The sequence below is a fragment of the Tenrec ecaudatus genome, chromosome 3 (assembly GCF_050624435.1).
Source record: "Tenrec ecaudatus isolate mTenEca1 chromosome 3, mTenEca1.hap1, whole genome shotgun sequence".
Lineage (NCBI taxonomy): Eukaryota > Metazoa > Chordata > Mammalia > Afrosoricida > Tenrecidae > Tenrec > Tenrec ecaudatus.
The window spans coordinates 28,109,203-28,181,291 of record NC_134532.1 but is presented as its reverse complement, the minus strand read 5'-3'; the positions used below and the strand labels follow the sequence as shown (position 1 = coordinate 28,181,291).

At 42.0% G+C, this 72,089-nt stretch overlaps 2 pseudogenes; both read right to left on the bottom strand.

Annotated features, from left to right (window-relative positions):
- Positions 1-19,528: 19,528 nt before the first annotated feature.
- Positions 19,529-19,795, bottom strand: LOC142443320 (ATP synthase F(0) complex subunit f, mitochondrial pseudogene; annotated as a pseudogene).
- Positions 19,796-28,787: 8,992 nt separating this feature from the next.
- LOC142443319 (geranylgeranyl pyrophosphate synthase pseudogene) lies at positions 28,788-29,523 on the bottom strand (annotated as a pseudogene).
- Positions 29,524-72,089: the final 42,566 nt, after the last annotated feature.

Below are 72,089 nucleotides of genomic sequence, written 5' to 3'. Positions count from 1 at the left end.
ACTGTAGGCTGGCGGCTCCATCAAGTCAATTATGTCTGCTAGCGAATGCATAAGACAGAGCACTTCTCCTTGTAGGTTTCTGAGGCCATAAATTCTAATGGGAATAGAAAGCCTTATCTTTGTCCTAAGGAGAAACTGGGTTTCAATAACTGACCTGCCTTTTAGCATGCCAATGTGTATATTTGTAGGGTTCAGCAGGATACCTAGAACATTCTTCCCTGCTCTTGGAATGATCTTCCCAGAATACATGCAACGTCACTTACTGCTATAGAAATGAAGTGCATGCAAATGGACTCCTGTCCTCTGCTATTCAAACCATCCCAGCCCTCAACCTACATCCCTGGCAGAGGCGCCAAAGCTCCGCAATTCTCAGGGGCCCCCATTCAGTGATCAGGACTGCGCACATCGAGACATCACCGTGTCTGTGCTGAGCTGGGTTTCCCTGAATTGGGTATTAACAGGTCTTTTCAGGAGAGCAAGAGTGTGTTACTGGCCCTCACTGAGCACCAGTGTGTGTGTGTGAGGGTTTTCCTAATCAATCTGTGTTTGCAGGTGTCCAGTGTGAGGTGCTGCTGGTGGAGTTGGGGGCTGTACAGAAAGCCTGGGGGGATTATCTGAGACTCTCCTGTGCAGCCTCTGGGTTCACCTTCAGTAGCTGCGGCATGCCACGTGTCTGCCAGGCTCCAGGGAAGGGCCTGCAGTGGGTAGCAGGCATTAGTGGTGATGGTAGTAGTTACATAGCCTACACTGACTCTGTTGAGGGTGGATTCGCCACCTCCAGAGACAGATCCAAGAACATAGTGTACCTTCCAACGGACAAACTGAAAATTGAGGACACGGCCATCTACTACTGTGCAAGATACACACGGCAAATCAATGAGAACCCAGACACTAATCGCCGCTGTATCGAGAAGACTGGTCTCGAGGCGGCGCTCAAGACCCACCAGCAAAGACTCCGACCTAGAGCAGGTGCCGCTGAAGGTTCAGGGCTGGTTTTCTGCTGCATCCTGGGATTCTTCTCCATCTGTTTTTCTAAGGAATAAGTGGATCTCAGCCTTTCTTTCAGCACTACTCCTCCAGCTGCCTGTGATGATATCACGACTTAGAACTTAAACCCGACTCCACTTAGTAGGGCTTCCATGGGACTAATTATGTATACATACAGATATGTATCTACTAAGGAGCAGGAGTCCAGAGGGTACATTAATTAAATGATCCAAGCATATCATCAGACAAACAGCTTTTAAACATAAGATATTCAGATGTCACGCCTTGGTGACAGGACCTGGACTGTGTGTTGAAGAGAGAAGTGGTGGATCAGAGGTAGTGGCGTGGGCATGAGTCCAGGTTCATCAGAAAACAATTAGCAAAGGTGGAGCATATAGAAACTCACTGAAAATACATACATACCCCGGAATTCTAGCGTGTGAAATATGGAACCAAGACCATATGTTAACACAAAACCACTCATGGAAAAGGCTCTGGGCCTGTCAATTTTGCAATTACTATGATCATTGATATCAGATGCGCAGGTTTGGATCATTCATCAAAAGAGTGGTCAGGAAAAGTCGTTTTTACTGCACAGCCCGGGAGGAACTGCCTTGAATTCAGGTGTAGATTTCATAGCAGTCGGGATCCTGTCAGGCCCTCCCATGGCGCATCAACTGCCTTTTACCCAGTTACCAGTTAGCTGCTTATGCTGGAGGGGATGAGGGTAAAAACTATACACCTGTTCAGAATCAGAACTCTTGATGGACCCAAAATGTTTTCAAGTGGTGTCTGCACCACTAAAGGTGTGGTCACAAGAATGGACAGACCTTGTCAGCGTTGGGTCCTTTCAGTGAGAAGAATTCTCTCTGTGTAGTGTTTGGGGACGATACAGAGGAACACATTCCACAGAGATTTGGTCTGTGCCTTCAGCACCCTGTAGACTCGTGTTCTCTGTGATTCATTTCTTCTCAGGCTCTGCAGGCCTTGAGCTATAACATACTCTGGCTTTTGAATATGCAAATAATATAAAGTCTATTCAGGCAAATACAGATGTGTCTCTGACCTCCACAACTTCACTCAATAAGAACTTTTCTCGTACACAGACTCCTCTGAGGACAGAGCCCCCTCACTATGGAGTCGTGCTGGGGAATCTCTTTCGACAGCTGTGACTGCAGGAAATGCACACCCAGTTCCTAGGAGAGTGTGGTGGAACTTGAAGAATTATGCTTCTTATGTTCCTGTCTCCTCTTTGCAGCCATCCACCCGCAGGTCCAACTAGTGCAGTCTGGCACTGAGATGAAGAAGCCGGGGGCCTCTGTGAAGGTCTCCTGCCAGGCTTCCAGATATACTTTCATGGACAAATGTATGCACTGTGTGCAACAGGTTGCTGGTCAACCTCTTCCTTGACTTGAGTTAACCTCAAAGTGGTAGTACAAACTATGGACCAAAGTTCCAGGGCAGACTCCCTGATGAGACACAGCGTTCATGGAGCTGATCAGTCTGAGCTCTGAGGACACAGCCATGTATTACTGTGCAAGAGACACAGTGTGATAACCACATCCTGAGGGCGTGAAAACCACGGCAGGGAAATCCACTGTATGAGGATTCGATGAAACATGGAAAGATGAATAGCTCTAATTATCTGAGTGAAACTGTAATCCAAGTAAACAGACAAAAATGTGCTACCTTTCTTCATTTCCATGGATGAAATTTATCCACTTTCACGGACTTATTTTTATAGTATAAAGCTCCGTTGCATTTGGTAGAATTGTATGTCTTGACTGAACCATTGAGTGCTAAGCACGTCAATTTTAACTTGTCAATTTCCCTAATTAACCCCAAAATTGTGTGTGTGGGGGGGAGTTGAACATTAATTAACAAATAAGACTTTTCTCCTCTCTCTCTCTCTCTCTCTCTCTCTCTCTCTCTCTCTCTCTCTCTCTCACTCACTCCCTTCATCCCTTTCTTTCCTTCTCTGTCTGTTTCCACCTCACCTCTGCTAAATGAAGTGTGATGTTTGGATCCAGCCCACCAACTAATCTGTGAGATAAGGATGATGTGATCACATCCCATAGAGATTTATAGCCTCAGAAACTCTAGGAAGAAGTTCTTCCCTGTTATATACACTCTCTCTATGAGTCAGAATTGCCAGGATGCATTATTGTTGTTGTCTTTATTTCTTGTTGTTTGTTTGGGTTCTATGTTCCCCAAAGATAAAGCAGTAAACACCATTAATGTATCCTTGTTCTCTACCTTGTGTGTTTTCCTAACAAGAGGTTCTCCAGTCAGTCACTGGAGTGGCTTAGTGCCTCCTTCCTCAGAACACGAGCCATGGAATCTGTCCTAGTGTCCATAACACTCAGTTACAACTCTGTGTTAGGCCAGGGCAAGTGAGGCTCAGCAAGGACTCTTAGCTCAGAACTCATCCATGTGTGCTTAAAGATAGGCTGAGAGAAAGAAGAAAAGTAATCTAGTTGGTGAGCACTAGAAATTGAGGCTAGAGGGTTTATTAGTGTCCCAGATGGACCAGGATCAGAACACGAACTCACATTTGTTGGTAACACTTGGTGAAGAGAAGTTTATAGTACAACTAGGTCCTAATATCCCAATGCAAATGGACTTCTGCCAAAGATTTCCATTAACTCTCATTCTTCACACGCTGATCCTTCTGGCAGACACTGCACTAACCGATGTCTGATCGGCTATCTAGAGAAGGACATGCAGCCTGCTCTCTCTGCTGCTGACTGTGATTTTAAGGAAAGCTCAGCCCAGTGTCTGAGATTACTCCATTCAGAAGCCAGCACCAAGCCAGGACTCTCACTATGGCGCCTGAGCTGGGATGGGTTTTTTATTCTTGCAATATTACAAGGAAATGATTTTGAAAAATATGAACATAGATTTGGGAGTCTGAGAAGAAGAGAGAGATTGGTGTAGGCTTTTAAACACATGTGTTTTCTGTGTTTGCAGGTGTCCAGTGTGAGGTGAAGCTGGTGGTATCTGGTGGAGACCTGAGACCACTTGGGGGTTCTCTGAGACTCTCTTGTGCTGCCTCTGGATTCACTTTTAGCAGCTTCTGGATGAATTGGTTTTGCCAGCTCCCAGGGAAGGGGCCACAGTGGGTGGCTGCTGTTAGTCCTGATGGAAATACTAAAATCTATACAGAAACTGTGAGGGGCTGATTCTCTATCTCCAGCGATAATGGCAAGAGCATGATGTAGCTGCAGATGAGCAATCTAAGAGCAGAGGACATAGATGTATACTACTGTGTGAGAGACACATGTAACAGGAGGCATAGACATAAACTTCCCCTGCAGAAGGCCTCAGGAAACTAAGATGGCTTAGTTGTGGTTGCTGTATGAGCCAGCTCTAGGAGCAGGATAAGAAAAAATGCCCAGTATCTTCTGAGGACCTGTGGTTTCCTCTTAAACCCAGAAAGAATTTCCCCTGTGAATACAGTCTTTATAAAACTTCATAATGTCTTTATCTTGAATTCATCCCTTTAGTAAATTAGGCTTTTCCTCCTTAAAACCATTCATAAGCTACTCCTCCTCAGATGAGCTAGGAGCCCATCAGCACTGGGAAAAGGTTTCTTTCCTGTGCACACAGATCACTGCAAAGAGTCGGGAAAGGTGTATCAAGCAAATGTAAAATGGTTTGAGGCAGCAAGAATTGGAGACTGCTGTGACTTTTTCATTTGTTAATTTTCTATAGGGTAGTGATTATATTTCAGATAATTATTTTTATTAAAAAATTCAAACAACGTATCAAACCTGAGAGCTTTCTCTGGCCCATTTTGTTGTTTCAGTGCTTTGACAATGTTCAAACAATAAATGGCTAGTAAATTTACTCTTGAAGATTAAAAGGTACAGTAAAGCACATAGCTTATAATTAGAAGATTATTTTTTAAAATGTAGTGGACACCGGGCAGATGTAACATGAAAGATGAAAAGGGGATTTCTTTTCTCTCCATGAGCACTAAACAAATACTCTAAATGCCCATGAAAAAAGGATGTGTGTGTGTGTGTGGCCATTTCCAATAACAGCAAGGGTAAATCCAATAGCTTTGCATGTATTAATTTCTGGATGTAAATAAAATGGTTTATTTAAAATAGGAATATAATATTAATGCATAAGAAATATGTAGAATCAGACCTATTGAATGTATGATGTATAATAATGGAATTTAAATCTCAACAGCAGAAAGTGGTGGTAAAGGAGCAAATAAAATTAATTTTTATTTATTAGTGTTATACCTTACTTATTTGTATGTTAAAGTTGGTAGCAAATGCATTGTTAAAGTAATGTTTGATAATAGTTGAATTGATTGGATTTCCTTGAAGGTGGATATAATCTTATCACAGACAGTACTATATTTCATGATGGGTGTAGCAAGATCCTTTCTGACAATGAGTGCCATGCCATTCTCTTGACTGTGCTATTCTTAGCATAGTAAATCCGATGATTATCTGATTCAAATTGGCCAATACCAACCAGTCCATTTAAGCTTACTAATGCTGAGGATACTGATATTCATGCATTCCATTTTATTTTTGACTATTTTCAATTTTCCTAAATTCATAGTATGCAAATTCCATGTTCTGGTATTGAGAAGACATTTGCAGCTGTTTCTCTTTACCTTAAGGCATGTCGCATCAGCAAATGAAGAACCTGACGTCTCCACTCCCAGAGGCTTTACTCAAATCACGTCCTCATGGACGACTCCCCTCCAAGAAATCAACCTCTCTTCAGTCACATTTTGAGTGCCCTCGAACCTGAGGGGCCCATCCTCTGGCAGTAACTTCAACAATTTCCTATAGAAGAAGAAGGATATATCTTTTAGTTTTAAGCACCTACATGTGATTACCTAAACAGGCAGTAAGAGGAGGAAAAACAGGATAAATTAACTCTGTTAATCAGAATTGGATTTCATTGATTAGCTCAGAGAATTTTAAGTATAGATGTCTTAGTAAAATAAAACAGAATTGATGGAAGTTTATTATTGTGGTTTAAAAGAGGTTTGCCATAGCTCCCAGGGTGTAAGAAAAAGTATAAAGGGTTATTCTATGGGTAATATAAACAAAAACAACTGTCGTTGGAGCAGTTAATATTTAAGGAGAATGGGAATGACAGCATTGTCTCAACTATGGCAACAGGTAGCCCTGTTGGTCTTCGAAGTGGCTACAGGAAAGTGTTCCACATGTTGCAAGGGAGCATCCTGCCATTGATCTCACTGAATGACAAGAACCCACATTTGCTAAGTTTTGCGACCTTCTAGTACTTAATATTTTCACCTCTTAAATATTCTCAGAAGGAAAAGCTTATCAGATATATATTTTGACTTTTAGCCTACCAAGCACTATACTTTTTCCCATAGTATTTACCTCATGTTTGTGTCTGTTTCGCTATGGGTTGGCTTTATGGTAAATCATGTCTGGGTTTCAAATGTTTAAGGAGAACTCAGCAACATCTGCCAACAGTCCCTCTGGAGCCACATGAGGATGTTGGCTGTGAATAACGCAGTGTTTGCCCACACGGCAAATAACCCGTGTTATGTGTCAATCCTTTGTAGTGTTAATGTTTGTTCTCATAAGCAGACGCATTATGGCAAAATGTACCAATCCTGTCACCACTGTGATCTTTAAAAACCTATTAGCAGCAGTCTAATTAAAGAACTGTCTAGGTTTTTTTTGCAATAACTAAAATTAAAGGAAGTAACTTCAATCATTCGTTACAAGTGAATTCAATGTATGGATCACTATTTTTAATATTTTTATGGTTTGACAGGAAATAAAGGCAAGAAAGTAAATATCCAACTTTCTCATGTCATCTCAGAGTTGTCCCTGCCGAAAATTGACAATGCTTGTCTCTGTAATGGTATGACTTACTGTCATAGCTTCATTCTTGGCTGCATGTTGAAAATGTGATTAAAGTTAATAGAGGAAACCGGAAAAAAACTGATGAAACTGAAATATTCCCCATGTTGGACTTTTAACTTCTCTTCTGAACAGAGCTCCACTGTCAGAGAGACGGTGACAAGGGCCAGGTTGCCCATGAGTATTCAGAGTGACACACTCATCTTTGGCTTTAATCTGCACAGATTTGTCTGACACTCTGAGTAAAGCTGACATTCCCTGAGATGTGTTTCCTCTCCTCAGGCAGCCGGAAGCACAGGGCAGACCTGGGCGCTGGGACACACCTGAGAGGTCTACTGAGAAGGGACCATCAGGGACATCAGAGTCTTCAGCTTTCTCTAAGGAGACATAGGTACTTTCTCTCCTGGCCATAATTCCCCACAGATAGTAAGGAAGGACCGTTTGTGAGGGCTTATTGGTCACACTGGGTTTCAAACACTCTCCCCCAAATGTGTACTGAGAGATGCACTGAGTGTGGAGCCACAGTTCAATACTGTCCGGGGTCAAGGTGCCAATACGCATGTGCATGTGTGTGTGTATTGTGTGATGTTATTAGAATCAGGTTCTGTCCCTCCCAGCAGTCCCAAGACCTGCACCTTCCCCTGCCTTGGGTTTCCAGGGTTGTGAGGCTGGAGGAGTCTGAAATGGAGGGCCGGGCAGAAATATGCAAAGTGGAAGACCCACAGGCTACGTCCACAGGGGAAGCGCCCTCATCACCCAGCTGGGGATCACAGTGTGATTCCTTTCCATTCTCCTTGCAAGATGGGGTCTTTCCCGTAGATCACCTCACTGCTCTTCTGCTAGGTCAGGATCGCCACAGGGTTTGAGATGAATGGAGTGTGTGTGTGTGTGTGTGTGTGTGTGTGTGTGTGTGTTTGTGTGTGTGTAGAGGGAATCTCTGATCTCTGAATCCTATCTCCACAGGTGTGTGTGCTCAGGTGCAGCTGGTGCAGAGGTGAAGAGACCCGGGGAGTCTTTGAGGATCTTCTGTAAGACATCTGGGTACAGCTTTACTGGAAGCTGGATCGGCTGGTTTAAGCAGACACCTGGAACGGGCTTGACATGGATAGGAATGATTTATCCTAGTGACTCTGAAACCAAGTACAACACATCCTTCCAAGGAAAAGACACCATCTCCACAGACAACCCAATCAGCACCATGTCCCTGCAGTTGAGCAGCCTGCAAGACTCAGGCATGGCCATGTATTACTGTGCAGGAGACACCGTGAGAGAAACTCCTTCCTGAGAGGAACAGAAACCCTCAGCCTGATGCAGCTGCAGAGCAGGAGTCTCAGAGCATCTCTCAGCTCAGCATCAGAGGACACAGTGTCTGATGTCTCCTCAGGAGTGAGAACAAGAACACAGGCCACTGACACGACAGGGAAACATCTCTCCACGCGGGGGCACTGATGCCTCTTACTGGATCGGGGTTCTCAATAGTGGTCACTCTGTGACTTTTGAATAACTTCAGGACTAAAGAGCAGATGAAGTAAGTTTTCTTCATGAAATTCTCAGAGTTCAGCCCTTGCTGCCCTTGAAGAATGAGCAGGTGCATTGTTGTAATAAGATGGTGGTTGTGGTGGGGGGTTAATTCTCAGCTCAATTTTCCTGACCTTTTTCTCACAAAATCTTCCCCCAATATTTTCAGAACTTTTTCCGTAAAAGTAGCCGATTATCGCTTCTCAACCTTTTGGCTAAGATCTAGTGTAATCATAGTAGCCATGATCACTCTGTATGTTCATTTGCTCGCTTTTGTACTTGACTCACCTGCCTGCATTCAACTTGATTCAGAAAGGTGCTTTGTAGAAATCTCCTGGTGGAGCGGTGGAGCTGTGGCTTTAGCAAACTTCTCATGGATCCCAGACCTGATACCAGTCAGTTACACTCATAGGAAAATGCTTGGTGTAGTTTCCTGGTTAAACGTGGCCTTACCAGGAGGAGACTCTGGAGCCTGCTGAGCCAGGGCGACCTTAGTTCAGAAATATCTATCTCCTTCCTCCCCCTCCTTCTCCTGAAGGTGCTGGTCATACCATGGGGTCGGTGTCAGAGAGGGTATTTGGGATTGGATCAGGCAGCACCCAGGGAGAGGCCGTGGCGATGGAGAGCTCCTACTATTGGTCACTATGGTAGTGACCTTGATCCTTCCAAAAATCAGTGCTACCTACCTGTGACCTCTGAGAGCACAAACCTGTGTGTTACAGTGTTACAGTGCAGGTGGACACAGACAGGGAAGCCAGGGTGGCCCTCACATACACTATCCTGTACGACAGCCTGGGGCGCTGAGACCAGCAGGGGGCGCTCAGGACTAACAGCACAGGCCCAGGAGCAGGAGCAGGAGCAGGTGCAGGGCTGAGCACAGATGCGGCTTTCTGCTTTCACTTCATCTGATTTTGTTCCCACTGCTCTCAAAGAGCTTCTGGGGGATCACTATCTACAATCATAGAAAGTGTATAAGTTTCTCCTAAACTGTAAGAAAGAAACTCACCGTCATCAAGTTGATGGCGACCGAGAATGACCTTCTCAGACAGGCTTGAACTACTCCTGTAAAAAATATTTGCATAGTTTTGTTCTTACGAAATTCTGTCATGTGATCTGCAAGGTTTTTTACTTAGACTCAACTTAATTACTTCAAAATAGAAAATGTGATGTTATATAAATAAACCTTCAGTTTGCATGAGAGTAACATCATAATAACCTGTGAGATTGGCCCATGGAACGGAAAAATAAACGGGCATGGTGATGTTGAAAGCTAAGTATTGGGCTTTTTACCTCAAGGTCAGTGGTTCAAATCCTCTGCTGTGGGATTGTACTATTGTCTCTCAATTTCGAAGAAAGGAAACAAATATAGTAAAACCCCAAAAAGTTGGTGCCTGTGGAAGGGGAATACCTGCCACAAAACTAGAACATGGATATATTCCAAAAAATAAGGGATAGCAAAGTGGTAAGCTTATTTCATGTCAATAGTTGAAAATATGTAAGTCCATGAGGCTGAGGGTGTGGGGTGGTCAGGCAGTCCCACTGGCTTCCCACTCTCAACAGATTGTATGTTTACTCACTGCACAGGGTGGTGTGGATTAACAATATTACAGCCTTTGCAGGCTAAACAGTATGACTTTCTAATTTGCTAGTGTTATGATGAAGCTAAAAATTATTTTGTTTTTATGTTGACATTTACTTAGGGAACTATGACTCTTTCTCATAAAATGGACTTTGACATGAATGCCATCTAAGTGTCTGAAAAATTCTTCAACTTGATATAAAAAATAGAGTATTTAAGAATTGGAATATTTTTGATTGAATATATGAAGACTAAAAGTTCAAATTCTAGGGCAACTCTAAAGGACTTTTTTTTGACTGTTGAAAAAAATCATTTGATGAAAAAACCTTTTGAGCAAATAACACAAAAAGTGAAAACAAAGAAATTTCATCCACACTTTATTCCTGTCAGTGATCATGGAAATAGCACTCAAGAGATCAAAAGACGAGTTCCATGAGATGAGTCTGTTGCACAAGATATCTGTGAGTACTGGAAACAAGGACGTTCCTGTGAGGACTAAGGTTACTTTGAGGACCAAGCCATGATCATTTCACTTGCCTCATATGCATACGAAAGTTGCACATTGGATAGGAAACCGAAGAAGAATCGAAGTATTTGAATGTTGGTGTTTGAAAAGAAGATTGAATATACCATGGACAGCTAAAAGGACAAACCTATCTGCCTTAGTAAAAATACATGCAGAGTGCTTCTCAAAGGCAAGGATGGCAAGATGTTTGGTCAGCACACTGCCTGATCTAGATGCCCTTCCTCAACACATGTGCTGTGCAAGCTGTGGGCTGTGCAGTACTCTGCTCAACCTGGCCAAATTTGGTGGACCACATCACTGTGCCATGCTATACCACGCCACCATGTGGTCACAATGTGCAGTGTCTGCTGCCTGTGAGCCAACATCACTCTACTTGCCACCACTCCAGATGCTGCACCTCCCGCCAGTCATTTTGCATCCCTACACTGTGAGGCTCCACTGGGACTTGCCTCACTAAGCTGTGTTACTGGCCTCCACTATACCTCACCACCTCCCCTTCCCACTTCCTGCTTCCTTGTGTGTGTGTGTTTTCTACCAAGAATTTATCTTACCTATCTACTGGTTCTAATAGCATGCTTAAAGACTTGCTTTTCTTTTTCATATTGTAGAATGAAATCATACATGTCTAAACTGGAATTACACTAGGGGTACTTTTTAATGTAACACTATAAGGTTGCAAACAAGCATGTTCCTCAATAATAAAGGAAACCTTTATTTCAGATCTTTCTACAAGTTACAAAATCATGAAAGTATAAAAAAAATTTCGACTCTATTTTTTAAAACTCATTATTCTACATGACTATATCACTAATGTTACAAATATTTGAGAAACATCTGCAAAACAAAATAGAGTGTCCAAATGCTGAATAAACCAACAAACCCATGGTATCAAGAAAAAGAACAACAACAAACTCGGATAGAATATCTGTAGAAAGAAAGGAAATACTGAAAATTCACACACACGCACACACATACATATACACACATACATTTAAGTATCCTATTAAGGTTTTTATAGAGATGCATTCACCCTTTCCTACTAAGAATTGAAAGCCTGGTTGCCATCTCCCTGGAATGAATCTGAGGATCTTATTGGCCCTCATGACAAAATCTAGGTGGCAATTTATCACATTACCATGTCTCACTTCACATGTAGCAGAACCCAATACCAGCCTTGAGCACCCAGTCATCATAGAATAGATCCCTTCTTAACACCTATCAATTGGAGGCAGTGGCACCTGTGTGTCTTCCTGGGTCAGAGCCAGATATGAGATTTAAATGCAACAGACAAAGTCTTGCAAAGAATTCAGCTCTCAAATCTACTCAATGCCATCCTAACACAATATCGTTACATTCTCCTATGAAACCTGACTCATGTATAGTCAGCCTCATTTACAGCAGGACCTGCGGCATCTCATCGTATGAGAAGCCAGAAGGGCCAGGATGCCGACCCTAAAGGCAGAAGTCAGTAATGTAAAATATTCTGCGGTTTCCTGGCAGTTCTTTCATGAGAAGGCTGGATGAAAAAGGAAGTGAGGCGAGCACAGATTCAGCTTCCTCCCCTAATCCTCACTGACGTAGGGAAAAGTGTCCAAGGAAAGGGGAGATGCATTTTCCTCTGTGCAGAAAGGAAGAGGGGATGATCACCCTCCACCTCTGAGACCAGTGTGTGCTCTCAGTATCCTCCAACCTTATGGCCCTGTCTAAGCACTCTTCAGAGATAGAAATGACTCTTCCTGAGAATTCTTGTAGACATTATATTTTCATTCCAAACTGCTCGACTATCAAAGCCTGGGACATCCTGGCGACCATGCGCCTGCTGCCGCCTGCACAGCTGGCCAAGCAGCCGTGGCCGAGGGCACCAGGGCCAACGTCCACCACACCAGCCCCAAGTAAATTTTCCTTTAGCCTCACAACGTTCAAAGCCCAAGGGCCCATTTCACGGTCACTTCCATTTAGTATTACCTTGTTTTTGGTTTCTTTGTTTCAGTTTGGGTTTTGATTCTTCTGTGCATGTTTAGTTAGATTACTTTTGTGATGGAGAGCTTCTTTCTTTTTTTTTTAAACACTTTTTGGGGCACTTAATCCATATATCTCACATAATCCCACAATTCCATAGTTCATCCATCTTAAGCATTGCACAATCATTACCACAATCGATTTCATATTGTCTATTTTCCCACTATGATTAAATCACCTTTAAAAAGACTTGTTAGTCACCTTCAGTTCTAGTGCTCAGTCCCCTCCATCCTTCATTCTTACTCCCCAAGTCCCCTCACCCTCCCCAACTCCGCCACCCACCCACCCGACCCCACCCAGACATCCTTACAAACCCTCACGTTATTTCATCTCCAGACATCCACCCCTTCTGTGCTTCACAAACTGAACCCAACAGAAACAATAAAGAATAGAAAGGAAATGAAATGGGAATGATTTTTAAAACCATAGTAATATATAGATAAAAATTCAAACAAGGAGTAAGAAAAAAGGGCCGCGGCCAATATTTTAAAACCAGGGAAGACGTTTCTGTCACAGACCAGCAAGAGATCTTGCGCCTAGAACAGACTCTGGTCGGGTCCAGAGGGAGGTCAGCAGAACAAGACCCCGGGGCTCACCTTTGAGCTGAGGAGGCGCAAGGAGTATCGGGAGGAGGCATCGCTGTGTGGAAGGAAACAAGGGAGGGGGGTTAGGAGACCCACAAAGAGAAAATCAGGGAACCACAAAGCCCCAAACCCCAGCCGGGATCCCCTTTCTCCAAAAGGGACTCCGACCATGAACCCCAATCAATCCGAAAGCAGGGAAATAGGACCTGCCTCAAGGACACCCGCCCACCTCTCACCAAGAGAAGCGCTGGCAGGGTTCCTGGGGGAGAGAAAGGGCGCTTGCACCCTAGTCAGCTGAACTAAAATAGCCTCCACCCACACACATGTCCCAGAGCCCAGAGCCTCCCACCTGGGAGCGCCGGCAACAGGGTGCTCAGGCTGTGGGCGCTTCTCTGGCACTGCGAGCAGAGCATGGACAATGGGATCCTTGCTGTGAGCTGCAGTTCAGAATAAGACACCGCCACTTCCGGCCCTTTCTGGGCGTGATCCGGAAGGGGAGGAGCTAGCGGGGTCAGGGAGGAGTAGGGTCTCTGCCTTCACTCCTCTCAAGGCAGCTCTTGCCCCGCCCATTTCTGCTGAGGCGCCAAAACAGGTGCCTGGTGAGGGTGGGCGGGGTCTGGTGGGTTTGGGGCGGGGCTTGGGGAGGAGCCAGGCATAGGCGGTCCACTCAAGAGGGTCCACAGCTGTGGCTGAGACTGCAGCTGCAAAGACTCAGATAACAATGGCCAAGTCAACCAGGGCTTTCCCCCATAGCAGAGAGCGTGCATGGGTGACATGGGTGAAATAGAACAATGTACGTTGGGTGTGTAAGCCTGTGATCAGATTCCCCGGATGTCCATCCTCCTAACAAACTGGAAACACCCAACCATCCAATCCTGCCAAGGTGTTAATGGGGCTGAAACACGAACTAAGGGTCCTCGCTTAACCTTTGTGATGACAATCCATTCTGTGACCTAAAGCACTGCCGTGTATGACTGATTTTTAGGAAAAGAGAAGTACCTACCATGCACGTCTAGGTAACTTATATGTCAGTTTAACAAAATTTAAAAATAAATCTTAAGCAGAAGCAGTGGAAGGGAATGAAGGAACGTGGATGGGAGGATGGTTGTTAAACTCGCCTGTCCTAAGAGCTGGAATTTGTACAGTCTTCTAGTTTGATTTCACCGGGAAGCTTTGGGGACAGCTAAACATGAGAGTTATGTTCTTCTATGATGCTTATCATGATTTATGTACTCTGCTAATTTAATGTATCACTCACTCAAGTTTCTATCGGTCCAAGAGGTCGTGTATGGACAGTGGGAAAGACTTTACCAAGTTGAGTGATCTGAAATTTAAATTTGCTTCCTGCAAGTAACTCTTGGCTGCCCAGACTCTCAGAACAAGTGTTTTTGGGAAAGATCAAAGTGAACTATTTCCCGATTAACTTGCATCCATAAAGATTGTGCTTCTTTCATGCCTGACATACTTGGGAATTCCTTTCTGAAAGTTCACGTCAAATTCCAAAGTTCCAGGCTTAAAATGGAGATAGGAGAATTGTAACACTCTGTTACATTTCCCAATATGGTTACATAATTCCCCAGACAGAAAACTGTCACGTGACTTTATCAGGAATCCAAAAATATCAGTTATCAGTCAATATTTTCTGAATTAAACTGGTTTATGTTGCTAGTTCTGCTGGAGCCAGCTTATCCTTAGATCTTGGGAAACGTAGCCTAGATTTTGCAACTAAAGGGTGACTTCTCTGGAAATACTTGCTGTGTTAGACTGGGTAGACTAGAGAAACATATCCAGGGTCATTCAAATATGTGTAAGAAAGAGATTTACACCAATAACTAATAGATAACAAGAAAACATTGCATCCCAGGCCAGATCAACTCTAAAAGTCCGATATTAGCCCATATGTCTAATAGTAGTCCATAATTTCCTCTTCAGACTCACACAGCACATGCAATGATGACGAATGCAGGAAGACCACAGGCCAGTGTGTATCCAATGGTGGTAGAAGCATTTTGCACTGGCATGGGTCTCCATGTGGCTCTTCCAGCTCTCCAAGTGACTCAAGAGCAGGAAGGTGAAGCAGAAAGAGAGGGTAGCCCAGCTCCTGGGAAAAAGAGTAGAAATTCCCAGAATCTACATGAGAAGGTCATGACCACCAGGAGCATAATCAAGTTGTGATCTGATTGACAGGCTAACCTCTACCCCTAGACTTATTTCCCAAGTTGAAATGAAACTATGTAGCTACTACACCTGCTTTCATGTGAGGTTTCCTGTTTCCCGTTCCCCCACCCCCACCATAAAAACCTCATTGTAATCGAGTCAATGCAGACTCACATAGATACTGTAGGGCAGGGGAGAACTTCCCTGGTAAGTTTCCAAGAATGAAAATGTTTGCTGGAGTAGAACGCTCATTCGTTCTCCTGTGGTGTTATAGGTGGTTCCAAACTGCTAGTCTTAAAGTTAGCAGCCCAACTTATACCCTCTTCACAAACAAGGGTTTGTTCATTCATTGTAGATCCACCCACTATAGCATGCAACTAGAGTCCAAAAGGTTCCCTTGGTTATACAAGCCACTTCCCATTGGGTTGCTCACCTAAAATTAGTGAATGATCAGCAGAACGAGATGTGCACAGCCACCGCTACCAAGTGCTCCAAAAGGAATCCCATTAGAAAGTCCTGGAGAGAGTGGGAGAAAAATGGGGACCCAAACTCAGACTCACAAAAGAGACCCTCAAGGAAATGGCCTTCGGTCACTTTCATGTCCAGAACTGAACTCACCCCCTGCTAGGCTAACCAGTCATGTAAGTAAGATCAAGGACAGGATTTAGCTGATGGGGAAGAATGGAAACAGGAAAGTCCTGGAAAAAAATTTGATAGTGTGTGTTGTTTTTAGTTGCCCTCAAGTAGGTTCCAGCTCACAGAGGACCTAGGTACAATCGGATGAAACACTGCCAAGTCCAGCTCCATCTCAGGGTGGATTTTATGTTTGAGCTCATTGCTGAAGCCAATGATCCAGTCCCTCACAAGGGTCTTCCTCTTTTCAATTGCCCTTTTACTTTACCAGGCATGATATCATTTTCCCAGGATGAATCTCTCCTGATAACATATTCAAAGTACATGAGACAACATGTCACCATCCTCACTTCTCAGGAGCATTAGCATGTGTGGTCAATGCTATTGTTAGTCTTGTTAATTCCTGTACAAATCTCCTTGAAACAATGGATGAATATATGAATTGTGATAAGAGATGTAAGGGCCCCCACTAAAACATTTAATAAAAAAATGAAATAAATAGAATTACATGAGACACTTCTAGCCTAATTGTAAGACTTTTAAAGCTGCAGATTCTGGGAATTATGAATAAATACTATTTTATTGTATTGTTATTTAAGTTCAAGTTATTTGGGAACCAAGTCAGACAACATGTTAAATGTTGTCTGACTTAGTTCCTAATATTTTAAACAAACTTTTTCATGTAACTCCATTATCAATATTTGTCTACAGTTTTCTTGAAGTAACATTATCTGACACTGGTGTCAGAATATTACTGGTTTCATAGAATGTGTTGTTAAGTGTTCTCTCTCAACCATTGTTATGTTTGTACCCAATTAACTTGAACTTAACTAACAATACAGTAAAATGCCAAGTTGTTATAACAAGGTGTTCTTGTGTTGAGGGAGGGCTGGAGCAGAGGCCCAAAGTCCATCCACTTCCTCAATGTATGACTATAAAAATACACACATAGGCCAATACTTCTATTTTATGAATTAATGTATTTATGTATGTATGACAATATGTTTAGACCTCCATCCATACCGTTCTTCCCAGATCTTTTCTCTATTTTGTTTTACATCCCCCCTACAATAACACTCACCCCTTTTCTGCCTCTTAGTAATGCCTCTCAGCTAAATTGCTATTGCTCCAACACCCCCAGGATCTCTAAGTCCTCCTCATTTTTTATTTAATTCCCTAGTTCTTCCCCTATCTATGAAATTGTCTGATCACCGCTCCCTCCCACAAGACCCTCCAGAACCATTGGTCCAGTTGCTTCCCATGCCTATATGGATAGGCAAAACAATAAGAGCCGAGACAAAACAAATAGATTGAATTAAAACTGGGGGAAACTAGCACCCCCCCAAAAAATATATAAGCATACATAATCCCAGGTTTGTCTGCTGACATTTATGACTATCTGCCCATGGGTCCTGGGGTTCCAGGAACTGCCCCTCCTGGCCTGAAGTCTATTTTTGCTGCTCCTCAGGGGTTTTATGGCTTGGCTTGGTTCCCGTTGCTGACCTGTTCTGTTCCCTTATTGGTTCACCCCACTGTGGAGGGAGGTGGGGGTCAGACCAGGCTCACTCCACACCATGTATCCCCAGTATGGTCCTCTGACGATGTACTCTCCAGCAAGGGGATATCATGTCTCAAGCTGATGTTGGTCTTACAGTCTTCTCTTTGTGTCCGGGCATTCGTTGTTAATCCCATTCATTCTAATATCTCCAAAAAAACCACACATAATTAAAAAGACATAATTGAGCTAAAACCCTGTATAAGTAATTGATTTGCTTTCATTGGTAATTATGCCCTGCAATGATGTTGTAGTGCCCTATTAGTATACATAAATTACAAACGTGAAAAAATTTAAGCAGTCCACACTGAAAGGAGAGAGAAAGAGAGATAGGTGAGAGAGAAAGAGAGAGAGATTATAAAATTAAGGGGTGGTTCTGGTTGAACAATGCACACTGAAGTTTGACAAGATTTCATTTACTGATGAAAAAACCTTGTTTGATAAATGAGATTAACAGGAAAAAAGTGTCATCAAGTATTACATTTTATAATGCAAGAAACACGCAGATCATGATGCTAAGCTCTGGATTTTGGGTGAGCCCTTATTTTATGGTAAATATTATACATGGTCTCCTACATCACTTGGCTTTCGAATTCTCTCTGCATAACATTTTAGATTCTTGTTTGCTATTATATTCATGTGTTTGCCTGTGTACATGTGTGTCAGTGTGTACAAGGTGTTCCTAGAACTGCCAAGTGTTTCCTAAGAACACCTCCCACAGCAACTTCACCCAATCCACCCCGGGCTTATTCTGCCTGCATCTGGACCAGTGGTTCTCATCCTGTGGGTCGCGACCCCTTTAGGGGTTGAATGACCCTTTCACATGGTTCTCCTGATGCATAACAGTAGCAAAATGATAGTTATGAAGTACCAATGAAAATAATTTTATGTTTGGACGTCGCCACAACATGAGAAACTGTATTAAAGGGGCATGGCCTTAGGAAAGTTGAGAATCCCTGATTTTCTGGACTCACCAAAGGATGGATAATCCAATAAGGAAGGCTCCTGGAGTATAAATTACGTCGATTTAATAATGATGCTGAAGTACTACAGGTGATTATCCTTTAATCAGTCTCTTGCCTTCCCTCCTTTATTTCCCAGCTCCTGCTCAGGATCCAGGTGACCCTGGACACAGATAATTCAAGGTGCTGAAATTGGGGCAGTTGTGGATTTCAGATCAGAGTGGATCATCCTTGCTTGGATGTTTTGTGCTTCCTGGAAGCTAAAAGTACCTGGGACCTGGGCATGTGGACCTATTACACGCCAGGTACCCTCAGCTAGTAGGTATGTAAGACAGGCTCAGGGAAGAACATAACTTTTGCCTCCGGAAGCCCCTGGGGTTGAGCTCAAAGATATCCAGCCTGTGCTAACACGCTGACTCTGAAACCTCCACTAATGGCTTCTTAGTTGCTGATTTGTCCACATCCGGGCCTCACTTTCATTCCAGGGTATATTTAGATAGCCACACGCCCAGGGTGCCTGGTCAGGATTTAACCAATTAAGTCAGCACGGGGTGTGCCTACTGTTGTTATCACGAGTGACTCTTTGAGGACTTACTTCTCCCTGAGTGGAGAGCCCAGTGTGCGTTGAGAGGGAGATCCTGGCACTGGACCCACAGGATGTCCCTGGGATTAACATCATTACACTTAAGGGGTGAAGCTGCAGCTCCTACTTGAAGTATGTCTTGTGAGGTTAAGTGGTTGGTTTACTGGAAACTCAAGTAGTCACAGACCCAAATATTTTAGGGTTAGAAAGGTGTACTAGATCTTCCTCAGAGCCCTTAAGTCTGAGGAAAAAGTCCAATATTGTGAAAAATGGAGATCATGGTTCCAATATAAGCACTTTTAATTTGATACGACCTCCATCTCTAGTGACATGAGGGTCCCTGGGAAAGAGGGAATGGAGGGGATCAAAGGTAGAATAACCAGTCATTTATTTGTTTCATTAAACATGGTTTCACTACATCTTTTTTTTTTTCAGGCCTGCACCTTTTATTGGGCACGTTCTCAAGGGCTCTTGCCGGGTGGAGGGGAGGGGGTGGTGGCAAGGCAAGTGGCCAGACCAGGAAAGCAGGCCGCCCTCACCGCGGCGTACTCAATGGTACTTCCTTAACCGCTCGTGTTTGAGCTCCTTGTAGGATAGGCAGTAGCTGAAAACCACATAGGCCGCCAACACCATGGACAGGCCTGCGACGCTCCCCTTCCTCAAGTTGACATACTTGCTATAATACCGATCGTAACCTCTCCGAAAGGCGCCGACAATGCCCGTCGGGGTGAAGTCCCGCATCAGCACCTAGCTGGGCAGCTCCGAGATCCTGACATCCAGGAGGCGCTTCTCCTTCAGGGTCACCGGAGACGCCATCTTTCAGTCCTGGGTGTCCGCTGCGCTGGGCCGTGCGGGCGCTGCTGTGTCGGTTTCACTACATCTTTGAGGGAGAAACCAGGATACGCTGTGACCTGCAAATTAGTGAGTGAGTACTTGAGCTCTTGGTCAACTTGGTTATTGGGTAACACATCCCAGCATATGTCTAATAGCAGAGAAGGCTCCCTAAGTGTAGGACACAGTAGAGCTGAAAAACATGAGTCCTGTGATGGATCTCAGTCATAATGCTTTTTGTCATATTTAAACATTTGTATATCCCTTCCGTTTGCCAAATTTCACGAACCATTTGTAAAAGTTAACTGTAAACAGAGGATGTGTTGGTATTTCCTAATTTGCATGTCTACCTCTGGCAGTCTCTTACATTTAGGTAAAATCTGGGAGAGGAGACAGATCCACACACATACTTAGCAGCATGAGTTTTTTTGGTGTGTTAGGTTTGGTGCTTAGATTAGGGTTTTAGTGTGTTAGAGACAGAGTCTGTACCTAAGATCGGAAGCTAGGTCCTGAGATTAATCAATGTTCCTGGTTCAAGAAAAAGAATCAAGGGATAGAATTGGGTTAATTGAGATGATTTGAGATTCAGATGTTGGTGGAGAGATTAAAAGTCATTACGTTTAGAAAGTTTCTGCCTAACAGATTATGTTTCGAGTTGATTAGGAGCGTATCTGTTAAGGTATAATGATGTAGAGATACAGTTTAAGGATTAGAATATTCGGGGTAGTTTCTGAATTTGAGATTTAGGGTCATAAGTTTAGGATTAAGTTGATAGACTCTGATTCAAAGAATTAGAATGAATGCATTAGGTTAGATTAGGGTGTGTGGTCATTGGATTTGTTAAGCACATGTTAACTTTGTTGTGGCATCAGGAGATGCTCAGGGTGTTAGTGGAAGTTCTGGAGTATGAGTGGCTTTTCATCTAGTTATCAGTGTGTTGGAAGGATACTCAGCACATTAACGTATAAGGGTTAATGGTTTGGGAGAAGGTGATAAGCAGTAAATGCATAGGGATTGAAGTACCGAGTTAAAATTGTGGACTGAAATGTAGCTGACAACACGTTTCAATTTATCAGCTATAAATAAAAAAGTTTTATATTTGGATGAAAAGCTCTGTTAATATCAATCAGGTCAAATTGTCCAATTATGGAGTTTCGCTCTCTAGTCTCCTTGTTGAGTTTCTTTCCCTGTGATCTCTTTCTCGGTGAGTGGTGTGTTAAAGTCACCCACTATAATTGTCGAGTCTGTGATTTCTTTCTTAATCTTTTGGAGGGTTTGGTTGATGTATTGAGCTGATCTCTCATTCAGGGAATATATGTTTACAATGCTTAGTGGTTCATTGTCTATGATTCCCTTGAGCATTATATCGTGTCCCCCCTTATCTCTTTTTATGGTTTGCACTTTGAGGTCAATTTTATCCGAGATTAGGATTGCAACCCCTACTTTTTTTGTATTGCTGTTTGCTTGGTAGGTCCTTCTCCAACCTTTAATTCTCAGCCTAATTTTGTCTTTAGCCTTGAGATGTGTCTCCTGCAGGCAGCAAATTGATGGGTTGTGTTTTCGAAGCCATTCTGTTAGTCTCAGTCTTTTAATGCCTGAGTTCAGGCCATTGATATTCAGGGTTATTATCTCCATGGGCAGACTCTGATGTCATTTTACACCTTTTGTGTTGGGAGTTTTCCTACTTTCCTTTCTCATTAGTGTGTGTTTTGTGTGTGTATTATTCTTGACTTCTTTCTATCCTTAAGCCATTGCTATGTTGGGGTCTGTTTTCTCTTTGTTGTGCTCTGGGTGAGGTTGTTCTATGTGTTGGTCTCTTATTTGTGCTTGGTGAGTGTTGTTCTTCTGCCCATACTGAGTCGGTGAGAATCTTTTGTAAGGCTGGGTTTGTTGTAATGTATTTTTTGAGTTTTTCCTTGTCTGGGAAGACTTTTACTTCTCCATCGATCTTGATCGATAATTTGGCTGGGTAGAGTATTCTTGGATTTGTGTTGTTTTCCTTCAATTTTTGGAATATGCTACTCCACTCTCCTTTTTTTCATAGTTTCTGCTGATAGGTCTGAGCATATCCTTATGTGGTGACCTTTATATGTGATTGCTTGTTTTGCCCTAGCTGCTCTCATGACTTTCCCCTTTCCCTCAAAGTTGGATAGTTTCACTATTATGTGCCTTGGTGATTTCTTCTTGGGGTCCTGTCATGCTGGTGTTCTTTCAGCCTCCTGGATGGTGGCCTGGTTTTCATTCATTAGGCTGGGGAAGTTTTCCTCCAAGAATTCTCTTGCCATTGTTGCAGATGACTTTTCTGTTGTGTCTTCCTCTGGTAGGCCAATAATTCTAATATTGTTCTGCTTCATAGCATCAGACATAGCTCTTAGGTTTTCTTCAGCTTATCTAATGCTCTTATTAGAATTTTGTTCACGTTTATTAAAGTCTGCTTGGCTGTCCTCCAAGACACTGATGCGGTTCTCTGATTCCTCCAATCGATTCTCAAGGAACATGATTTTGCTATTGTTTTTCATTATTTCCTCCCTAAGCTCCTGTATTTGCCTTCGGTGTATGGCTTTTATCTCCTCTATCATTTCATCCTTTTTCTGTATTGTTTCCCTCATATCCTGCATGGTTCCAAGCAGCATTCTGAGAGTTTCTTTGTATGGCATCTCAATATCTGCTTCTTCTATGTATGTTGCTATGTTCAGGACATCTTCTGCCTTTGTCTTTTGTTTCTCCTGTGTTTTCATTGAGGTTGTTGGGGCTGATAGTTGTTTGCATTGAGTTGTTTAGAGGGACCAGGTGCCATTTTCTAGTCTCTCTCTGAAAGACTTATAGGAATACTTCTTTGAACTGCCTACAGCTGATTTTGCTATGGGATTAACCTACCACTTTATCTTCCTGTGGCTTCCCTATCAGAGAAGTGCCCCAGGTGGCAGGTCAGCTGCCTGCCCCAGTGTTGCAGAGGCTGGGCTGAAGTTCCTGCTATTTGTTTGAATGTTGATATTTGTTGCCTGAGCTGCCAAATGTTTCCAGGTACACCGGAAGGACCTCCCTGGTGAGAAGTCCGAGGAGTATCCCCGGGACAGCAAGCAGGCCTTTCCCTAGCCTTGGGCTATCTATGCAGGGTGGAGCTCACCTATCTGGGTGTGGCCCAGGCGCAAATGCCCTAGGGCAATGGGAGTGCCTGTAAGTCCACAATGGAGTGTGAGAGAGCAGGGAAGGAATAGGAGGGGGAGAAAAATTAAGAAGTGAGATTAGACTAAGCAAGGGTATAGGGAAGTGAGGGAAGCAAAAGCAACTATGTTGCTGAGTCCCACTGCCTGCCTGTGGAGCTGCACAGGCTTACTCCCTGCCCCAAGCCCCAGCAGCAGTCCGCAGCTGAGCCCCAAGAAGAGTCGCAAGAAAGCTGTTGAGCAGCCTCTGAGAAGTGGGGGGACAGAGAGCAGAGTTGTTAACAGACCCCGCAGTGTACCTGAACCCTGTTCCCTGCCTGTGGATGTATGGGGGTTTGGGTTTAGTCCCTGCTCAGACAACACGGTGTGGCAAGCTGTGGCCGTGCTGTGAAAAAGCCCCTATGCAGCCCTCCAAAGCTGTGTGGGAATAGAGAGCAGAGATGCAAACAGAAGCAACAATGTATCAGAAACGGATCCCTGCCAGTGGAGCCGCAAGGGTCCTGTCCCTGCCCTGAAGCAGGTAGGTGAAAACTGTGGCTGTGCTGAGACCAAGCCCTGCTACAGGCTCCAAATGGTCCCAGTTCCGGCAGATACAGCAGCTGGGCTAGTGTCGAGCCCCAGCTGGCTTCCACTGAGGTAAGCCAAAAGCCCCCAGCCCCTCAAAACCCCGTGGATCTGTGCCTACTTAACTTTATGATGGGCCTCCTGCGATCCAGTGGCGTTGAATTTCCCTCTAAGCAACTCTCCTGGGCTGGATTCTGCCGAGTCCCTCTGGTATGTGTGAGAAATATTGATTTTTATAAGAATGATCATGTCATATTTCTCATAGTGTGTGGCCGATTTGTTAGAACCATTATCCTTCCAGATAGCAATCAAATGCTTAATACCACCAGCTTTATGTTTCTGTGTCGACATATGCATAGTATACAAACATACATTTATATTCATGTACATTAGCATGAGATGGGCATCAAAGGTTTCTGGGAAAATTCCACTTCTTCATGTTTTATTGATGTACCTATTCTATCTCAAAATTCACTTTAATTGAGTAGATTATAACTCAGGTCAAACCTTTAGGTCCATGTAAAAAATCACCTGTATTTTTCTGAGACAATAACTCTTTAGAGAAGTAGAACACTTTAAGTTTCTCCCTTAGGATACATGGTGATTTAGAACTGATGACCTTGTAGTTGTCAAGCAGTATTCAAAGAGAAATTGGCAATTAAATTAATCCTTGAAGTTTTACAACAGTAACAAATATAGATTATGATTAGAATATCAAGTTAGAAAGATATAGGGCAAAAGCCAGATATAACACTAAAGATGAAAAGAGGACTACTATCCCCTTCACCACTACACCAGGTGAGTAGGTTTGGGCTGCAAATCATGGTGCTGTTGAAATGAACAAAATTGATCTCCGTATTTAAGATGAGGCGATCTAGGTTTATAGAGATTAACATCCTCAAGAAATCCTATGTAGAACTCCACTCTGTAATTCCTTGTTACTATAGTTTCAAATGGACTAAAGAGCAGGGTTTGAGTATGTGTAGACTGTGTGTTCATTGTGCACAATTAGTTATATATATCACATATAACAACTCATCTTTATATATTTATAACACTTATTACATATAACAACATAAGTCTATATGTGTATGTAAATATACGGTATTAAAGATGATAAGGCAATTTTGGCTAGGAGGGCTTATCTAAAACTATTTTTTAACATTTTATTAGGGACTCATACAACTCTTATCACAATCCATACATATACATACATCAATTGTATAAAGTACACCTGTACATTCTTTGCCCTAATCATTTTCAAAGCATTTGCTCTCCACTTAAGCCCTTTGCATCAAGTCCTCATTTTTCCCCTTCCTCCCTGCTCCCCCCCCCTCATGAGCCCTTGATAATTTATAAATTATTATTTTGTCATATCTTGCCCTATCCGTCGTCTCCCTTCACCCCCTTTTCTGTTGTCCATCACCGAGGGAGGAGGTCACATGTAGATCCTTGTAATTGGTTCCCCCTTTCCAACCCACTCTCCCTCTACCCTCCCAGTATCGGCCCTCACACCCCTGCTCCTGAAGGTTTCATTCACCCTGGATTCCCTGTGCCTCCTGCTCCTATATGCACCAGTGTACAACCTCTTCTCTATCCAGACTTGCAAGGTAGAATTCGGATCATGATACTGGGGGGAGGAAGTATTTAGGAACTGGAGGAAAGCTGTATTCTTCATCGGTGCTACATCATACCCTGACTGATTAATCTCTTCCTCTACACCCCTCTGCAAGGGGATCTCCAGTGGCCAACAAATGGGCTTTAGGTCTCCACTCTGTACTTCACCCTTCATTCCCTATGGTAAGATTTTTTTTAATGATGATGCCTTATACCTGATCCCTTTGACACCTTGTGATCGCACAGGCTGGTGTGCTTCTTTCATGTGGCCTTTGTTGTTTCTGAGCTAGATGGCCGCTTGTTCACTTTCAAGTCTTTAAGACCCCAGACACTATCTCTTTGAAGAGCCGGTCACCATCAGCTTTCTTTGCCACATTTGCTTATGCACCCCTTGGTCCTCGGCGATCGTATCATGGAGCTGTGCAGCCAATGATATGAATTTTTGTTCTTTGATGCCTGACAACTGATCCCTTTAGGACCATGTGATCACACAGGCTGGCGTGTTCTTCCATGTGGGCTTTGTTGCTTCTGAGCTAGATGGCCGCTTGTTTATCTTCAAGCCTTTAAGACCCCAGACACTATCGTTTTTGATAGCCGGGTACCATCAGCTTTCTTCACCACACTTACTTGTTCACCCGCTTTGGCTTCAGCAGTTGTGTCGGGAGGGTGAGCATCATAGAATGCCAATTTAGTAGAAGAAAGTATTCATGCATTGAAGGAGTGCTTGAGTAGAGACCCAGGATCCTTCCATCACCTTAATACTAAACCTATAAATATAGACACAGATCTATTTCCACATCCTCATATATATTTGCATGCACATGTCTTTGTCTAGACCTCTATAAATGCCCTTTGCCTCCTAGATATTTCCTCTATTTCCCTTGACTTTCCTCCTGCCCCACTATCATGGTCCGTCCCCACCTGGGTTACAGCTATACCTCTTCTTTATGTTACCTTACCCTTGATCATTCCCTACCAGGCCTGTCACTCCCCCCTCACCACCAATTTGGATCTCATGTTTTTCCCTTGTCCCTGGGTTTGTTAACACCACTTCCTTACCCCCCACCTCCGCTTCTCCCAAGTCCCCCCGGAACTGTCGGTCCCGTTATTTTTCCTTCAGACAGTTCATCCAGCCTATCTTTTTATCTGTAACTATTAAAGAAGGATCTCACCCAAACATTTATTTGCTAGAGTCACTGGCAGGTTCTGAATTGCCACCTTTTATGCTGTGAGCTGAGTGCTTAAACATCTGTATATAAGACAGAGTTTAAAAAGACTCCCCAATGGCACAGTGTGTAAAACACTTGGCTTCCACTCAAAAGGTTGGCAGTTCAAGCCCACCAGCTGCTCTTGGTGAGAAAGACAGAGTTTAATATCAAGGGTAAGTGTACATCAAGAAAGCATCCCAACATGCTTAGAGTCAGGTTTGGATGCATTTGAATTGTGGCTACTTTCCTGCTACCCTAACCACCATAAAGGGAAGAGAAGGAAATTTATTTTGTTTACTCTCTACATCATAATGGAATGTTCTGCAATAAAACAAGTATTATCTTAAATCTGTGCTCCCGGGAGAACTTATTCACCTTAACACAAAAAGTCTTTAAATTATTTTAAATGTTCCAGGCTAACCTTTATAGAGATTAAATGCCATTCAAGACATATACTCCAGCGAAGTTCAGACCTTGGTTTTGTACTTCTTCTTTTTTAAATCATTTTATTGGGGGTTCATACAACTCTTATCAGAATCCATACATATATCCATTGTGTCAAGCATATTGGTATATTTGTTGCCATCATCATTCTTAAAACAGTTGGTTTCTGCTTGAGCCCTTGTTATCAGCTCCTCATTTTCCCTCTCCCTCCCCACTATCATGAACCCTTGATAATTTGTAAATTATTATTATTTTGTCATATCTTACACTGTCCAATGTCTCCTTTCACCCACTTTTCTGTTGTCCATCCCCATGGGAGGTGATTATATATAGATCCTTGTAATCAGTTCCCCACTTTCCACTCCACCCTCCCCCCAAACTCCAGGTATCGCCACTCTCAGCACTGGTCCTGAAGGGATCATCTGTCCTGGATTCCCTGTGTTTCCAGTTCCTATCTGTACCAGTGTACATCCTCTCATCAAGCCAGAATTGTAAGGTAGAATTGGGATCATGACAGTGCATGGAGCGGGGAGAGGAAGCATTTAGTAACTAGAGGAAAGTCGTATGTTTTATCATTGCTACATTGCACCCTGACTGTCTTGTGTCCTCCCTGAATCCTTCTATAAGGGATTTCCAGTTGCCTACAGATGGGTCTTGGGTCCCCAATCTGCACTCCCCCTCATTCATAATAGGATTTTTTGTTCTTTGATGTCTGGTACCTGATCCCTTTGACACATTGTGATCACACAGGCTGTTGTGCTTCTTCCATGTGGCCTTTGTTGCTTCTGAGCTAGATGGCCACTTGTTTACCTTCAAGCTTTAAAGACCCCAGATGCTGTATCTTTTGATAACAGGAATCCATCAGCTTTCTTCATCACATTTGCTTATGCACCTGCTTTGTCTTCAGCGATCAAGTCAGGAAGGTGAACATCATGAAATGCCAGTAGTATAGAACAAAATATTCTTGCATTGAAAGAATACTTAAGTGGAGGTCCAATGTCCATCTGCTACCTTAATTTTAACCTATAAATATATGCACATAGGTCTATTTCCCCATTCTCATAAATATATTTACATATGTACATGAACTCTATAACTGCCCATTTGCTTCCTAGTTCTTTCATCTATTTCCTTTTTTCATTTCTCATGTCCTACTATCATGCTCAGCCTTCATTTGGGTTTCAGTAATTCCTCTCGGTTACATTACCCTTGATCACACTCTATCAGGCCTCCTACACCTTCCTCACCACCGATTTGGATCCCTTGTTTTTCCCTTGTTCCTGGGTTTGTTAACACCACTTCCTTTTCACCCCCTCCCCCTCTCCCAAGTCCTCCCAGAATTGACAGTCCTGTTGTTTTCTTCTCCAGATTGTTCATCTAGCCTATCTTATTTAGACAGACCTGCGGAGATAATAACATCCACAAACACAAGACAGAGGAAAACAAAGCAACAAAAGAAAACAAAACAACAACAATAAAAACAATTACCACAAAAAAAAGCCTATCTATGTTCAAGGACTGTTTGTTGCCCTTTAGGAGTGTTTTCTGGTCAAGTCTGATAGGGTGCTATGCCCTAGCACCAATGTCTATTTTTGGTATTCCCTCCAGACTTTGTTGCTCTGGCCCCCTTGCTGGTCTGTTGCATACCCTTAGTGTTTTGCCTCGGTGTGGTGGAGTCAGATAGGGCCGAATTCTAACACTGTGTCTCCAGTGTTGTCTCCTGTAGAGCTATGTGTCAGTAAGGGATGCTATATCACATAGTGGGTCCTGCCATAGGGTCCTCTCTGTGGATTGGTTGCTGTGAGTGGGGATATTGTCTTCAAGGCTTGCTGGGCCAGGGTGTGTTCCACTATCTTTTCCTAGTCCCTTCTTTCAGAGTATTCTGAATCTATTCAAAAGAACCTACATTTTCTTGCACTGAGTAAGGTGGTGTGGCTGGCACCTGAGCGTGGAGAATTGTTTGAAGTAGGGCAGGGAGGTTCAGTATTTCTTAACATCTATGTTTTTGATTCTCTGGTGCAAAATGTTCTGTACCTGGGTGCTTCCAGACCTTGACTAAATAGCATGAATTGTAGGAAACGAGCGTTTTCTTTCAGTTAGATCTTCAAATAAGCTTTTGTTTTCACTATAGTTTTGGGAGTGTGCATTAGCATAATCATCCCTAATTTAGAAAAAGAGCCCACGTATATTACATAGAGGCTTTACGTCTTCTTTGTAATCAGAGAACAATTGCAAGAGTCCTCCCATTAAAGGGCCCACTGGTCCTTTGTGGGATCATGGCTTTATATTCCTCTTCAGTGGGACAAGAGCAATTGTCCCTCCAAGGGTAATTGTCTAGGTCTTGTTCCTGATGGAGTTCTAAAAGACGGTGGGTAAAAAGTTTCCCTGTTTTCCTGTATCTGAGTGATCAAAGGTCAAGATTTTCCCCAAAGAAATAAAATATATATAAATAGCAAGTGGTGACAAAAGGAATTTTATTGATACTGTGAGCCACTGTCAAGCCAGGTCTAAGTTCTCAGTTGTCTTTGTTATCATCAGTGAGCAAACTGGCTTTATGAGACACTTTGGTCACTTCACTAATAACCTGTAGTTTGTCTTCTGGAACTTTCAGTCAATGATTAAAAGCTTCAGAAAGCTTGATTTTTACTTGTTTACCTGGTAACTGAAGTAAGTTGGGTTCTAGAAGACTTCTTTGGATTCTTTCTTGAGCAGTCATCACTGTTTTATAATTTCAGAGCAGATAGTTTAAAGTGGCTATCATGGCTTGCTCGGTACGGGTCTGGAAGCGGCTGTGCTCAGGATTAAGTTCCCACTTCACAGCTTAGACCACAGTTCCCTCTGACCCCGATTTGACTCCCTGCCCTACTTCATACAATTTTCCACGCTCAGGTGCCAGCCACACCACCTTACTCAGTGCAAGAAAATACATCATCCAGTCCCCAATGTAATTGTTCTTAATAAGTTACTTTATTTAAAACATATTTCTTATTGCAGTTGGTGTTTACTAATAATTCATTTATTTGGAAGGACGGGATCAAAATTATCCTACTTTGGAAATATATTAATTTCAGAATATATTTTCCACACTTTGTAACACAGAAAGCTGGGTTCCTGGATGCTGTCATTAGGAAAATATGTTTGAAATTCTTTACATTTTCAGGGCAAGTAAAATCTTCAATGCGGCTCTTCCAGACAACGTTTCTAACTCCCACAAATGACCTTTCCCTGCTTGGGTCTATTCGGAAGGTTTGGGGGCAATATTGATGGGGTTCACCTGAGTAATTCAGAATAGGATTCCCTAGAGAGGATCCCACTTTCTATAAAATGAACCACATGAAAAGCAGGAGGAAGGATGGCATTGCCCACAGGAGTCACGGATGGATGAAATTCTCCTGTCCTACGATCCCTGCACAGTGGACTCCCCGATCCAGATGACAGCTACTCCATCAGAGCCTGAGCGTGGAACCGTGATGCACTTCCCAATCCACAGAGTAAATTAACATAACTGTTCTTGGGCAGGAGGCTTGCTTAATGGACTCAAGTGTCTCTGGGGGTTCCTTCAGAACTTTGGGCTCACTCACCCTGGAAACTGGTGCCGAGTGCCTCCCGGATGAGGCTTGCTGGAGTTGGGTGCCGCAAGGTGCTTGAACGGAATGCCTTCCGTTTGATATTTATAACAGAGAGGTATGCGCTTCCGGTATATATTAGCGACTTGACTGAACTTTACATGTCCTCATAAAGAACTCAGTGACGTTTCCACTGGCACTACTCTTACTGGAGTTGCTCTGAAGGAGTTGCCAAGGGTCATATCAAAAAGGAAGAACTTTATTGTGCCCACATGTGTCGCAGTGAGTCTGTATCCAGAAAATGAGCCTTCACACCTGGGGTGTTGAGGACTTTCACAGGAAATGGGTCGCTCACAGGAGGCTGTTGGGGATTGGCAGGCCAGTGGAGGACAGCAGCTAAAAAAGGCAGGTGAGGTTATATTAGTGGAGGGTGTGCTAGCAATGTCAGGGGCTTCCTTTGAGGCCTGTTGTCTCTGGAGCAATGAGTTGTCCCTGCCGCATTACAACTTGTCCATGAATTGTGCAGCTATTACAATGGATAGTAGAACCTAGATATGTTCAATAGTGAACAGTAAGATATTGTCCTATCCATAAGAGTTTAGGAAGTTAGTCTCTTCTGTATACAAGGAAAGAACGTTGTCCTTAGGTCACAGGGATACACAGAGCTATCTCTCGCACTGGGGAAACTTTTCTCAAACCCAGGAGTGCAGGAGTATCTGAGTGGAGAGTGGCCATTTCTCCCGGGCAAGGCTTCCTTCCTCATGTGTGACATTCACAATGTCATTGGCTGTGCGCTACAATCCGTAGTGGTTCCCAACTGAGTGTTTGCATCCTCTAGACAACCCCCAGCATCACTTGAGGAGAAGCAATGGAAGCGCTGGGAGGTGATCATTTCCTCTGGATTTCCACCTCTCCTTACATGTGGTCCACTTCAATTTCCTCTCTGTCAGGACAAGGGAAACACAGGAACAACTGTATTCAAAGGCAGCTGATGTACAGAGTCCTCTCTGCACAATGTTCTTGTATCACTTCCGAACCCCCACCTGCAAAAAACTCTTTCGGCCATGGAGAGAGGAGGGTTTTAAGCTTGGGCAGGTCAGTGCTGCTTTCAGTGAGGACTGGAGTTTGTGAGCAACGCAAGATCCTCCAAGAGGAGAACATGGTGTGGCTGTGTCTCCTTCTCTTCCCGGGCTGCAGCCCCAGGTGAGATCGTCCCTGATTTTAGAGATCAGAACAAGGCACGGTAGGTCTGTCTGGAACTCACTGTGGTTTTCTTTGTTCCAAGGTGTTCTGTCCCAGGTGCAGCTGCAGGAGTCAGGGGCCGGACTGGTGAAGCCCTCACAGACCCTGTCACTCACCTGCACAGTCTGTGATTCTCCATCACCACCAGTGGTTACTGCTGGGAGTGGACCCGCCAGTGCACAGGGAAGGGGCTGCAGTGGACTGGGGAGATTTGTGCTAGTGGTAACACTTACTACAGCTCTTCCTTCAAGAGTAGCAACTCCATCTCTAGGGACACAGCCAGCAACCAATTCTCCCTGCAAGTGAATTCACTAACTGCTGAGGACACAGCTGTGCATTATTGTGCAAGAAACACAGGGAGGGGAAGTTAGTGTGAGCCCAGACACAAGCCTACCCTACTGTCTGATGAAGACTCAGGCTGAAGGTTGTGCCCAGAGCCCAAGTGTCAGAGCTCATACCCAGGTGCGCGGAGATGGTGTTAGGAGAAAAATCACACCAGCTCTGTGCTCTGCTTGCTGTTCTTAAGTTTTCCCACTGCTCTGCTCTTCTTTTTCCCTCTATGAACAAACAGTGACCCTTAGCCCTCTGCCACCATCCTGCCTTCATAACTTCTATTTCAAACAAGCTAACAAACAAAAACAAAACAAAACTTTCTAATCTGTTTTCTTCACATATGGGGTCTTAAAGGATTGCTTCCAAACAAGCGGCCCTCTAAGTGAGATGTCAACTAAGCCTACATGGAGGAAGCACACCATCATCACTGAAGGATGGTAAACCATTTAATCTGAAGTTGAAGGAGGATCTAGTATCAAAGACTAAATTGTGATGGTTGAGAGTGGTAGCCCAAGATTCATTTGTCGAACTTCATAGGAAATAAGTCTCTGGAGAAGTCCCTCCATCTACAATTGAGGCATGGAGAAAAGTGGTTATCTAACAGAGAGCTTTGGAGAGATGAGTATAATGGATCAAAAACGTCAATCTGGCTTGAACAGTTACAACATTGTCAGTAGATTCCGCTTGCTCTACTGATGAGGCTGACCCTTATCTGGTGTCCTACATTTTCTTTATTTTTGGTTTGTGGTATTTGCTTTGGTTTGTGCTTGTCCATATTAGAATGTATCTCAGAGGTGTTATGTCATTGGAGGTCACCTTCTTGAATTTGTGTTATATGTTTTTCCATTTTTTGTTATATGCATCCTATGATTGATGAACCCATAGACACAGCAAGGAGAATAGGGTTTCAGGAGGAGGGGGTACAATGGTGGAGGGGGGTAAAGGGGAGACAATATCAAGGAGGCCATGCACGAAAAGAATGTTTGGAAACCGTCATAGCAATTGTACAACTCTGCTGAATGTTTTAACTATCGAATTATATGATATCTATCATATTATTATTATTATGTATAATAAAATAAAACCTGGCTTCTTCAATAGTGTACTTCTTAGTTGGGGCATCATTGAGCATTCTCATAATGCAGAACTCTGACAAACCCTTCCTCAGCCAGGTGATCAAGGTCAAATTAACACTGATAAGTTTGTGACGGTGTATATACTGTCACAATAACATAGACAGTTTCCAATCAGGCTATTCTCCAAAACAAATCAACAACAACAACAACAAACAAAAAAAAAACAAAATAAAACCTGACAAACACCGTCAGAGCTGTCAAGACAATTTTAAAAATAGAAAGGAATTTCTCAGAATTTGTCACAATAGAGAGCAAGCTAAAGGGGCATGATGACTAAATGTAATATGATGTCTTGTATGGAATCCTATGGCAGGGATAGTACCTTATGTAAGATTTAAGGAAATCCAAACAAATCATAGATTTTAATTCATAACAGTGTATCAATATTGGTGTTTGATGATTAATATGTGCCATTATAATGCAAGGGAAAATCAGGAAAGGCTGGGAGGTAATGGTTTGGGGGAGATTATATAGGTATGTCTTTCTATTATATTTACTGGTAAAATTAAAAATAAATTAATGAGTTTACATCTCTGCCATTGTATTAAACATGCAGAAACTGGTCCGAAGTCCATTCCCTCCCACTGATCCGCTGCCATGAAGTCATTTCTGTCTCAAACCAGTGGATGGGAGAGCAGTGCTTCCCTGCTTCTCTGAAAGGGTGTTTCCAAAAGAAGCAAAATGATACACTGTTCTCTTTAGGAGCAGCTGACAGATTTGAACCACAAACACATATAGTTACCACGCCCATGTTTGACCCGTTGCACCACCAGCAATCTTTGATGTAAATTTGACCTCATCCCTCCATCTTCCCAATAAACAGTTTGGTTCCTTGGAGGCAACTTTATAAAGTTCTCTTCAAATAACTCGAGTCACTCCAGGCAGTGTCATTCCAAGGGCACTTTCCCATGGACTCGGAGACATTATAATCTTCCAGAACCTCTTTTGCAAGCCTTCCAAGTCCAACATTTCAAGTAGCCAGTGAAGCAGGGTTAATGATCCTGATTATATGATTGCCCAGTTGATAGGAATCTATGAAGAACTGATATGAACTAAGATGATATCCATTCAATATGTTGGTACATAAAATCTCGAGGGAAAATGTACATTTTTCAAAAGTGAATAATTGCAGTTTTAAAATGTGCTTTATTGTATTGGGTTACACATTTCACCATTAAGTTTGAATGAACCAGGAAAACAAAGTTCTGGAATCTGTTCTTCTAGATCCTTTTGAATAAATTTCTCTCTCCACTATCTTCCCAGTAACTTACCAGGTGTTGGCAGATGTTGCTGTTGCCTCCACCTGCAACCCAGAGGTTTCTCACAGGCTGCAGCATCCAGCTCCTACAGCTGGGTTTGTGCCTTCTTCTAGAGAGAACTGTCCTCAGTCAAAGCTGCTCCTTAGGTTGAGGTGTGTGCCCTCTGTACCATGGGCTGACGCAGTGCCCACAAGTTCCTCTTCTGGCTCAGGACAGGATGAGTTTGCAGGGGAAGGTATGAGAGCAGCAAGAGCCCTTGCTGTCTGTCCTGGTTGTTCATTGACACGTGTCCCCCATTCACCAAAAGACAGCTTTGGATCGTCACCCTCAGAAGCATGAAAGACAACTGAAACTTCAGCTCATGTACAAATAGGTCGAACACAAGATTGACCTAATGTCAATCCCAGAGCTATAGATACCATCTATAAGGATGCAGGAACACACTTAAGTGACCCCATTGCAGGACGTTCATACACCGTCAAGCAGAGCAAAGGAAGCACACAAAAAGAAGACAGCATAGATGAGGGTGACCTTCTAAAATCAGATATTTATGTGCATCAGGAGAGTAAAAAGGGAACTCAAGCAATGAATAAAAAGCAAAAGGCTCTTGTAATTTTAAGCTGCAGAGTTGTATATTTATTTAATGTACAACAATAGACAACCAGGGAAAATATTATTGCATTTTCCTTGGACATATTTTGTATCATTTCCACCTTTCAGAATTTTGAGAGATACAGTGTACCTTGACTAAGTGATTGACCAAACCTAAACCAGGAGATGGGGGACCGCAAAACAAACACAGAAATCCGAGTCTAGAAGAGCTCAATGCGTTGCTTCTTTGGAGTGCAGGGAGCACTCAGGAGCTCATTGAGAACATGTGTAAAAAACCTGTTAGGAAAGTGATGTGCAGATGGATAATGTCATAAAAGTTGTCACTTAAGGAGACCCCTACTAACCACTGCTATGAAATTATCTTGAGACAATCATGGCAGTCAAATTCAGAGACGGATGTTACTTGAATTCCTTGAACTCTTGCGCAGCTACATCACGGTCTCAAGCTTAAATAAGTTAGGAAACCACCAAGAGCAGATAGTGAGATGGGAGTTCAGTAAAATGAACAGGATCAAGTGATGCTCTGCCAGTGTGCATATGAAAAGGGAACTGACTCAATGATCTCCAAACAGAAAATGCTAGAGTGTCCTGTGCTTGAACCCCTGGATTTTAGTGAAATTCATGTGTATCCATTTCAAAGCATTTGCTTATTCCCTTCAGCAAATTCTGGCCCGAAGAAGTCCAGGTGACCAATACTGAGTGCTTGGATTTCCCTATTGAAAAATATATATTAATTTGGAGATATAAAGAGATTCTAATTCAGTAAATGAGTGGTGTCAAACCTTAGTCTGGGGAAAATATTTTAAACTTTGTTACTGAGGCAGATAACAAAAGAAATTCCATTTTTGTAAGCTGCTAAGTAACTTGCCCATTCCTCCCTCCCATCTCAGAAAGTTGACTGCTAATTGATCTTCTTGTTCTCCCTCCCCTTATGGGAAATCCTCTGCTGGTGATTAATTTTAGCATGTACTTCCATGTGTTCCTAGGTTCTGGACACTACAATTACTTTTGACTATTCTTCAATATATCATTTGTTCTGATTCAATATTGTTCCCTGTGATGTGATCATCTGAACGGTGTAGTTCATCTTTTTATGGTAACCAGGATGTTATAGTCAATTTTGGTATTGTTTCTTTCTGATTAGGAACGTATCATGTAATGCATACTTGGTCTTCTTGAAGTTACCAGAATGTTATAATCAATGCTGTACCCTGTAAGGCTCCCTAACCCTAAAGAATAGTAACATCAATTTTGCTTTCTGCTTCTATTCATGCTAGCTTAAGTCTTAGACAATGATAACTGAGTTTTTTCCTTTAAAAGATGGACTAAAACGTGGACTTAGGACTTCAACCAAGGACTCACTTTTATAATCTAGCAGTCCAGTTATAAGTGAACAAAGACTCTTCTAAATTATGAAGACATTACCATGGCTGTCATATATTCGAACCTGCAATATTATCTAGAAAGAATCTGAAGGGTTTTCCGTTTTAAAACTGCATGGTTAGAGACAGTGTCACAGCTTCAAGAGTCAGATATATGAACAGTTTTCAAAAATTAGACAATCCTTGAGTTTAGGGAATAAATGTAAGGTGAGATCCATGAGCATTTGTGATGGGGCTGTGCGCAGAGCACAAATGGAGAGGCTGTCCTTGGTTGGAGATGCTCACACTTCGATTGAACCAGAACCCCCTGGGCAAGGGACATTTACAAGAGTGTCTGAGCTCATTCTCTAAATTTTGAGGATCAGTTGTATGGATGAACCTAATTTTAGTGGAAAGTGCCTACTGGGTCTCAAGAAAATATCTTTTTGTGGAAGATCTAAATCACTGCACTTGGCTTTTCTTCTTACTCTGATTATTTTCAGAAATGATTATTTTCCATCTACTGCTCTACTGAATCTTTATACTTGAAATCAGGACTCAACTTATTGTGCATCATTTTGGATATTCCAGCAAACAAAGGTGTGTGTGTGTGGGGGGGGGTGTCTGTTCAGAATCTTACTTTTTTAGAGACTACAGAGTTAAAATAGTAACTTGTCTGAAGACCAACTTTTCTTGGTGGCACGTTCTTCCCTGAGACCCTAAGGCACTTGAATCTCTTTCCTTACATTGAGGTTGACCTCATTCATCAGACTCTGGGATGTAGTGTGGATATTGCTTATAAGAGTGGTGGGATTGGTAAAGACTATGGCCCAAGGTCAGAAATATCCTGGCTAAATAAGATTAGTAGCAGAACAACGCCTACTGGAAACATTCTGTCAGGGACTTCACCTCGTGTGTGCATAAATAAAATGCAAAGCAAGGAGTGGAGACTGTTCTTCAGGCCCAGCAACTGGTTTACCCTTTTCTGAACTTCAGAATTTTGACTGAACAGAACACTCAAACTTTCATGAATTTCTGTTGGATGCTGCAGTGATTCTCAGAACCCAGAAATCTGAGGGGATCTCCTCAAGGGTGGAGTGGGTGGGAATTGGAGCTGAATGGCTTCATTGAAGAGTTGGACCTTTGGGACATTATCAATCCTTGGAACAAATTTGGTATTCGTGTTTCTAAAAGATGTTGCTCTCACACAAGGAAAACTACTAAGGACTATGAGGAGGTTAATTAAGAGGTGTCAGGGCGTACAGGAAAAAATGGGTCTTAGAGAGTATTAAGACTGAAGATGCTTTCAACAAACATCATATAGAAACCCAAGGCAGGGCAGGGGCAACGAGGGGCTGGAAGGAAAGAACACTGGGCTCAGAAATTCTGGGCATTCTTTGACCTTTCCACTCACTTCTTGAAAAACCTTTCATTATAGATTAACATGCACATGAGTTAAAACAAGCAGTTACCCTACAATGGGCTCATAAGGAAGAGGGGAGTCTGATCTCCATTACGTTCTGCTTATAAGGACAGGGCTCCCTCACATGCAAGTTATCCTTCAGGCACTGAGGTCAAATTCATCACTGACCTGGGAAGGCTATCAGTTCTCTTCAGACATGGGTGTAGGTCTCTTGGGAAAGGCCGGCTGCGGTCTAAAGATGCTATTGCTGTGTGTTCTCCAGTACCTGGTGACAGTTCCCCAAGGCGGGAGATTCAGATATCTGACCTGGGTCTATGGGGATGTTTTTGACCGCAAGTGACCGGCAGGGAACATTTGTGTTTGTTTGCCAGTGCAGCTTCAGGAGTCGGGTCCAGGACTGGTGAAGCCTCCCAGAAGCTGTCCCTCACCTGCACTGTTTCTGGTTTCTCCATCACAAGCAGTGGTTACAGCTGGAACTGGATCCGCCAGACCTCGGGGAAGGGGCTGCAGTGGATGGGAAACATATGGTATGATGGTGATACATATTATAACCCGTCCTTCCAAAACTGACTCTCCATAACCAGAGACACATCAAAGAATCAGTTCTCCCTGCAGCTGAGCTCCATGACTGCTGTGCAGGGAGTACAGTGAGGGGGAGTCAGTGTGAGCCCAGACAAAACCCTCCCCTGCAGGGAAGACAGTGGGCAGCAGGGGGCGCGCAGGACCCTCAAAGCACAGACACCCAGCCCTAGACAAGCCCAGATGTATGACAGGGAGAATTTCCTGTTGGAATTCCTCTCTTAGCTCTCAGTGTCCCCAAGGATGGTTTTTCTTTTTCTCTGAATTCTCTCCTCACTGAAGGCTTGAAATAAGGAATTAGCATTTTCTGTTGACAGTACAAATATTAAACCTGACTCTGATCCTTTATTGTCATCAATACGATCCTTTTTTTTCTTGACAAACAGGTTAACATGGTCATTCTCACCCTATCTCTTTTTTTCTCTCTTTAAAAAATATTTTATTGGAAGCTCTTACATATATCATAACCTTCCTTCAATCACATGAAACAGTATTGTACAATTGCTACCACAGTCAGTTTCAAAACATTTTCTTTCATATTTTTACATAGATGGGCTGAAGTCAAGTACTAGAGCTCCACAGAATCTAGACTCTAGATTCTAGAGCATCTCCATATTCAGAGGTTAGACAGTCCAGGACAGGATTTCACTGCAAGAGTTCCCGGAGGAAGACTGTGGGATGGGGAGAAAAGGAGGAGTATGGGAACACCACTAAATCACCCACTTGCTTGAGAAGTAAAGCAATTTATTATTTGCCTGGACAAGATTGCTGTCACAAGACCTCTCAGGACTCAATAATATATAGCTGTGAGCAAGTATTTGCATCAGGAGAATACAAAACAGGCCACACGATAAAGACACACCAATAGTTGGGTGTAATGAAGGTGTGAACATATACATAGATATGGTGCTTCCTCATGCTTCTGCTTCAGCATGTTTCATACCTACCATGTTATCACCAGTCTGCATACCCCACATCCCATTTCTTCTGCTGAAATCTGAGAGATCAGTATCTCTCACTATATATGGCGAGTACATTCAAACAGTAGTGGATGCGCATGATCATGTAAGCACTAGGATAATTCTAGAACCATGTTGAAAGAAAAGGCCAATATTTCTCTAAGAATGTATGATTTCCATTTTAATGCAGAGATCACTACCCCCCCTCCTTCCCACTCTCCTTTCTGTCTTATGTGTTGTTTTCTGTGAATCTTGATCATCTGGGATATGTAATGCTTAGCCGTTGAAGAGTGCTTACCAAAAGTTGAGCTGAGAGCAGATTGTCTTTGGTTTCTTGAGGAGATGATAGGACAGAAATTAGAATCAAAAGGACGTAGGCATGCACATCATTAACTTCTACAGCATAATGGGCAATGGGTTGTATCTCAGGCATGAGAAATATAGTGCGTCCAGAGTGAAGGGTCTAGGACATCTGGAGAAAAATACATATATGTTCAGAAGAACTCTGTGGACTGAGAGTTCATGGGAATATAGAGGCATTTTGTAAATAAGTAATGAATTAATTTAGTATTATATGAGTGTTGGCAGAGGGCAGGGGTTCTACTAAAGAATTAAAACTGGGACAAAGGTTGAAAGAAACAGAGCTCCTTTCTTCAGTCTCAAAGTTATCCATGGAACTTAGTACATTGCCCACCTTGCATTCCTTCATAGAAGAATTTGGAACAGAAAGCCTTGGGGCAGAATAGGTAAGTGCCCAACTTCTAACTGTGCTAGTTGCATAATCTGGTGCCAATTTGATGATTAAGAACTTAGGGGTGGAGTCTAGGTTGCCAATTAGGATATAGCAAATAAAGCCTCTGTGTGGACATGGCCTTCCCCTGAGGGTTCTGGGAATTCCTGTATTTCCTCCTTGGAGGCAGGAGGCATTCTCTCTCTGCTCACTCACTGAGAGATGCTCTACTCACAAGATACATAGCACTGCACTGATAGATCCGTGCCCTGGAAACTGGAGGAGCCACATGGAGACCCCTGACAGCACTGAGATGCTTACAACACCATTAGATCCACAAGACTTCCCACCCACTGGCCTGTGCTCTTCCTGTATTTGGCATCATAGCATGTGTTTCGTGAGTCTGAAGAGAACTTTATAGATTGGTATTGGACATATGGGCTAATATCGGGCTTATGAACTTGATCTAGACTGGGCAGGGATGTTTCCTTAATGTACAATTACACTTTGATATAACACTCTCTCTTATACACATGTGTGTGTCCATGGATTTGTTTCTCTAGTCTACCATGACTAATACACTAACCAAAAGTTAGGCAATGCAAAGCCACTTGGTATCTCAGTTGGAAAAAGATCTGATGGCCTGCTCCCCTCAGGATCACAGACTAGAAAACCGTATGGGGCAGCTCTCTTTCATGAACTGTCACTCTGAGTGTCTCCTAAAGCAATGTAGGGCTCTTGGTTAATATATTTATAGTTTCAACAGCACAAAACATTCTTAAATGTTGTAACCTGGATTCTGTCCAGGATACAATTCTGGCTTATTTTTGTTCTTCTTGTTTCATGGAAGAAATATATATTTTTAAAATTGTGAACATCTATTTTACCACTTTATGAAATAGGAAATAAGTTTCATAATTATTTTAATCATAAAATCTCAAAAAGTATAATATTGCAGAGAAATCGGTTGGTATTTTGATAATTATGAATAAGCCACTGATATCACGGTTGTTGGTAGGTGTACTGCAGTTGTTATTCCACGCATCACAACACCATCTGGTAGAGTACAATAGCTTGCCTCAGTGGAACAGAATCCTAGATTTTTCTAAGGAAAATAGCCTGGTGGATTAGAAATATGAACATTTTCCCAACAAGCAAGTGCATAAACTGCACATCAATGAGACCACTTGAAATAATATTAAACTTAGTACTATGTAATTAGAAAATAGGAAGGCTTGAGGTAAATATGAGTTTCTTTAAAATTTGGGTTTCAAAATAATGGCATTTACTTCTAGTTGAACAATTAGTTTAATTTAAATCACTTTCAATTACTTTGGGGATATATAGATATTCACATAGGATATCATTCCACTAAATTATTTTCAACAGTAATAGACAATGAAAACCAAAACACAAAAAATGATATAAATTATGTTTGTTGATATTTCAATGCAGTGAAATATTCTATAAGTCACTGTTAGGTTAGCTGAATTGAAAATGTTCTCAATAACACACACACATGCACATCCATACACATACTTATCTGAGTTACCCAGAGGAATAAACCTGGTGAAATATATATATATATATATACACACACACACACAGATTGATATCAAGAAATAGCTCACATGATAAATGAGGACTCACAAGTACCAAATCCTTGGATTAAGTGGCAGGCTGATGTCTTATGTGATAAACAAAACGAAACAAAGCCTCACTGTCATCAAGCCAATTCTGACTAATAGCATCCCTACAGGACAGGCAGATCTGCTTCTGTGAGCTTCAGGGACTATAACTCTTTAGGGGAACACAAATCTCAGTCTTTCTTCCATGTAGTGGCTGGTGGGTTCCAACTACTGACCTTGAATATGATAGGGGCAGGTGGATGTCAGGCTGCAGGGCAGGTGATAATAATCAGAGATCAAAGTATGAAGTCCTGGTTATTCAGGAACATAGTTGTGAACTGAGGACCATGTATTATCTTTGTTTGCGGTCCTGATGGTTTCTGCTTCCCAAAGTTCTCCTTCAAGTCATGATCTACAGACTCTGAAGAAATTCCATTTCAGGGGAAAGGAAGTATTTTCTAGGCAGAGAGGTAAACTTAGGGCAGAGAGACAGACACATCGGCGGAGAAAAACAAAATCTACTTCATGTTGACATGGAGATATTGCCCGGCACAATAACTCTTAAGTGCACCTGACTCCAAAAGATAGTTTTGGTGCAGACTATTCGCCCACGTTAATGAATGTTTCAAGGTGCATGACAAATAGCACCTTGATTCCGGTTTCATCATGAGTCAATGTTTGGGAACCATTTAATTCCTTTATTCATACTTTGGAATATTTAATATTTTCAACAAGTGTGAATGGACATTTGTAATGATTAAAAATGTAAGCATTCATGGAACCCTGGGGAGTTGGTGACTCTTTGATGTTTATTGGTCTACTTCTCCATTTACCATTATCTGTCATTCTTTATGAAAAAAATCACTGCCATTGAGCCGATGCTGACTCACAGGGCCCCTATAGGGCAGGGTAGAATTGCCCTCATGAGATTCCGAGACTGGAGCTTGTTAGGGGAGTAGAAAGCCCAGTGTGACTCTGATGTATGGGTGAGGATTTTGAACTGTTGACCTTATGGATCACGACTCAACATGATCCATGGTGGTGTAGTGAGTACGTGTGAGGCTGTGTTCTTTAAGGTCAGTAGCTGAAAACCACCAGCTGCTGTGCAGAGAAAGATCAGGCTTTCTATTCCCATAAAAAATTAGTCTCCAAAACTCATAGGGGCAGTTCAACCCTGTCCTACAGATTCGTGCTGAGTCTGACTGGACTCAACAGCTGTGAGAGATCTCTCTTTATATCTATTTATTATCTCCACATATCTAACATAAATTATTTATCTGCAGGTGTGTTCACCAATCTATCTTTTATTTTTGACACTATCTAAATATCTATCCACACCTTGGAGTATAAGTTCATTTACCCTATTCCTAGGAGATTTTCTTGATCCATAACTATATCCGGATGCCTGAATATGTCCTGATGTGGATAAAGAGAACCCTGGACTAGTTGAAGTGAAGAACTCTGAGCCAGAAATGTCTTCTCTCAATGGTACGCTCAGCATCAGTCTCCCCGCAGTGTGAGTCTCTAAGCCAGGGACCTTCCTTCACCTTATTTAACCTCTACATACAAATGCATGTACTACATGCAAACCCCTCTTAGGCAGCCACATGAGAACACTGCACATGTGAACTTAAACTCAGGTTCCTCCTCATCGTGGAGAACAGTTCCTGGGCGTCAGAGACCTCACACACAGGGACATGAAACAAGTGGTGGTTTTCCTTTTTCTGGCAGCAACTCCTAGAGGTACATGCTTCAGGGGTTCCCTGTGAAATCCGGAATTCTACCTCGGAACAAATGGTTCGGTGGGTTCTCCCTGTTCCCAGGGACTCTGTCACAGGAGCAGCTGCAGGAGCCAGGCCCGGGACTGGTGAAGCCCTCGCAGACCCTGTCCCTCACCTGCACGGTCTCTGGATTCTCTTCAACCAGCAATCATGTGCACTGGGTCCACCAGACTCAAGGAAAGGGGCTGATGTGGGTTGGTATGATATGGAGTGGGGAGAGCACAAACGGTGCTCCAACTCTCCAGTCCCGAGTCAGCATCACCAGACATATCACCAAGAGCCAAGATGATTTAAAGCTGAGTTCTGTGTATTATGAAGATACAGCAGTCTATTACTGTGCAAGAGACAGGCATAGTGATGGGAAAACAGTGTGAGCTCAGACAAAAAGTTCCTTGTGGTAGCCAGCAGGGTGCTGGTGTGTTGGGGTCCCCAGTACACACTCAGTTTAGTGCCCTGTCTTCTCAGCAGATGCTATGGAAAACAGTTAGGTGTGGGATTCTTCTCAGAAGCTGTGGTTTCCACATCTTGTCACCACCTCCCTGGGGACTCCCAAGCACAGTAACTCTAGGGAAAATTTGAGAGGGAACAATACTTTTTCATGGGGATGGATTTGTTTGTCTTCCACTGATCATCCCAGAGATTATTTTAAAGAAATAGTTCTTGGTGAGACTTTGGTTTGCAGTTCACGGAACTAAAAGGCGTCATTAATGGCAAAGTTTAGAAACCATGCAGAATTGGTTGTAACATTGATCATGTTAAAACTACATCTGGGGTGAGGGGGTAATGGAGGGAAAAAAGAGGAGCTGATAATAAGAGCTCTATAGACAGTAAATGTCTAGAAAAGAACGATGTCAACATATGTACAAATATGCCTGATACAATTGATATATGGATTATAATAAGAGTTGTAAAAGCTCCCAATAAAATTATCTTTTAACAATAAAAAAACTAAATCTTTCCCCAGCTTTCACATATATCATCAATCTTCTCATTTATATGAATACTCATCAATCTATGTTATTGCAATATCATATTTAGAATAACCTGGGTAATGTTATGTACATTGATATTAACAATCTCACATTGCAGAGGAAATTTATTCTCCCAGAGATACCTTGAAATTCTTGAAGTTTATCTCAATTTGCCAAACCTAGGGAAGTTCTGCTGGCACTAGTAGATAGAATCCAGGGATTCTTATTTTAAAATCACAATAAATATATAACCCCAAATATCAATTATGCTAAGATTGAAAAACTGTACTATATAGCCTCAAAACTTACTACGTAAATACAAATATTCATCTGCAGAGTAAATGACAGTTTATGAAAATTACGCTTATGACCATCTTCACCAAATCAAATTAGAACCCTTAACCTTTTATAAATATTTGGTTATGTTATTAATAAAGTCAAAGTTGCAGTTATCCACACATTCATACATATTTAAGCCTAGCCAAGAAGAGCTATAGTTTATGTAAGAATTAGGAAAGTAAGTTCTGCATTCATGTGTTTATTCCAAGTAAAACATGTTTAAACATGCCTCTGCTATCAGGGGATGGCTGTGGCCAAATTTTCTCAGTAACACACTTAACTTGGTTTCATTAGGGTGATTTAAAACACATGTTTGTGTGGAAGTCATGAAAGAAAGACAGAGAGACAGACAGACAGAAAGAAAGAAAGAAAGAAAGAAAGAAAGAAAGAAAGAAAGAGAGAAACTAGGTCGACAGAAATTCTGTCTTCTACACACAAGACAGTTAAAAAATGGATCAAGTGCTATAAGGAAAGTAGTGGAAACTTCACACATGGGTCAAAGAGGGGAAAAGTCAACTGCTACAAATGATGAAACTGGCAGACATGAAGTACTTGTGGAAGAAGACTGTCGAGTTACTATTCAGGAGGTAACTTATGAAGTGGGAAAATCACATGGTTCGATATTTTAAATTTTAAGTGATAAATTTGGTTTCTTGATTGGTGCCAGAAAGCTGTTCACACAGATCAATGAGCTCCAAAAATTGATATTACACAACTGTTTTAAAAGAAAACTGAAGTTAATGAAGCCAGCTTTATGTAATGAAACTTAATTATTGATAATTCTTAGATGTATCACTATGATCCAAAGAGAAAGATACAATGAAAACAGTTCTGAGGGAATCATCTAGGTTGATATTCAAGGCATAAAGGTCAATTCAGAATATGACAGCGGTTTTGTGGATTCTAACAGGTAGGTCTGGAGTGAAATTCTCATAAGACATAGAAAACCTAAGAATATTACTATGAATAAGTTTAAAGAAAATGAAACATGACATTAGTGAGAAAACATCCTAGAATATTGCACAAAGGATCTTTTCTATCTATCGTGACAATACACCAGCTCATTCTTCAAGAGTTGGAAAGGTTGTCCATAGAGGATTTTGTTGACAAACTTTACACCATGGACACTGAAGAGCTGACCTTCCCCTGCATATTTCTGGGTGTCCCCCAAAATCAGAGAACTTTCTTGAGGCTTGTGGAACTATCATTCTGACGTGCTGTCAATCAAGGGGGATAGAATTCTTTGGGGGAAAGTTTAGAAGAATAGCTTTACATTTTAATTTTTTTCTTTAGAAAAATGTTTAAAATTGTAGAGAAACATATTTTGTGTATATATATATATATATATATATATATATATATATATATATATATACTATATCTCAGAGACGGAGCAATATGGTGACTGAGTAGCACACATGGGAGGGACTCCACAAAGACCAGTGGAAAATAACTTCGAGAGGGATATCCTATACTTCCAGAATGCAGGATTATCAGCATAAAGTAAACACAAATTTAGTAAAAGATCAGTAACATTTGCTGATAGACTTCACATTGATATCGACTCGCTGGCTGTGTAAAGATCCCCAAATCTCTAGACCTAATTTTCCCAGTCCAGGAGCTAGCTTGGATGGTGGAGCTGCTCAGATTCAGGGACATAGGTCTACAAGACCAGCATGAGGCTGATACATGCACAAATAACTTGGCTTGCAGAACAAGTCAAGAAAGCTCTAGTAGGATGCCCTAGAAGCCTTAGCTCCCCAATAACAGAGATAGTACAACCTATCTGTGGTAGTCAAAAAATCTGGTGTCAACTTGACACTGTTACGGGTGGAGGGGTAGAGTTTAACCTGTCAATCGGGTTGCAGCCTGATGACCTCATTTAGAGGTCCCATTGAGATTAATATCTCACTGGAGGCCAGACACATACTCTCTGCTTTGTCTTCCTACTGACAAGACATATAGAGCTAGGCTGATGGAGCCAGAGACCTGGAACTGGAGGAGCCACGTGGAGACCCATGCCAGCACTGAGAGGCTTCCACCACCACTGGATCCACAAGACTTTTCACCCATTGGCTTGTGATCTTCCTGTATTCAACATCATTGCATGGCTGCGTGGGTCTAAAGAAGAATTTATGCACTAGTATTGACATGTGGGGTAATACCAGACTTATGGACTTGATCTAGACTGGAATAGGATGTTTTCATAATGTAAAATTGCTCTTTAGTATCAGGTTCTCTCGTACACACAAATGAGTGTTTCAGGATTGTTTCTCTAGTCAACCCGGACTAACACACTACCCAAGAAGTGTGACAATCACTCTACAGTACAGCCTGCAGTGATCACAAATAGTGCTTAGAGTAACTCTCCACAGAAACTGGGGGAGGTGAGTTCCAGGTTAGAGATATGCAGGCAATTAGTTAGGGAATGGACCACATCATAGCAGAATGTGCCTCCCATAGGACTCTCATCTTCAGTAGGAAGTGTGCAGGCCAGACTCAGAACTGGTCCAAAATCTCTTTGTGTCTTTATTTATCTATTTTCAGTCTCTCTTTTTCAGTAAGATGACATGATTCAGGAATGTTCATGCTTCCCAATGCAAATCTGTTCACATTCTCAATATGCCACATTCATGGATAAGGATGCTAAATATAAAGGAAATGTCAATACTACCTAATGAGATATTTAAATACAATTCAATTCCAATCCAAATACCAACTTAATCATTTAAAGAAATGAAAACAGCAGCAACAACAAAAACCTATGACTGACTTCATACGGAGAGTCCCTGGATAAGTAAGAGACCCCAAAGAATAAGAACAAGGTAGGGGCCTCACATAAACCAACCTTAAAATTATTACAGCCACAGCCATCAAAACAGTCTGGCACTCATACAATGACAGGCATGCTGACCAATGGAACAGAATAGAAAACAAATAAATAATCCATCCACAAGCAGGCAACTGATCTTCAGTAAAGGTCCAAGGGGAATTTATAAGGGACAGCAACATTCTCTTCAACAATGGTGCCAGCACAATTGAATCACAACTCTCAGAAGATGAAAGAGACCTGAAACCTCAGCTCATGTACAAAAACGAACACAAGATGATCAAGGACCTAATGTCAATACCAGAGCCATAGGGTCCATCTATAAGGAAGCAGGGACACATGTAAGTGCCCCATTGCAGGGCACTCATACACTGTCAAACATAGCAAAAGAAGTACACACAAAGAAAACAATATGGATGAGAGTGACCTTCTAAAAATCAGACATTTGTGCATCAAAAGAATAAAAGGGGAACCAAGCAACAAATAAAACAACAACAAAAATTCTTGTAATTTTAGGCTGCAGTGTTGTATGTCTATTTCGTGTACAACTATAGACAACTGGAGCAAATATGATTGAATTTTCCTTGGAGCATATTTTCATCATTTCCGCCTTTCATAATTAAGAGAGATGCAGGGCACCTTGATTAAGTGACCGACTAAGCCTAACTCCAGGAGATGGAGGACTGCAAAGCAAACCCAGACCATCTGCGTCTAGAGCTCGATGTGTTGCTGCTTCAGAGTACAGGGAGCACTCAGGAGCTCACTGAGAACATGTGTAGCAACCCTGTTAGGAAAGTGATGTGCAGATGGGTCATGTCATAAAGGTGACATTTAAGGAGACCCCTATGAACCACTGCTATGAAATTATCTGAGACGATCGTTGCAGTCAAACTCAGACATGGAGGTGAGCTGAACTCGTGTGCAGCTACATCATGGTCTCAAGCTTAAATCGGTCAGACAAGCACCAAGGGCAGACGGTGAGATGGGGGCTTGGTAAAATGAACAGGATCAGGTGATGCTCTGCAAGTGCGCATATGAAAAGGGAACTGACTCAATTATCTCCAAACAAAAAATGCTAGTGTCCTGTGCTTATACCCCTGGATTGTACTGAAATCTATGTGTCTTCATTTCAAAGCAATTGCTTATTCCCTTCAGCAAATTCTGTCCAACATAAGTCCAGGTGACCAAAACATTGTGCTTGGATTCCCCCATTGTAATATGTATGTGTGTGTGTATGTATGTGTATATATATATATATATATATATATATATATATATATATATATATATATATATATATATTTGGAGATATACAGAGGTTTTAATTCAGTAAATTAATGGTGTCAAAGCTTAGTCTGGGGAAAATATTTTAAACTGTGTTATTGAGGCAGACTAGCAAAAAAACTCCATTTTTGTAAGCTTCTAAGTGACTTGGTTTTGTAAGCTGCTAAGTGACTTACCAGTTCCTCCGTCCCATCTCAGAATGTAGACTGCTAGTTGACCTATCCTTTCTCCCTTCCCTTATGGGAAAGTATCTGCTGGTGATTAATTTTAGCATGTACTTCCATGTTCCCAGGTTCTGGACACAATTAGTTTTGACTATTCTTCAATATATCATTTGTTCTGATTCAATATTGCTTCCTTTGATGTTGTAATCTGAACGGTGTAGTTAATCTTATGGTTATGGTAACCAGGATGTTATAGTCAATTTTGGCATTGTTTCTTTTATGATAAGGAATGTACCTGGTAATGCATGGTTGGTTTTTTTAGTTGCCAGAATGTTATAATCAATGCTGTGCCCTGTAATGCTCCCTAAGCCTAAAGAATAGTAGCATTAGTTTTTCTTTCTGCTTCTGTCCATGCTTGATTACATCTTAGACAAAGGATAAATAAGTTTTCTGCCTTTAGAAGGATGACTGAAAAAAGATTGACTGAAATGTGGACTTGGGACTGCAAACAACAAATCACTTTTAGATTCTAGCCATCCAGTTATAACCAAATAAAGACTCTTCTAAATTATCAAGACATTATACTGACTGTCATTTATTCGGAAATGATACATTATGAAGAAAGTATTTGAAGGGGTTTCCGCTTTAAAACAGCATGGCTGGAGATAGTGGCACAGCTTCTAGAGTCAATAATATGAACAGTTTTACAAAAGTAGACTCTCCTTGAGTTTAGGGAATAAATGTAAGGTGAGACCCATGAGTAGTTGTGATGGGGCTGTGTCCAGAGCACAAATGGAGAGGCTATCTTTGGTTGGAGATGCTCCCATTTCAATTGAACCAGAGCCCCCTGGGTAAGGGACATTTACAAGAGTGGCTGCGCTCATTCTCTAAATGTTGAGGATCAGCTGCATGGATGGACCTAAAGTTAATGGAGAGTGCCTGTTGGGTCTCAAGAAACTGTGTTTTGGTTCAAGAACTAAAACACTGTTCTTGGTTCTTCTTCTTATTCTGATTATTTTCACAAACGATTGTTTTCCACCTACTGCTCTTCTGAATCTTTATACTTGAAACCAGGACTCAACTGATTTGACATCATTTTGGGTATTCCAGAAAGCAAAGGGGTGTGTGTGTGTGTGTGTGTGTGTGTGTGTGTGTGTGTGCGTGTCTATTCAGTATCTTGCTTTTTTTTTTTTAGAGGCTACAGAGTTAAAACATTATCTGTCTTAAGCCCAACTTTTATAGGCCACATGTGCTTCCCTGAGACTCTTTGGCACTTGAATACCTTTCCTTACACTGAGGGTGACCTCGATCATTAGGCTCTGGGATGTGGTGTGTCTATTGCTTGTAAGAGCAGTGGAGTTGTTGATGACCATGACCCAAGGTTGGAAAAACCCTGGTGGATAAGCTTAGTAGCAGGACAATGCCAACTGGAAACATTCTGTCAGAGGCTTAGGGTCAGATGTGCATAAATAAAATGCAAAGCTAGGAGTGGGGCATATCTTTCTACCCAGTGTCTGGTTTAGCCTCTCCTGATCTTCAGAATTTGGACTGACCAGACCCCACCACCACGTGATTCATTCCTTCAAGCGTTCATGAATTTCCAGTGGACGCTGCAGTGATTTTCGGAACCCTGAAGCATGAGGGGATCTCCTCAAGGGTAGAGTGCCTAGAAATTGGAACTGAATGGCATCATAGAAGAGTTGGACCTTTGGGACATTATCAACCCCAACTCCTTGGGACTGATTTGGTGTTAATATTTCTAATAGATATTACTCTCACACATGTATAACTTCTCAGGAATATGAGGATGTTAATTAGGAGGTGTCAGGGTGGACAGGAAAAAAATGGGTCTTGGAGAGTGTGATCTGAAGATGCCTTGGTGTCCAATGGATGTTTTCAACAAACCCTGTCCTGCCCACTCTCTGGGACACAGGACTTATAGAAGTCCAAGGCAGGGCAGGGGCAATGAGGGGCTTGAAGGAGAGAACACTGGGCTCAGACATTCTGGACATTTTTTGTCCTTTACCACACACCTCTTGAGAAAAACCTTTCATTATAGATTAACATGCATATGAGTTAAAGCAAGCAGTTATCCTACAATGGGCTCAGAAGGAAGAGGGGAATCTGGTCTCCAACACTTTCTGCTTATGAGGACAGGGGTCCCTCACATGCAAATTATTCTTCAGGCACCAAGGTAAAATTTACCATTGGGCTGGGAAGGCTATCAATCCTCTTCAGACAGGGCTGTAGGTCTCTTGGGAAAGCAAAGCTGTGGTCTAAAGATGCTATTGCTGTTTGTTCTCCTGTGCCTGGTGACAGTTCCCCAAGGTGGGGGTCTCAGATATCTGACATGAGTCTATGGGGATGGTTGTGACTTCAAGTGGCTGACTGGGACCATCTGTTTTTGTTTGCAGGGATCCTGTCCCAGGTGCAGCTTCAGGAGTCTGGCCCAGGATTGGTGAAGCCCTCCCAGGAGCTGTCCCTCACGTGCACTATCTCTAGTGTCTCCATCACCAGTGTTTAGAGCTGGAGCTGGTTCTGCCAGCCCTTGGGGAAGGGACTGCAGTGGATGGGAGATATAAGGTATGATGGTAATACATATTATAATCCATTCTTCCAAACCGGACTCTCCATCACCAGAGACACACTGAAGAATCAGTTCTCCCTGCAGCTGAGCTCCGTGACTGCTGAGGACACGGTCGTGTATTACTGTGCAAGGAGCACAGTGAGGGGAAGTCAATGTGAGCCCAGACACAAACATCCCCTGCAGGGAAGACAATGGGCAGCAGGGGGCACAAAGGACCCACAGAGCACAGACACCCAGGTCTAGACAACACAGATGGATGACAGGGAGAATTTCCTGTTGGAATCGGGGTTCCCTCACTTAGCTCTCAGCATCCCCAAGGATGGTGTTTCTTTTCTCTAAATTTTCTCCTCACTGAAAGCTTGAAAGAAGGAACTAGCCTTCTCAGTTCGCAGTACAAATAGTCAACAGATTAACATGGTCATTCTCATCCTATCTCATAATCAGTTTGTTGAAGGGTCAGGTCTCTGGAGATGTCTCTCTGCATTGCTCCCTGTGTGCTGTGGGTAGTGATTGACTAAAGATCTCTAGGTCTGAGAAAATAATTGTGGTGACTTCTGGGGCCAAACTTGTGGCATGTCTTCAGGGATGCTTGCTACCCATTGTCTCTCTTGATGCACAAACAAAGCATATGGAGACCCTCGACACCGGGAACAGGTGCACTGGAGTGGCCTATCTGCTTGGCGGCGTCCTTTGGGAGAGTCCTCTTTGGAGTTATAAAGAGTCCACATTCTTTGGAAGGACAGTTTTGATTTTAAAAATAAATGTATCACAAGAGGAGGAAATTCCAGACTAATATCTAAGAATTCTCTTTAGAATTGAGAATAGTGAGACCTCACATATTTTGAACATGTTATTGGGGAACCAGTCCCGAGAGAAGAACATCCTGTTTAGTACAGTGTCAGCAAAACAGAGGAAAATGCTCAGTTAGATGCACAAACAGAGTGGCTGTAAACATGGTCTCAAACTCAGGAGCAAGTGAGGATGGTTCAAGACGTGGTAGTTTATGTGTTTGCTCTCTGGTACACAGTTATTGTGAGTAAAACTGACTCAAAAACATCGAACAACATCCCTGATGAAGTGAGGTACATAACATTTAGATTAATTCTAGTTAGCCAAGTAACTACCTAAAATAACAATATATTACAGCTTTTTATATTCAGAAAGTGATAAATTATTTAATATTTAAAATTCAATACATATACCATTCCTTATTAAATTTAACTATATGGCTATCATAATCAGGAAAAATAAAGTTTAATAAATAAGTAATAAACATGGTAGACAAATATACTCTCCCTGATACAACATTGGATTTCACATTGCAATGCCAAGTACAAGATCAGCAGTTCAAAATCACCAGCCAATCCAAGGGAGAGCGTTAAGGATCTAAAAAGATGTGCCGGAATTGTAAATTGTATCATTAAAATCCAAAAGGGGGGATAGTATCAGGGCGTAAATTGTGAGATTATGGTGTGCAGAAAGCTGTGGGTGACACTGAAAACTCAAAACACACTTACAGGGAAAACTCAAAACACACAGGATTTATACTGGTTATAAGCCTCTGGAATTTCCCTTGAACCATAATTGAGGAATGGGAATAACCTGGTGCTCAGATTGAGAGCATTGGAGAAAGGACTTAAGTAAATTAAAATGGCAAATCTGACTTCAATGATTAAAACTTTATCATTTGATCTCCCTTTTGATACCCTTTGTGCTTGATTTGGTTTTCAATATTTTCTGTGGGTTATTTTTCCAGATACAGGTTTATTGCTCTTGTATTTTGTCATTGTTGGTCATCTTTTTGAATCCTGGTTAGGTATTTTTCAAAATTTTTAAACCCCAGGATGGGTGAACCTACAGAGACAATTAGAATTAGGGTTCTGAGGGCTATGGCAGGGGATGTGGCAGGTAAAGGGAAGTTAACATAAAGGATTTCAAGAAGGAAGACAATGTTTTGAAATGCATTGTGGTAGTGATTGTACAACACTGCTTAATAGGACTGAATTATAGAATAGTATGATGTCTGAAATAGATCATAAAATGTTTTTAAGACAATATTAAAGGATCTTAGTTGATAAATGTTTCAGAACATTTTTATTTTGAACATATTTAAAAATCACTTTTATAAAACACAGTTGCACGTACAAAGGGGAGTCTAAAATTGATTATCTAATACATATTTCATAGTAAAATGTGTCAATTTCTCAATGAAGGAAAAAGATCTCTGGCAGTTGAAACAACCCTAAGGAGCAGTCTCCTCAGTCCTAGAGGGTCACTGTGAATGTGGGTTCACTTGGTGCCAGTGGGTTATGGAAATTGTGTCTCCAATTTGTATCTTATTTTGGTTGCGTTTCTCCAGTAGTTTCTTTTCTGTGTGTTCTGTATTTTGTTTAACCATATTTAATATTATCAGGAATTGTTCTATTTTTCCATTACATTGGTCTCCACAGAATTTTCTTCATGGCGTTCTTATTTTAATTATGCCCTTTCATCTGTGACATCACTTATGATATCATTTATAATATCTTTATTAAGATGTTAATGGTTTGTGTTGTTTATTTTATAGTTTATTTACTCAATCCTGTCACAGAGAATTTTACAATTGGCCCCACATCAATTATAGAGCACGCCCCCCTGCCCTGCCATAGGTAAATTGTCTCTAAGAAGATTTATACAATCACAATCTGTCCTAGTGCTCCCTCCCCCCTCCCATCTTCATTAGTTACTCCCCAAATCCTGTTTCCCTCCCGATCTCCCCCTACCTATTCCTATAGACCCTTATAGACGTTATTATCAATATGCATCTGCTCTACCTGTACATCACTGCGGGAAGACCGAACAAAAACAAACAAAAATTCGCTAAGGTGGTAAGGTAAAAACATAATAGTATAAAGGCAAATGTGTAAGAAGGAAAAGACCACGAAAAATATTCAAAAAGCCAGGGAAGAGGTTTCTGTCATTGAACCGGTAAGAATTGCTTGCGCTCAGAACCAAGTCAAGTCTCATCTGTTTGGCGGTCCCCTAGCCGAGTGTTGAATTCAACCTTGCATAATCAGGATGACCATGGTCTCTGTCTGATAGTAAGGTTGATGGAGACTCTTTTCTGTGACTAGAGCCATCTGCCAGTGGATCCGTCTGACCAGATGCTCTGCAGATGGGTTTGGGGCTCTCACCATCCCCAAAGGCCTCCCCAAATTGGGTGTTCACAATGTGTGCTCTCATGCTTTTCTCCTCACTGTACTGATGGTTTGTAATTGCCATCTTTGGGTCACATGAGCTGCTGTGCTTTCTCAGTGTGGAGTTAGCGGACTCCTTGCTTCGATGGCTGCTTGTTTGAATGCAAGCTTTTAAGACCTCAGACACTGTTCTGATTGATAGTCAGGGACCATCTGGTTTCTTCAACACTTTGCTCTAGCACCCTTATATCAAGTGATCATTTCATTAAGCTGAGGATCAAGCAGGGCCATGAAGTAAGAACTGATTGTTCTTAAATTGGGGCTAGGATTTAGTGCAAGCTCCAAACCCATTCCTTGATCTATTCCTTTATTTCCTTTTATTTGATAAAATTAAAATGATTTAACTTGGGAACCACTGTATAGGTCATACAGTTTCAATTCTATCGAAACTGTGCAATTTCTTGCATACTCATACATGTTTTCCAAATGATAGGGTTCCTTCCTAGACTTCTGGAAATCATCTCCCTTTTGTCTCCTCCACTCTTCAAGCACCCACCCTAAACCCTTGTTATACTTTCTTTCCCTGTGGGCTCAACATCCCTAGGTTTCACTTTCTGAAAAATAATAAAACAAATTACACTCCTTCAAGACGGTGAGCCCCAATGGCGGCACACCTCTGAGACACAGTCTAATGTAGATGAGTATAAGCAGACTGCAACAGGACAGCCATCACAGGGTTGCCAGGATAATACGTCTTAACACAGCACACTCGCTGTACCAAGACTTGTTTGACAACCAATAGTACACAGCTCTTGGTACAGCTGTTTTCTTCAACCCCAGACACCATGTGTTTTCCTGCTTAAATCCTCAGGTTAGAGAGTCTGGGGTAGAATCCAGTTCCCCCAGTGGAGTTCCCATTTGGGGATCTCACAGATGCAGCTCTGCAGCATGACTTGTACTCTGAGAGTCAAGATTCGATGTCCACTGTTCTGTGACATCTGGCCTGGCTTCCCAGGTAACCCCAGAGCCCTAAGTCAGCTCTGCTCTCTGAGTGCAAGTCATGAAATACCCTCCCTACCTGTTGATCCCAAGAGCACCTGAAGTCCCTCCTTCCCCCACTTGGCTGTCAGCTCTCCTTTCCCACACCCCAACAGACACGCACTTATGTTCACCCAAAATTGACTGTTCCATCTCCCCTCTTCAGTGCTGTCCACTCCCTATCATCACTAAGCCTCACCCCTTTGAGAGGACCACCACCCTCTCCAGGGGACCTCACCCCAGATCCATATTGCTATCACTCAGCACCCTGCCCTCTTTCCCCCCACCAATGGATCCCAGCTATCAGGAAGTGCCCTCTGGCCAAATGACCTCCACTATACTTACCTTGACCAGAGGATTTGTGGTTCATTGCCTGGTCCAGCTATTTCCCAGCCGATCTAGCTCCCTGCCAGAAGACCAGATGGCCTGCAAACTTGAGCTTGTGCCCTTTCTGCCACTTTTCCCAAGTGCAGTGGACTTAGATAGCATTTGTCCTTTTGTGCTTGACTAACTTCACTCAGCCTAATCTCTTCCAGAGCCCTCCACGAGTTGAGGTGTTTCAATGCTGCTTTTTAGGGATTCATATTACTTAATTGTGTGTATCAGAATTTTTTAAAAATGTATCTTCTCTTGATGGGAATTTAGGCCGTTTCCAGCTTCGTGCTATTGTGAACTGTGCTGCAATGATCATGGGGGAACACATGTCTGTTCGTCATCGCTTCCTTATTTCTTTGGGGTTTATGCCCAGTAATGGTATTGGTGAGTCAGATGGTAGTTCAATTTCCATGTTTTAGGTATCGCCGTATCTCCTTCCATAGTGGCTGTACAGATTTACATGTCTACTAGCAGTGTGCAAGAGTCCCTATCCCACCAGACCCTGTCCACCCTTTATTGTTGTTTTGCTTTGCTTTGTTTTAAAATTGGGATACAGTACTGGGCTTTAGTTGGTATCACATTGTTGTGTTGATTTCCAATTCCTGGATGACTAATGACCTGGAACATTTCCACATGTGTTTATTAGCCATTTAAGTGTCATCTTGTGTGAATTGTTTGTTCAGGTCTTTTTCCCATCTTATCAAAAGTTTGTTTTTTCCTTGCTATAAGCTTGTAAAATTCTGTGGATCTCAGTAATTACTCTTTTATCTGATGTGTCATTACTAAATACCTTCTTCCGGTCTGTGGGTTCTCTTTTTACTCGTTTAATAAATAAACTCTTTTGATTTACACAAGTGTTTTTCTCCATAGGTCCCACTCATCTATTTTACCTTTTATGGAGTATGTTTCTTTCGCTAATTCTGCCAGCCCATGTAGTCCCTGAACTAGGCCTCCTACCAATGACCCGATCTTCTGATGATCCTGCTAGCTCTGGATTTTACATATAGGTCTTTAATCCACCTGGAATTTGTTTTGGTGCATGGAATGGGATATTTCATTTCATTCTTTGGCAGGTGGATATCCGGATTTTCCAGCACCATTTGTTGAGGAGGCACCTGCTTCCCATTTAATGTCTTTTGGGCCATTGTAAAAATCAATTGTATGTGGATGTTTTTATTGCTGGGTTTTATCTTGATTCATTGGCCTGAGAATATTGGTCTTAACAAAAAATCATATGCTGTTGGATTCTATTGGCCAGGACTTTGTTGAGGATTTTTTGCATCTATATTCATGACAGATACTGGTCTGCATTTCCAGAGGTTATTGTGGTTTGGGGCAAAGAAGGAGTATAAACAGTCTACTAGAGTCCCTTATGGACTCTCTGTATTATTTTTAGAAGAGTACACTTTTATTTTTGCTTATAACAGTGATTTCCTATACAGCTCAGAATTATCCGCTGTTTATGCGTGGTCCTGGGGTTTCAATTTTCTAGTACAGTGGATGGCTCGGGAAGGAGGGGTGTACATTCAGAAGTGGATCATGCTAGAGTCTGGGCACCAGTTCTGAAAGGTACCTGGCCTGTAGCAGGAAAACTGCTGGGAAATCTGGAGGTGCCATGTCCCATTTCTACTAGCAGGATGAGAAGCTTTGTAATTCCTTTCTCAAAACAAAATAGAAACACCTCCACTGACACCTAGCCCAGCTCCTGGCAGATTCCAAGCACTCCTGTTTCCCCAGTGCTGAGCCTCTCTCCAGGTAGCCTGATCTAATCATCTGCAGGAGGGAGCTGGGCATAGCTAGGAATTATCACCAGTGGGAGCTCTCCTCCCTCTGCGGACCTTGTGGTTCAGCATCAAGCCTCCAGATGCCTCTACAGGCTTCTGTGGGATGCTCCTGAAGTATCAACAGCTAGGAAGGGAGTTGCCACAGCACCTGCAAGGGAAGCAAAGCACAGGAAGGTGCTGTGAACTGGGACGGCATGACTGAGAGCACAGCTGTGCGCTCTGTGGGTAAACCAGTTTAAAGGACACCCGGTATTATATCCCAGTCTCCCAACCCAGCTACCTATCCGCAAATTTGGTGATCCCACAGCAGTAAGCTGTACACAGGGGCGATCCAATACTTAGTTTTCCTTTTAAATACATTTTTTCACTTGCTGTGCTTCAATTGAAAGGTAGATGTATAAAAATAGCCTCATTCTTCCTTCCAACAGTATTCCCCTCTATTGCAGTGTAAGGTCAACTTAACAGCATAATTCTGTTAAACCATTGTCTGTGGTCACCAGCAAAAGCAGTTTACCCACAGACATTGCAACAGTACTTTGCTCACACAGAGAAGAGATGGAGCCGGCTCATGATCAGGAGTGGGTCCCACTCCCCACAGTCAGCGGTCTCATTTTGCGGCCAGTGCAGGGATGGTGGTTTATAAGCATCCCTCATTTGTGCTGCTAAAAGAACAGTGTTCCCTCCTCACCAGCAAAGATGACAAAATAGGGCTGTGTTATGGGGAGAATCTACTGGAAGGCAGGGAGTTAGTTTTGTCGTTGTCGTCTGTATTCCTTGTAATATGTTTAACAATCAGTTTGGGGAATGTTAGCATGTGTTCAGTCAAAGGTACAAGGGGCAGGCTGTAGAACACCAGACCTAAAGAGTATGTTTGAACACTGAAGCCCTGGAAAGGCAGTTATCCAGCAAGGTCACCACCTTCCAGGAGCCAGACTGACATAATTGATCCTAAACACATCTGGCTCAGTCCTGGACTCCAGGGAAGGACAGAAGACTACACTTGGACTGCCTTCTTCCTCAACTTCCAATTCCTATTGGGGTTCATCTTAGATGAATTTTGCAACTGGGGGTAATACTCTTGAGTTTTGTTATGTGTTTTTCTGTTTAACAGTATATGAACCCAGAATGAACGTATAGAGGCAGCAAGACAAACAAGGGTTTCTTGGAGGTACAGTGGGGTAGCGGGTGGGGTAAAAGGGCACCGATATTAAAGAGTTCAAGAAAGAAGAGGATGTTTTCATACTGATTGTGGTAGCAATCAGAAAATACTGCTTGATGTGATTGAACTGTGGAATGATACGGCATCTGTGTTACTCTGGGTAGACTAGACAAACAAATTCATAGACACTCGTTTCCTTGAGAAATAGCTTTATATACAAGAGAAATCAAATATCGAGAAAACATCCCAGCCCAGATCAAGTCCTTAAGTCCAATCTTAGACCATGTGTCCGATACCTATTTTTAAAGTCTTCTTCAGACTCACAAAACACATGCAATGATGCCAAATGCAGGAAAAGCACAGGCCAGTGGGTGGGAAGTCTTCTGGATCCGGTGGCATTGCAAGCATCTAAGTGCTGGCATGGGTCCACGTGGTTTCTCCAGCTCAGGGCATTAGCATACTTCTATGTATCTTGTAAGCTGCAATGTCTCCCAGGGAGAGAACAGAGAGAAACAGGGACAGAGAAAGAGACTCCGACATCCAAGGAGGAATGCAGGAGTTCCCAGAATCCTCAGAAGGCCATGCCAACACAGAGGTCACATTGGCTATGATCTGATTAACTGACTAGACTCCACCCCTTCACTCTTAATCGTGTCAAATTGACAAATTATATGATGACCACAGCTAACAATAAAATGCTTTGGGCAAAAAACAAACAATAAAATAAAATAATAAACAGACGATTTCATTATGAATTTTTTTCTTGTAAATTCAGTTATTGGTTTATATCATAATCCCTTTTCCTGTTCAATATTTTAAAGTTTTAGAAATGTTGGACTGGCAAGAATTTCCATGAGTTTCCAGCTATGTGTGCAAAACTTTCTGTCATGTATTTGAACGTATTTTTCTCATGAAACATGCAACAAAATACTATTTGCAACATTCTTCTCAGGTGTAGTTCAGTGGCATTAGATTACTGTTTTCAACAATTACAAACACCTGCAAAATTTCCTATCAAACATAACAGAAAACCACCCCCAAAATAGTCTGCCTAGCAGGTTTCCCCATAACGTCGAATAATTAACTAAAATTTTCCTGCTTCAATTATTTTGAATAGAAGCCTGATTTAAATACTTCCCCGTTACTCTCTAAAGAATGCAGCCTAAATCCTGTAGAATATCTCTTTGAGCCAGATTTTTTTTACCAGTATTTTATTGTGGTATATATCTCAATATCAAAATCTACATAAATAGCTATGTCTGTAGATCATACTTCCTTTCACTGTATCCAACTCACAGTGTTTGCAACTTGTAGCACTCTCTACCTCTAAAGCTTTTCACACTGAGGGATCAGAGATAAAAATAACCTCAAGGATGGGGAAATAGATCTGTGTGTCTATATTTATAGTTTTAGTATTAAGGTGGCGGAAGGACCTTGGGCCTCTACTCAAGCACTTCCTCAATGCATGAATACTTTATTCTACTAAATTGGCATTCTATGGTGCTCCCCCCTCCGACACAACTGCTGAAGCCAAAATGGGTGAACAAGTAAATACAGTTAAGGAAGCTGATGTTGCCTGGCTATCAAAAGAGATAGTGTCTGGGGTCTTAAAGGCTTGAAGGTGAACAAGCGGCCATCTAGCTCAGAAGCAACAAAGCCCACATGGAAGAAGCACACCAGTCCGTGCAAGCACGAGGTGGCAAAAGGGATCAGGTATAAGGCATCATAAAAAGAAAAAATCTTACCATAGTGAATGAAGGGAGAAGTGCAGAGTGGAGACCCAAAGCCCTTATGTCGGCCACTGGTGATCCCCTCACAGAGGGGTCTAGGGGAGATGGGTCAGTCAGGGTGCGATGTAGCACCAATGAAGAATACATCTTTCCCCCAGTTCTTAAATGCTTCCTCCCCCCAACTACCATGATCCCAATTCTACCTTGCAAGTCTGGATAGAGCAGAGGTTGTACACGGGTGCATATAGGAGCTGGAGGCACAGGGAATCCAGGGTGGATGATACCTTAAGGACCAGGGGTGTGAGGGGTGATATTGGGAGTGTAGAGGGTGAGTGGGTTGGAAAGGGGGGACCGATTACAAGGATCTACATGTGACCTCCTCCCTGGGGGACGGACAACAGAAAAGGAGGTGAAGGGAGACGCCGGATAGGGCAAGATATCACAAAATAATAATCCATAAATTATCAAGGGCTCCTGAGGGAGGCGGGAGCAGGGAGGGAGGGGGAAAAAAAAGTCCTGATGCAAAGGGCTTAAATGGAGAGCAAATGCTTTGAAAATGATTAGGGTGAAGAATGTACAGATGTGCTTTATACAATTGATGTATTTATATGTATGGATTATAAGAATTATATGAGCCACTAATAAAATGTTTAAAAAATAATAACCTCAGGGAGAAAGTTGACTTGCAGGGTTGCTAAGGCCCCACAGGAGCCTGGATACAGACTGCAGTTAAAGCTGCTGTGCTGACCACTATGGAAGCTCCACTCCCCGTGTTTGGAAATCGGCAGAGACAACTCCAGGTAACACTCCTGACCAATCGTCTGAATGCTTATGACCAGAGAAAATGTTACTGTGTGCCCCACAGAAGTTGGAAGACAGTGTAAGCCCAGGAAACACCTCTCCTGTATGTGATGGGTTGCTGTCAGCAGGGGGCTCAGAATACCCATCACCCACATAGGGTACTAATCCATGGGAAGAAAAACGACCTTCTTTTGATTTCTGTGGGTTCCTGTAACCCCACAAATAAACTTGTTAGGAAACACTTTTATTCCAATATTAAATATAGAATATAACAAAGTGTCTTTTATCCCTTCCCAAATATTCTGGAACGTTATAGGGGAAAGGAGTTTTAGGGATGACATATACTTGTTTCCCTACATGGGCAAAGGAATGACAAGATTCAGGTAGGCTTAGTCTTGATTCCATTGCTTGGTAAGGATAGAGACTGTCTTTAATTTCACCAGATCATCTGTGTACTTCTGATGGTAATGGATGTAAAGCTACATTCAACTTAAAATCTGCACAGCTGTCCGCATGACTGGTAGAGTGAAGACCTCAGAGAGGGCTGTGTTCTCCCAAGGACTCCACCAGCATCGCTTTTCTAGTGTGAGTGCCAGAGGCAGGGGCCCCATTCAGCCCTTTCTACCTTTACATACCGTTCACCTCCCACACGCAAATGCCTGACTAGAACCCAAATGAAACCACAGCACGCATGGACTTAAATTCATATTCCTTCTCACCAGGAGAGCATTTTCTGGGTGTCACGGATCTTATCCACATGAACAAGAAGCATGTGTGGGTTTTCCTCTTTCTGGCATCTCAGGGAGGTGAGTGGTTCAGGGAGTCAGACATGAAGTCTGGGAGTGCAGCATCCGAGCACATGACTCACTGTGTTTCTCTCTATCCCCAGCTGTACAGGCCCAGGTGCAGCTACAAGAGTCAGGCCCTGGACTAGTGATGCCCTCACAGACCCTGTCTCTCACTTGTGTTGTCTCTAGATTCTCTTTAACCAGCTATCATGTGACCTGAGTCCACCAGACTCCAGGAAAGGGTCTGGAGTGGATTGGGATAATATGGGAGAATGGGGGGCACGAAGTATAATCCAGCTCTCCAGTACTGAGTCAGCATCACCAGGGACACTGCCCAGAGCCATGTTTATTTAAAAACTGAGCTCTGTGAATCCTGAGAGCACAGCCATGTATTACTGTGCAAGATACACAGTGATGGGAGGTCATTGTGAGCACAGACAAACTCGGTTTCAGCAGAGAAAAGGGAATGAAGGCAGTGAGGCTTTACTATCAGAAATTGTGGTTTCCCTACCTTGTCAGCACTTCTCCAGGGACCACTGTGCATAGAGTCTAGGGAACCTTCATGCATCTGACCATGCCTTCTTTTCATTGGAATGGGTTTTGTCTATCTTTCACCAGGCAGATTTCAGAGCACTATGTATTGCTCAGACCTCAGTTTACAATCCAGATACTACCTACTGCCATTTGTTGTCAAAGTTAGAAATATTTAATGCAGTAAAAAAATGATCATGTTGAGTCTCAAATTTTGTCCACACCCTCAGATATATCTTGAAATTTTTCATTCTAATGAATACTCACTAGTGCACATTGTGCGATAATTTCCTCTTAGAACACCCTAAAAAATATTGTCTATGCCAATACTAGTGTTAGGAAACAAATAATTATTAACAAATTCTCAAAAAACATGAATTCAAAAGAAAAAGTACAAAGTGAGGTAAGGGTCTTGCTTCATTTTTCTGCAGGTAGATATCCATTTTTTCTGGCACCATTTATTGAAGATGGCATCTGCTTCCCATTTAATATTTTTGGGGCCCTTATCAAAGATAAGTTGCCTGTATGCTGATGTTTTTATTTCTGGTCTTCGGCTTTTTTACATTGGTCTGAATATCTGTCATTAAGCCAGTACCACTCTGTTCTGACTACAGTAACCGTAATGTATGTGCAAAGTTCAGGTAGAGCAAGCCTTCCGAATAGCCTGATTTAAATACTTCCCCTTTCCTCAGTAAAGAAAGCAGCCTAAACCCTGTGGAATATCTTTATTGTCTTTGAGCCAGATTTTTTTTTACCAGTATTTTACTGTGGTATATATCTCAATATCAAAATCTATATAAATAGCTATGTCTATAGATTACACTTCCTTGAGCTTGTGCCCTTTCTGCTACTTTTTCCAAGTGCAGTGGACTTAGAGGTTAAAATCCTAATGTAGTTTACTGACAGAGAGAAACCAAGGAGGTATTTGCGAAGTCACTATATTGCCAGAAATTTCCTTCTGCGTGACATCACTGGTATGTGATGTCATATGACTACCAGTGGAGAGTTTCCCATCTTGACTGAATTTAAGGCTTTTACATTTTGTAGATTTACGTCAAGAAAACTTAGAAACACAGGTAAAAGTTTGTTACACACTCATTACAGCTACCTGGTAACTACCCTACAAGAAAGCATTGATGAGACATGAGCTCTTCAATTTTTTAAAAAAACTTTTTTATGATTCAAAACTTTACAGAGTAAATTGAAGAGAAACCCCATGTATGTGGTTGCCACATTCATACATTGATTGCAATTCCCGAGACATACCAACCTTCTTCCCACTTCAGCCCTCCTTGTGTTTTTATATTATTCATCCTTCTTTCCTATTCCTTCTTGTTTTCAAAAGTTCTTATCCATAAGCAAATGCTGTCCTTTTGATTTAGTATCGTTGATTGTTCTAAGGAGTGTATACCTCTCAGATGTAATTCTTCCCCTCTGAGCCTGTAAATTGTTGGGCTGAAATCTGAGTCAGAGGAGTGAGTACAGATCCAAGAGTGAAGAGTCACCAGAGGACATAATCTGGGGATTCCAAGTCTACATCAGATCAGTAAGCCTGATCTATTTTATGACTTTGGTTTGTTCCACTTTCTTCTCCCACTCAAATCAGGACCCTCTTTTGTGATCCCTTTAGAGTAATTAGCAGTGGAAGCTAGGCACCATCTAGTTCTTATCTCAGGGTTGTGGAGGTTGAAGCTCACTGTGGTCCATTCATCCTCAGGATGAATTGTTCCCACACATCCTCTCTTTTCTTTATTTTTATTTTATGGTAATTCTGTGCTGTCTCCGGCAGGAGGGGAAGGTAACAAAGAACATGCAAGTGCGGCAGGCACAACTGGCAACTAGGTGGGCACTCTACTGGTTGGTACATCTGTTATCCAAAAACACCAGGTTCAGCTCTCTTTCAGGCACTGAAAGCTGGAAGAGCATACATTCTGTGGAAGTCTGGAAAGTCATCTGCCCCCAAAATGGTGGGCCATGTCATTAGAGGGACAGCAACACATAACATGGGTACCCATGTGGTAAGCCACAACTGTCCGTTCACACACTTGGCTCAGGACAAACTCCAGCACCTCTTCCTTTGTTTTTAAAACTTTATTACAGTAACACCAATGAAAGGTTTTCTTGTAGAAAATTTCTCATGTTTAATGAGATCTGACGTCCACATATAAGATGTTCCATTTGATGTTCCATTTAATTCAAGCAAAGGGCTTCTTTCCTTGTGAAATCTCTGATGTGCTGTAAGGCATTGCGTCTGGCTGAAAGCTTTACCACAATCACCACCTACATAGGGTTTTTCTCCTGTGAATTTATAGATGAGTTTTCAAATTTCCTTCATGAATGAAGTTTTTGCCACATTCACTACTTATATGGGGTTTCTCTCCAGTATGAGTTCGCCGATAAACAGTGTGTGCATTCTTCTGAGAAAGGCTTTTCCATATTGACTACATACATGGGATTTCTCACCAGTATGAGTTCACCAATGAACAGTGATAGAAGTCTTCTGGATAAACCCTTTGCCACACTCACCACATACATAGGGTTTTTCTCCTGTGAATTTGTAGATGAGTTTTGAGATTTCCTTTACGAATGAAGCTTTTGCCACATTCACTACATTTATGTGGTTTCTGTCCAGTATGAGTTCGCTGATGAACAGTGAGAGAAGGCTTCTGGATAAAGCCTTTTCCACATTCACCACATACATGGGGTTTCTCTCCAGTATGAGCTCGCTGATGCTCAGTAAGTTTACTCTTTCTGATAAAAGCTTTTCCACATTCACCACATACATGGGGTTTCTCTCCAGTATGAGTTCGCTGATGAATAGTGAGAGTACACTTCAAGGTAAAGGCTTTTCCACATTCACCACATACATGGGGTTTCTCTCCAGTATGAGTTCGCTGATGAACAGTGAGAGCAGTCTTCTGGATAAAGCCTTTTCCACATTCACCACATACATGGGGTTTCTCTCCAGTATGAGTTCGCTGATGAAGAGTGAGACCATCCTTCCTGAGAAAGGTTTTTCCACATTGACCACATACAAAGGATTTCTCTCCAGTATGAGCTCGCTGATGCTCAGTAAGTTTACCCTTTCTGATAAAAGCTTTTCCACATTCACCACATACATGGGGTTTCTCTCCAGTATGAGTTCGCTGATGAACAGTGAGAAAAGTCTTCCTGATAAAGGCTTTTCCACATTCACCACATACATGGGGTTTCACTCCAGTATGATTTCGCTGATGAACAGTGAGAGAAGCCTTCTGGATAAAGTCTTTGCCACATTCACCACATACATGGGGTTTCTGTCCAGTATGAATTCGCTGATGACCTGTGAGACCATCCTTCCTGAGAAAGGCTTTTCCACATTGACCACATACAAAGGATTTCTCTCCAGTATGAGCTCGCTGATGCTCAGTAAGTTTACCCTTTCTGATAAAAGCTTTTCCACATTCACCACATACATGGGGTTTCTCTCCAGTATGAGTTCGCTGATGAACAGTGAGAAAAGTCTTCCTGATAAAGGCTTTTCCACATTCACCACATACATGGGGTTTCTGTCCAGTATGAATTCGCTGATGACCCGTGAGACCATCCTTCCTGAGAAAGGCTTTTCCACATTGACCACATACATGGGATTTCTCTCCAGTATGAGTTTGCTGATGAACAGTAAGCATACACTTCCTGATAAAAGCTTTTCCACATTCACCACATATGTGGGGTTTCTCTCCAGTATGAGTTCGCCGATGAAAAGTGAGAGAACTCTTCCGGTTAAAGCCTTTTCCACATTCACCACATACATGGGGTTTCTCTCCAGTATGAGCTCGCTGATGCTCAGTAAGTTTACTCTTTCTGATAAAAGCTTTTCCACATTCACCACATACATGGGGTTTCTCTCCAGTATGAGTTCGCTGATGAATAGTGAGAGTACACTTCAAGGTAAAGGCTTTTCCACATTCACCACATACATGGGGTTTCTCTCCAGTATGAGTTCGCTGATGAACAGTGAGAGCAGTCTTCTGGATAAAGCCTTTTCCACATTCACCACATACATGGGGTTTCTCTCCAGTATGAGTTCGCTGATGAAGAGTGAGACCATCCTTCCTGAGAAAGGTTTTTCCACATTGACCACATACAAAGGATTTCTCTCCAGTATGAGCTCGCTGATGCTCAGTAAGTTTACCCTTTCTGATAAAAGCTTTTCCACATTCACCACATACATGGGGTTTCTCTCCAGTATGAGTTCGCTGATGAACAGTGAGAAAAGTCTTCCTGATAAAGGCTTTTCCACATTCACCACATACATGGGGTTTCACTCCAGTATGATTTCGCTGATGAACAGTGAGAGAAGCCTTCTGGATAAAGCCTTTGCCACATTCATCACATACATGGGGTTTCTGTCCAGTATGAATTCGCTGATGACCCGTGAGACCATCCTTCCTGAGAAAGGCTTTTCCACATTGACCACATACATGGGATTTCTCTCCAGTATGAGTTTGCTGATGAACAGTAAGCATACACTTCCTGATAAAAGCTTTTCCACATTCACCACATATGTGGGGTTTCTCTCCAGTATGAGTTCGCCGATGAAAAGTGAGAGAACTCTTCTGGTTAAAGCCTTTGCCACATTCACAACATACATGGGGTTTCTCTCCAGTATAAGTTTGCTGATGAGCAGTGAGATCACTCTTCTTGGTGAAGCCTTTCCCATATTCACTGCATACATAGGACATGCCTGCCACATGAGATTCCTGATGTCCCTTGAGGTATGACACACTGTGGAAAGTTTTCCCACATTGCAAACATTTATATAGCTTTTGTCCTTTGTGACTTTTTTGATAATGCTCATTGAGTGTGAACACTTTCTTGAGTTTTTGCCCACGCTGACTGCATTCAGAGTCCTCGATGGAGGTTGTCCCACATTTATCGCCTGCGTGTGGTTTCTCAAGTTCATCAGACTCCTGATGCTGAATGCATTGTGACTTCATGAGCCTGGGTGGTTCACACTCAGGGAATTTTCTTTCAGTACAAAATTGCTCTTGTTCAATGTGGAGAAAAGTTTTCTCATCTTCACTGAGCACAACTGACTTCTGTATTTTGTTGCTTCTGTTCTGATTTAATTCTAGAATGATTAAATCTGATTTTACAATTTTTTCATGTAATTCAAACATCTTGTAAGCTTCCTTTGGAGGAAAATTATTTTTATGCTGAGAATAGGTATTAAATTTATAGCATTGTTCTATTCTGTCCATGCATCTTTCACATTGTAAGTGCTCAAGCAAATGATCATCATCTTCCTGGATTCCTATAAAAGAACAGAACAGAACATTGACTATTTTCAACATATTGGTTTACAATACAGCCCTTAAAATACGCATTGATACAAAGTAGATCTTTAGTGACAACCCTCTTATATGAATATAAATAAAACACTATGCTTAATGTTTATTGCCCATTGAACGAAATACAAACATGTAAACAATCCAAATGATAAAAATAGTTATTATAGAAATCAGGTTGGATATGAAAGTGATAAATGGACACAGATTTGATATTTGCTTAAAGAGGAACATGAATACATACAACAAACATAACAGAAGGAAGACATGAGACCAATAGACCACAGGACTGATAAGACTTGCTAATTCCAGTTGGTAGAGGTTAGATTTTTCATTGCATCAATCTAACTGAAAAACAATTAAGTACTAGACAAAATTGGGAATGTGAAACATGCTGAATATTCTACTTGGGAGAAAACCATTTTTACAGGTATATATGAAAAGGATTATGGAACAGAAACACATTCTTTATGTTTATGGAGCCTGTATTCTAGCTCACAGCACTCATCTTACAGTGCTGTCCTGTGGTGGCGTGCAGGTTGCTGTGATGCCAGAAGCACTGCCACCCAGTGTTTCAAAGACAAGCAGGGCCATCCATGGTGCACAGGTCTTAGTGGAATCTCCAGAAATAGGGACGGCGAGGAAGACCTGGTGATCAAACATGGACCCCTCAGGTTTGATGGCAATGAAATAACACTGAGGAAATACTGAATCCTCAAAGTACAGTCAACAGTAATGATGTGGATGGAGGAAGAGCTTTGGGGACCTTCAGTGCTTGACATGGCATAACTGAAAATGAGAAAAAACAGCTGCAAATATCCTCTAATAATTGGAAAATGGCATACATGCAATATTATAATGAAAAATTTGCAAGTTGTCAAGACAAAACGGAATGGTAAAAAATTGATAGTGTATGTATTATTCAACTTTAATAGACTGGTACTAGCTCTTCTTAACTAGATAATCAAGTGGTTTATAAGGCTGAGATTGACAAATTCAAGAAGATTGGCATCACATTCATTATCCAAAAGAACACTGCAATATCTTCCCTGATGTATAATTTTGTCAGTGGTAGGCTAATATTCATATGCCTGCAAGCAAGACCATTTAGTACAAGTGTTATTTAGTTTTGTGCACCAATTAAAGCAAACGCAGAAGCATTCAGATTTGTAAGTTGGAGAAGAGTCCCAGTCACATTCTCTCAATTAAAAATCATCCCCACAATACCCTCTCATTATAGTGCTACCTTAATGATACTTCATACAAGCATATGACTAATTACTATCTGCCAGCAGCTTTAACTACGAAAGCAGACATGTTGTTGGTATTGTTCTCCCTGCTCAGGAGACAGTTACTCTACTCCAGCTACCCTCAGCACTGGTCTTAAGTTGCTCATCCAATTATTTCAGGGATCCCCAGGGTAAAGATCCCGCCTACCTTGTTAGGTAGGTAGGTGTCTGCCTGTGTGTGTGTAGGCGGGGGTGGAGTGGGGGGGCGGTGAGTGGCGATGGGAGCTGCATGCCCTGAGTTTACATAAACTGGTGAAAGAATACAAAGCCTATTTATATCTGCCCTTCAATTACACAACTGTCCCTTAGGACCAATCCAGGGGGCATTAAAGAGACAAAGGGATAGTTGATTCCTTGAGTGACAGCAACAAAGGGAACCTGATTGCTTTTAAAGCTAGGCATCTTTCAGCTGAGTAGCAAGAAGTCAGGCGCCTGTAGCAGCTGTACACTAACATCTTACTGGAGGACAGTTCTGGGGAAAACTCTATCTGAAGATTGTGCATTAGCAGTTCAAGCTTTGGAGCTTGTGGAAGTTTTCTTCCAACACTAGTACTGGTCTCCCAAGCCCTATGGTCAGGAGTGTAGAGATAAGGCTGATCACACTTTCATCCAGGTTCTGTTTTCCACAATAAAGAAATTGAGGGGAGAGGGGTTAAAGGAGAGCTGACATCAAGGAATTTAAGAAGAAAATGTACTGTGGTAGCAATTGTACAATACTGCTCCATGTAATTGAACTACTGGAAGTTATGATATCTATAAGAGCTCCCAATAAAATATTTTTAAAAATATACTGCACAATTTACATGAATTTTTCAGCCTGACATTGATCAACCATACAATCATGTACACTGATGAATGTAAAATTTGGGGAAAGTATCAGTAGTTGGAAAATGTGATCTTAGTAATAGAGATGACGCGCAAGTTTACTGATAAAATTTTGAGACTACCGATGAATTCATAGCAAATTCCTTATTAAACACCAGAAATGGAAACTACACATATGGATCTTTCGGAATGGAACAAATGAAAATCAAATCAACCACATCTAAAGAAAAAAATGGTGGAGACGCTTTATTAGTCAAAACACGCCCATGGGTTAACTATGGAACAGATCATAAATTGCTCAAATCCAAGTAGAAGCTATCCAAAGTAGCTAGAGCACAAAGTTTAGAGACTACGTAAAGAATAAACTTGGGGAATAAAAGACTGACTGAAGACTAATGACAGAAACCAGATGGGATGTGGGATGACATGAAAGCCAACTTCTATATGGAAATCAAAAGGCTACTCAAAAGACAGAAAAGAGAGCAATATTGAATATACTATGCATTGTTTGAATAACTAATAAAATCTATTGGAATATCTTGCAAAAATGTTCTTTACAAGCAGCAACGGTCATCTGTCGTGTATTGGACCTGTTAAGAAGTAGTGGGCCTAAGGAAGGCAAACTGTATACTAAGGGATCTACAGCAGACATGTGCGTAATGAAAAAAGCAAGAATACACGATGTTAAAAATGCCCTTTCCACTTAGAAAATTACTAGAGGTATAGACAACTTAAAATAAAAATCTTACAGGTACAAAAATATTGAAGGTACGGTGCTAAAGTATGTTCTAAGCTGATAACAATTTTCTTGCTAGGAAGACGATTTTAAATACCTAAAAATAACAGAAGTCATAAATGTGTTTTAACAAGAGGAATAAAATATGGAGAAACATGTCTGTTAAAGAATTCCAGCAGAGAAGGCAATTTGACCATCTCTCTAAGAAAACAAAAAAAGAACTGATATCATCTACATGAAGAAAAGTTTAAAGGAACAGGGCAACAAATGAGAAAATGGACACCAAAACCTTTAAAGAAACTCCAAGGGGGGAAGCTAAGGAAGCAGAAAGGAGACCCGTTTATGGTGGGAGCTCAAGATTCAAGACGGTGCTGCATACTGCAAATGGCAATCCATTCTGACTCAGTAGGGGAGGAATGTGCTGTATTCAGAGGACAGTTACAAATTCAGAGTTCTCTGTTTGGAGAGGTATGCAAGAAAGATTTTCATAGTAAAGTGGAAACATAAAAGAAGGGAAAATTTCAGAATGTTAAAGAAAATTATGGAAGCAAACATACAATAGTATAAAACAAGAAAATGGAAATCTAATCTCATTAGAGCTACAGGTGTACTTCTCTCAACATCTTGGACAAGTGAACTCTCACATTCAAAGTAGCACTTTCGGACCCCTATCATAGATAGGAGGCCTTCTCCCTGTTCAATCAACTACCCCACCAATTCCCCTTAAGGTATTTTGACAACGCATCTGAGAAAATTCCACTATAGTTTGCTTCTAATACCAAACACAGTTCTCTTGTTCCAATTGAGAGAAAGCTTCTGGGGTGACAAGTAGATAACCTGTTATGAGAAATTACAGAATCCTACACACCAACATTAACGTAAAGTTTGCAAAGCATGCACTTTTGTATTTCTAGGAAAATAACGTTCAAAGGAACA